The following is a 72,089-nucleotide window of genomic DNA, read 5'->3' on the forward strand; positions in this document are numbered from 1 at the left end:
CCTGATGATATCAAATAATTTTGATTTTTTGAAATTCGCAATGTAATACACATTTTATGGCAAATGATTAAAAATTGATATTTTTGATATTTAACAGTACTCGAAGCAAACTTTATAAATCTGATGATTTATACTTAAAGTGTATGTAGGTGGGATGAAAATCGACGATCAATTGAAAATTTTGACTTTCAGTATTGAAGATATGGATTTTTTCCCAATTCCCAAAACACCAACAAAAATTAGGTCTTTTTGGGAAAAAAAATCCATATCTTCAATATGAAAGGTCAAAATTTTCAATTGATCGTCGGCTTTTCCTCACTTTAAGAATATGTCATTAGATTTATCAAATTTACTTCGAGGACTGTTATATATCAAAAATGTGAAAAATATCAAATTTTAATAATTTGTCATAAAATTTGTATTATATCATGAATTTCAAAAATGATAATTATTTGATATCAGAAAGACATTCTTCGTATTCAGAATGCAATTCGATATGTCTGATGTGCTCTCATGTCCCACAAAAAATACTGTCGTAAACGCTCATTCCAGATCCCTTAAACAGAAAATTGACTGATACAATTAAAAACAGGGAAAATATGACACAACATCCAATGGGGGAGTAACACAAAACATATAAACAAAATTAAATACCCGACGTTTCGAAAAGACAAAACTTTTCTTTCTCAAGGGATAAAATAAGAGACCTGCTCTCAATATAGTGGAGACCAGCTCTCGAGTCTTTTCAAAACGTCAGGTTTTTAACTTTGTTTATATGTTTTGAATTACTCCCCCATTGGATGTTGTGTCATATTTTCCCTGTATTTAATTTTATTCATTACTAGTGTGACACTGTTGTATCCTTTTGGATCCATCCTTTGGTTCCCTGCTGGTCAGTTGGAACAGATTTTCCGTTTTTATATGTTATTTACAAATTTACAAGAGTTAAAATGTTTTTCTGTACATAAACATGTTGGTATTTATGTGGACATTTTTTTGGTTCAAATTCAGACACAAAACATTGATGGGAGTGCGAACATGATATTATAATATTTGTGTAGTTGATATCGCCTCCAGTTTGGAAGAGATGTCGGTACTTTTACAGGCAGGATTAGGATAAATGGATAATGCGCACCTATTATACCACTACCAAACACAAGGTAAAACTAAGGTATAGATGCTGCAATAATTTGCATAACAGCATGCTTCTTTCTACCATTAGACAATTCAACATTATACTATATATGCATGCAAGTACAAAACTACAAACTGCATGTATCAAAATGATTGTAACCGGAATATGTGACATTTTCAACAACAACAAAAGTATATAAAATTGCTAATTGTAATTTTTGTGCTACTAAAATAAGTAAAAAGGAACATATGTAAAGCCAATTCGCCAGCGAAGTGTTACGTGTAATCCAATTATCACCGTGTCAACTGGATCACGCTTTTCAGTTCTACACGATCGAAATGATCACAACACAAAGTCTATGGCATATACTATCAATTCCAAAAGGTGCGTGATCCAGTTACCAAGGAGTTATGTAGCCAACTGAAGCCAATAGGTTAGACTAGAGTCCGAAGTTTTACATTTTACGGAAAACAGAAGAAAATCACGAAATGCCCTTTTAATATGCAAAAAAAACTAAAAAAAGCCTAAACTGGTACACAACATTGCGAAAAAAATCTGCAAAAATGGTAAGTCTTGATCCTTTAGATACAGTTTGTATTTAATAAAGACATGAAACATATACCCCTACTATTTGGACAATTCATTATGCTATATGGAAGCATTTTTGTTTCTGTAATACTGATAAAATCTTTGGTAAAATCTATTTTCTTTCCATTCCATTTCACACAAAATTTACAAATGAAATATACTTTCCATATTCAGAACTTGGTTCTGAACTCAGCATTTTATAACTGTACAGCACAGCAATTATGAACTATATACAGACTAAAAAAACGCTGCTTCACATTTACAATTTACACTTAAAATGACTTTTGATTTTCTTATATATACTGTCGTGGTACACATATATTTGGTTTTAATATGAGCAGAAAACTAAACAGAAATATAAACATAACTGCACCATGCTCGTCAAAAGTTGTTGGGACATCTATAGAAAAGTTGCACTGTATTAGGGCTGTATTTCCTTTATTTAAATGTGCTGAAATGCTTCCTACTGTGGTGTCAATCCTAAACCTTTTCCCAACCTTCCCCCTTGGATACTACAATATGACAGTGGCGTAGCCAGGTTGTACCCACAGAAATATTTTTTGCCGACATAAGTTGTGATTTGTTGACCCCAATTTTTGTACCCAGTGTGCTTAAGAATTTAAAAAGTGGGGGTTGCAGATCAATATCCTTGAATGTAAAACATAACCAGGCAAAAAGGGAAGGATCGCATCCAAGATTTCAAGTATTTGATAAACATAATTATACTTTATTTCTTCACCCTCCACAAGCAGTGCACACGAAATTGTCTATTGTTGACCACAATTTTTTTTTCACCAAGGCCAGTCGTTCCGACGGCCATGATGAGTGCCCCGTCTCCCCACTGGCTACACCACTGCAACATTGCCGGATTTAACATTGATTTGGGGAATGGGTGGAGCTCATTTACTTTACCATATTGAAAGTGTCCAAACACTTTTGACAAGCATAATGTAGCATGAGATGGCTACAGGAAAGTATACCATCATATTATATTGCATCATCTCTATTTGGTATTTCTTGACAAAGCTCACACAAGTGATTATTACTTTTCTTTGGCATAGGATATGTAAACAGTTATATAATACTTATCTGTGACAGGAATATGTGATCCGATTGCACACAATGAGGGCAGAGTCATGAACAGGTAAATTAAGTCATTCTTGGCCAAGCTCAAACGTACCTGTTGCGTCCATGTAGCGTACGGCATGTGCACTTCTGGACCTTGTTATCCGTGCGTGTTTATTTCGGAGCTACATGCATCTCGAGTATTCCAACTTGACCAAGAATTACCCATATACTTATAATTGTGAAACAATGGCACAGTGCAGAAACATTTTACCAGCTGTAATTTGCTACAGCTCCCACCAAAATGTGACCTACTCTTCATAAATAGCAAAACCAATCAGCAACAAGGATTATGCTATTTACACGTAGCTGAAACATTGCAATAACATTAACAACAAGAAAATGTGACATTGCATTATCCTCAATTGATTGATTGATCAGATCACCTATATACATACACACTGATTTGACATTAAATTGCATAGTTCTTTATACTTTGGAAAATGCCACATGTATTGAATTATTTACAGCATATTAAGTAATACATATAGTTGTCGACTGTATCAAAATGATTGTTACTCATCAGTTTTCTGTGATTATGCGTGGACAAAATGGGCTATTCCAGTTGAAATCCATACACCTCCTATGGAAGACATGACTTAACCTCCCACACAGAGGGTATAAATTTCAAATGGAGTTGCCCATTTAGGTTGCCCATGTGAAATTCACACTCCCTGTGTGGAAGATTAAGGCCATGTATTCCATAGGGGTGTATGGATTTTAAATAGAATATAGTAATGCAACCATTATACACTTCATAATGTAGATTACTGATGTAAAAGGATATTGACCAATAAATTCTGGTCATTTGAAGATGATCCAATGTTGCCTTTGGAAGAAGCTGGCATTTCAATAAACATTAGAATTATTTTGATACAACCTTTAATATTGATTTTGATATTAACACAACATATTCTGTAATATTTGGTAAAGCTTTCTTGTTTTTGGTACTTACATAACAGCATATTAATCCATTTTACACTATGATAAATATATTAGTTGGTTAAATTACAAAGCTTATTTATTTCTGATACTGAAACTGCTAAAATAGCATAATACATCATTTTCTTGTTTGGACGCTGCAACAAATATAAAAATTTGCACTATAGAGTATAAAATATATACAAAATTTAGTAAAGCTTATAGTTATTTTTGATACTCAAAAAGAGTATAATGAATAAATAAAATATTCTGCATTTGCAGACATGTCAAACAGCATGTCAAAACAACACTAATATAGTGTATATCGAGGGGTCAGAGCCAAAAGGCCCCAAGTGCATTTTTGGCCAAAATGAAATTTTGGTACCAAAATCCTTACAACGCTGCACATCATACAATTATATGGCCATAATCAAGCTATAGCCACAGAAACTGTTATCAGCACAAATGTAAAGCCCTAAGTGCAACACCATGCATGAAATGTGTGAGAGCCAAGGCCGTAAGTACAAAAACGCCAGTATCATCACATGTCGTTTTTGTACTTAGGGCCTTTTGGCTCTGACCCCTCGATATAATATAAGTTTCTGATATTTTGATTGCTGTAAAATTCAATTTCTAAGTAACTTTTGTTTTCGCACAAAAGAATTACATTCCAATAATATTCAATACTTGACCATATGGAATTCATTGCCAATAAGAGGAAAAAGGACACCACAAGCCTTCACAAATATTGATGTTGCATCCAGGAAGGCCACTGGCTTTTTGATAAGAGGCTGTGATTTGAAGGCAGCATATATGGCATACATGGCAACAGCAAAGAAATGTCCAATCAATGTGAGGGGTTCAGGTGTTAAGCTGTGAACAGACAAAATGTAACACAAAGTGGTTTCAAATAAAATTGTGCTTACTGTAGAAACTAGAATAAGTCTGTTCTCTTATAATATACAATTTTGGTCAAATTTTATTTTTGTTATAAATTCTTTGCCCCAAATTATAAGATAATATTAGTAACAACTGTCATGAGACATCTTACTATCATGACCACTTAAAACTGTGGAGCTCTACAGTGGATTTTGTCTTAGTAAGAATGCCTGGCTGAAATTTGGCTGAAATTCATTTATTTCCTACATGTACCACGCCTGATTTTCCTGAAATTAGATAAAATAGCAAATGCCCATTGACCACTGTATAAAAATGCCACAGAAGGTTTATTAGTTATGAGAAAGGTTTTTCAGGTAAGTCTCCACATACATAAATGACAGCCAGTTTATTAGCTTTTATTTACACAGTAGTCAGTGGGCTTTTGCTATTTTATCAAATTTTAGGAAAACCACACATTATACATTATAGAAAACTACATATTTGGAATCCTTGTATCGAGAGGAAGAATTTGACATTATATTTTGACCAAATTGGTGGATGTTGACAAATTTGACAAAAGGTTGTTTGGTACAAATGGTTGTGGAATTGATTCTACATGCACACCCAGTGCCGCTGACAATAGGGGGGGTTAAGGGGCCACAAAAATAAAGAAAACATACAATGGGCCCATAAAAGCAAAGAAAAGACATTTTAGCCCCGGGCCCGTAATGGCTCTCGGTGGCACTGTGCACACCTGTCCCCTTTCCCATCTTAAAAAGTAGTCAAGAGTGCCCTCCAACATATACTTGCCCAGTCTATTGAATATATGCCATTAAACAAAACAAAACCCAATAACCAATGTATACTTACACAGAAAGAAGGCCCACAGGTCCTGTAACTGCTCTACCACCTAATTTGAAATACTGGAAGCATGCTCTTCTCAACTGCATTAAATGTTCTGGGGGAAAAATATAAAAACAATTCTTATGGATATTAATAATGTTGTTACAAGTTCTTAATTATTTCATAAAATATTGGCATTGCCAATAACATTTTTGTTTCTGAATTTGAATATTGATCCATTACAGAGGTCTGACATCAAGGGTCACCTTAAGTAAGTAAACAAGCAACGAGTTCTTGTCATATGCCGGGTGGGGACAGAATATGGAAGGAACAAACTAAGGGTGGGATTTTCCCCATGATATTTCAAACTCTACGACTTTTGACTTTTCTCTGGTATATATCATGACCAAAATCAAACTTCCATGAATTTTGCCAATTTCAGGGAATGTTTTGCTATTTTTACATTTGTCCTCATTTTATAAGTATAAAACTAAAATGTGTATTATTGCAAGACACATAATGTAACCCTACATATTCATTATCAGATCAATGATTTGGGTAGGAATATGCAGCTGGAGTCTAAAAACTGAGCTTGAAATTATGCCATTTTTTTGTTTAAAGACCTAAAAACATAATAATTGCCTAGGTTGTTTTTAGTCAAAATTAAGCTACTTTTGCTATGAATTAATGAATGAAAAAGCACCCCTTCTCTAAACCACTTTTCTGTTGTTTTAGTCAAACTTATGCCAGAGATCCTTAAAATGCAGCTCCCCATACCCATATTTCCACTGACCTCCATCCAGGCCATAGGCTTTTTAATATGGGCTTAAAGTAAGATACACTTGTTACGTTTCAGTTTTTGTGAGTCCAAATTATTTTCAGCATGTTTTGGTGCTTTCTAGGCCCAATTTACATGCCTTTTCAGGTTTTGTGAATGGGATTGCGTGGCAACTCTGTTTACACTGTATATTATACAGTCCTACTCACCATCTGTGGCAGCAAAGAGTTCATATAATGCTTGTGCCAAAACATTGACAACAAATGAATGAGACTGTTTCCTCTGCCAATGGAACATCTGCAGTGCTTCAGACATCTTGGTATAATCACCTGAAAAGAAGTTCAACATAAGCATGACAAATGATTATTGAAATTCCGTTTGCAAGATAACCAACCACACACACTATAAGGAACGTTGATGTCGCAATTTAAAAAAATTGACATATTGGCAACTCAATACCAATAAATCGATTTTCCACCCAATTTTACTCATATCTTCCACATGAATCCATACATGATAACCATCTGCTATTATTAGTTCATCGTTGCTGGCATGGAAAGCCTTTCTCCTTGGAACCCCAGTAGTATGATATCATCACATGATCTAGGTCAATTGCTCAATTTCACTCCTTGCCTGATTTTTTGATACTTTTCATTATTGGCAACTTAGATCTATAGATTTTCTTCAGAAAGTGATATTGGCTATATCGATATTATTGGATAATCAATTTATTGATTATTATCGATATAATAATGGTCCTTTTACACACTAAGTGAGATAACACATACGACATGATTGCCTTTTATTTGAGGGTGCTGTAACAATTACGCAGAAAACAGTTTGAAGTCAAATTCAGTAGCAACACCATCCGACATGTTGGTCCTACGTCTTGGGTATCAAATGCAACACATAATACATATAGTTGTTTCACCTGGAAAAACAAAATGATATTTTATATGATTGTGTAGAAATAAACAGTATTTCGATTTACCTAAATTGTCAATTTTCTTTAGTAGACCTCTCCAAATCTTCACATCATTCAGGGCTACACTCATACCCCCACCAGTCAATGGGTGCCTCATGTTCAATGCATCTCCTAGGAGTAGCACCCCTGGTTTCTCTATGGGGGCTGGTGGTAGATAGCTATTTGGCATGCTCTTGATGTCGCCATTTTGGATTGCATCGATGAATGGTTCTTTGATATGTTCTGAAATCAAATACATGACAGTTTGAGATTATAAGAATTCTGTAAGTAGCAGAATTTTGAGACAATGGGTTTAAAGGTAAATGTAGGTAGGTGGTCTGATTTTTCATAACATGTTTTCTACCGGTATAATTCTGGTATACCCTGTGTTTTAGGGTTAGGTTGGGTTATAATTAGGATTAGATTTAGGGTTATAATTAGGGTGGGTTAGGATTAGGGTTACGGTTATAATTAGGGTGGGTTAGGTTTAGGGTTATACTGTGCAGAGGGTATTCCAGAATTATTCCTGTCTACATTACATTGTGGTCTATCACCAAATTACTGTCAATATTTTAGCGAGAAGAAATTTCAGTGATTTTAGGGATTTTACACATTACGCGAGAATTTAATTTCACGGCATTAACACTAATTATAATGTAACTCTATTACAAAAGGTTATTTTCGTAAGTTTTCATTTTCGTGTTTTTGTCTTTACTCACGAAATTCGCGAAAAAAATATTCTTACGAAAATTTCTACTTTTACAGTAATCTGATTCCAAGTTTTGACTGAAATTGCTCCATCAGTTTGAAGCAAAAGCATATGATCAGGTTATATTTTTTGTTTATACCATCAAAACAAAACATATTTTAGGCTCAAAATCTCACCTGGTAGTTGAGGTAGAATGTTATCTATCATGTATTCTTTGGTATCTTTAGGCATTCCTCCGCGGACATCTACCAATACTCTTGTATCACCGGATGCTATCTTATAGATCAGTACAGGAGAGGGGTTAGCAAGTACCAACTCGGCATGATTCTCTCTGTACTGAGGGCAGTCTTTCATGATTGTACCGACAAAGTGTGACGATGTTTTGACCTGGTTGGAGATTAGATCTTTGCGGAATTTGGAGAAGCAGCCATCAGAGATGATTGTCAATGGAGCATGAAGTTCCTGAAAGAGAGTGAGAGAAAAGACTGGCACATGAAATTATACTTTCCCTACACTTGTTGACCTTTTTTTTGGTGGGGGCGGGAGCTATTATGGAGATTGCATGTATGGAGGGGGAAGAAAGAAGAGGGGCAGAGACAGATTCAACCAATATGTCTTTACATAACGCACCAAGTATATAATCATTCCAACCTCAATGCCTTAAATTTGAGGCGAAACCATAGATATTACAGAAAGGTAAAAAGAAGGGTAGCTTTAATATACATGTGTTACATCATTTTTTTTTCAGTCCAATTCAGTTAATGTTAAAGGGTATATTTCAAAGACAATCTTAAAGTTCTATGAATTTAAAGGCCCATTATAAAGTGGCAGTCACAATTCAAGCCACATGATCCCCATGTTACATGCAGTTGCATGTTGACAACTCGCTAACAAAGACCATACACTGTATTACACACAATCGCAATTTTAAATCAAAGCTATGTTGCTGCCGAGTCCATGGACACCATTGCATTGTAAAATGATATTGATTGATATAGGAGGCTACACTAGAATTTCCTCTGTACATACATACATTCACCTGCTATAGCTATACATACTGCAGCATTCATAACAGGTGTTTATATTGTTCTCCATGCACTCTCAGCAGATAATTAACCATAATGACCTCTTGGTCATTAACCTATCACCTCTAGTGAAAGCACCCTATAGATGTGTTGACTTCTGACATCAATGCCTGGCAGTATGCACATGCATCATCACAATTTCCATTGTATTTTGCCTGGCATTATGCGCACGTAATCATATTTTGTTCAGGGCTCGTGTTTTTAAAACTCCCGCCACATCACAAGAAGACTATTGAACAGTTTAGTAGTTGCAGGTAGTTCGCTCAAGCATATCAATATACCAGTCCCTTGCCTTTGTTGATAAACAAATACACACTTACCTTCACTTCTTGAGTCTCTCTATCTTTGTACATAACTCCGACTACACAACCATTTTCTTCTAACACCTTAGTAGCTGTTCCTTCTATGTATGTGACACTGCATGGGCAGAAATAAGCAAAGTAAAACTACCTTTAGTTATGACACACCTATTAACAACATACATACATGTACATATTGGGCTAGCACTATTTCAAGATCATGCTGATTTAAAGGGGCATTTTGTGATCCACAGCCTCACCCCCCCCCCCACTTTTCTCAAAAGAAATTGTGATTTTTATACCACTGGCTTCATAATGTACAAAAAAATTCTTGCAGATTGATTTGTTTAGTAAAAATATCATCAAAGTTGAATTCTGGAAATTACAACAAGTGGCCTATAGAGCAGTGTAATACAGGTAAGGCCAAATAAAAAATAAACATGTTTCACATCCCCTCCCGCTTCCTTTTTTGAGGTTTTTTCAATTTTATTTTTATTTTTTGAAATTCAGTTATAACTTTTCAAAAACTATGTCTAGGAAGAAGAGAATGCTTTCTATATCCTTGCTAATATACAAGAAACACTTTTGGATGGTTTTGTGATAATTAGAGGTGGCCTACCTCTCAGAACAACAAATAAAAAGAAGCCTCCTCCTTTTTTCAGGCATTATTTTGAATGCCAGAACAGCTCTAATTATGGGTATTTACACCGATTTTGCGATAAAAAATAAAAAGCCCCCTCCTCCTTTTTTCAAAAATCCGGATGTGAAACATGTTTTTTATTTTACTTGGCCTAATCATGCCTAACTCACAAACACAGAATCCAAATCAACTGAAATTTTCGGAATTGGCTTTTCGTGGATATCTACTGAAAAATGTCATAAAAAGAGGATGCTAGGATCATAAACTACTCCTTTAAATTGCACATATCATATCAGTACAGATTGTGAATATCCACACAGCACTAGGATGGATAGGCACAATCAGGATTAACCCTACACTTTTTGAAACTGACTGTGAGATGTACTGTAACAGGTATGGCACTCTGTTCACAGGACCAACGGCTTAAATGTCCTCTCAAGGACACAGGCCTCACATGGACTTACCTAACCCTTAATGTACCATTTTAGAGAGGGTGAAAGTCTGAATTTCATCACTGTAATATGTAAATTTTACAGAAGTTGCAGGAATATAATTTTTTTCACACTTTTATTTTTGCTGAACTAGAGTACCTTTGTACTGCATCAATCCCGATGCATCAACATGAAAGTGGGATCCTGATTGGCTAAATCGCCATCCTCATTAGATACTATTGTATCTCAAAAGGCTGCCTTGTGAGAATCATTTGATTCTCACTGAATCTTTGCTGTGTAAGTGACTCTCGCCAAAATTCTAGCCTTGTCGAATAGAAAAGGACTTAGCTGAGAATTATACTATGGGCTATTCCAATTGAAATCCATATACCCCCTATGGAAGACATGACCTTAATCTTCCACACAGGGAGTGTGAATTTCAAAATGAGTTACCTGAATGGGTAACTCTATTTGAAATTCACACTCCCTGGTTTTAGGATATGTCGTCCATAGGGGGCATATGGATTTCAACAGGAATAGCCCAATACATACCTTGGTTCTTTCATGGCTCCCCTCCGCAATCCCATAACAAATCTACCATGATGGAATGATCTGCCTTCCTGTATCAATTGATGGTCATCCACAGGGTAGCTTAATTCCACTGTACTCTCTGTATCATTGTCATGAATGATGTAGCCCTGCACATGGTGTGCATCTAATCCTTCAGCACAATCTGTAGAAACAAAATTCAACTTGAGCAAGTCTTAAACATGGTAAAAATGGATTTTTTTTTATCGAATTTAATTTTGCATGTCATTGACTTTAAAAGGTGACCTGATATATTTGGAAAATGAAATTCTTTACAAATTGATGTATAACATAGAATGACATCCTTTACTCCCTTTCTTGTAAATGGTACTAATTCCTAATGGAATTATATACTGACATTTATACAGTGTGATAATCATGATAATTATAGTCTACAGTGTTTTTATTAATGATTTTCATGTAATAAATTGATATCAAATGAGAGATCCTATTTATTCATTAACATATGTATATATGTACATCCATATCAAAAGGATGCACTTGTCGGCTGCTACATGTGTCTCATTTCACATAATAGCTAGGAATAAATACCAAGCTCATCTCAAGTAGTGGAGGTCACTTCAAAATAATCATCCCCTAGTCACATGGTTTAGGAATGTTCTCTGTATAGAGAGTTCCCGTGTTTTCAAGCGAAACGGACTACAATAGTGTTTATAACATGATTCGAACCGCCGTATTCCTCATTCCTTTGATTTGGTCAATGACCCTATTGGTGCTACATTCTACAAAATAACATTTGCTAATTATTGCGCGAGTGTTGGTATTCTGAAAATTGTAAACAGAGTTTAGGTTTCCCTCCAAGATGGCGGGTAACCCAAAACACGGGAACTCTCTATTCCATGTCCATGTGCCTTGGGAACGCTTTGAAGTGACCTCCACTTGAGATGAGCCGACAAGTGCATCGTTTTGATATGGATGTACACATATTGATATTAGGAGTCCAAATCAGTGTATTTCCGAAGATGTCATCAAAACACTATCAAATTAGTCTCAAATGCGGTATACCACAGCTAAGACTAATTCAACAGTTTTTTGATGATTTCTTCAGAAATATATTGATTTGGAACTCAAGTCATAATTTCAATATATGTTAATGAGAAAAAATATATAAGCATTCCCCTGATACCAAAATCTGCATTCTGATGGGGTAAAGTTAATTCCCATGCAGATAGGTCCAAAGATTTAGAATAGTGGATCTTGTGTTTCTTTAATGGAAGTCAATATGTACTGATACCTGCTATTTTGGTTATTATTTTAGTTAGATATTTCTACAATCTTCCCACAAAAAAAGGTGTCAATTGCACCTGTCCAGGCATCTGTGACTGAAAAGTTGGTTAATTGGTTTGATTTATTGATTGATTGATTGATTAATTGATGGATTGATAGATTTGTTAGTTGGTTGGTTGATAACAAACCCCGTAACAAACACATTTTTCATACCTTCCAGTCCTAGTGCTCTGAGTGCCTGATACCCTCCAGGTTGCAGTAGTTCTCCCACAATCCTCTTGGGTTCTTTCATATCTCTTTCGATGACGGTAACTCGGCGGCCATCTTTGCCAAGAGTAGCTGCCATGGCCGAGCCAAATATACCCGATCCAACAATGATAACCTCTGGGTTGCTGCTATTCTGAGGGAACACACTGCCATTTTGAATGACTTGATGCTTTGATTGAAATTTTGACTGTGAAAAGTATAAATAATGAAGACAGAAATGTGATTTACATATTATGCAATATAGTAAATAACTTGGGCAACTTACTCAAATTTGTAAAGACATTTACACTGGGAGAGTTCAGATTTCACCATGTTTACATGTTGCTCATGGCGAGCAAAATAAGGTACCCCATAGGAATGTGTGCCAAAATATCTTGCCCTTTTTGACTTGCCAAAATATCTTGCAACCCACTTTCGACCTGTCAAGAATTGTTTGCCCCCTTTCCCTGCAAAAAAGTGCTTTCTCTCCTTTTTTTTTTTGGGGGAGATAATTATTGTAACAATTTAATATGTCAATTTCCGTAAAACACCATATGCATGCACTATAATGAAGGTTCATGAAGTCAAAATTTTCAGGCTTATTTCTTTGACTTTTTTAAATTTTACAAATATCTTAACTACATTTTGTATCTTTTAAATATGTTCTCCACAATAATGCATACTGTTGCAAGCTAATTATAAATGTGAACTGAACCCAATCCTATGAAAAATCAATATAAAGACAAAGTGGATACAAGCAACATATGAGACAATGACCATTGAAATATTTTTGTCAACTTCTTTTTTGCCTTCAATGCCTTGCCTAATTGTGGGTTTACGTTTCATAATAAATCGTGTTGAAACAGCACACATACAAAACGTGATGTAAGATGTTTATTTCTGTCCTCTAAAGAAGCGCATAGTCAAGTCATGCAATCCACACATGTAATGCCTATATTTTTATCTTACTAGTGACACAGATCCAAAATACCTCTGCGCACACATCATTATCATAAATCCAATATTCTTATCATATTTTGAAGCACCAATTTTAGAATGTTATCTCTAACTAGCCTGTTGAATTTGGCGATTACTTTGTGGAAGTTGCTAATTTTGATCGCTACATAACAATACACTATATCATAAAGTAAATTCATCATTTGTTCAAGGTTGATAAGTTACATATAGTGAGTATTTGAATAAGGATAAATTATTATATTAGACAGTTTTATCATGAGTAAATATATGAAAAGTAAAATTAGATTGAAATTCAAATTTTAGAATATCATGCCACCTTGCTAAAAGGAGAATGAAGAACAAGATTTGGAACAGTTCTATTGATTCAAGCTGATGCTTTTATCCATAGATATTATACCAAAAGATTACAGAGTCAAAATGCAGCCATATACATAATGCTATAGTAAATCCATCATCTTGGTTTATTGCTTATGGAGGCATGCACTTAAGGTTGGTCTTTACCCTGGAATTATGGAAACATTTGGGCCTCATAACTGCTAAATTGTTGGTCTAAAGTATAATAAAAGTATACATATTTAGAATGGTCAAGACTTGAAATTCATCTGTGAGGTCAAATTATTGGCAGAGTTGGTACTCTTTCAATTTATCTCATTGATTAGATCAGATACTGACTTGATTGAGTCACTTTGATTTATGTTAAATCAGAAAAGTTTTGTAAGTCCGGCATAGTCCGCAAACATAAATGACAGCCAGTGAAAAAAAAAACAGACAACCAACCCAGATTTGAACCTGGGACCTTCAGATCACTGGACCAAAGATCTACCAACTGAGCGATTGAGTCAGATATCGATGGAGAAGAGCAGTGATGTTATGAATATCATGTTTAAAGGAGAAGGATATATATCAGAAATTTTGTGACAGAATTTTGACCAACAAGAACATGAAAATGACACACTTAAATATATTGAGTGTATTTCTGAGACTTTTGGGTGTATTTCTAATACAGCTGTGTGTATTTCTGAGACATTTGAGGCATTTGGATAATACATTTGGATACTACCAGTATTTGGGATGTTTCTTTGAATTGCAATGTACCCAGCAAACAAAAAATGTTTTTCAGAAAACGTTTAAATGTTTTGTTATATAAAGGGCATATTAAGGGAATAAAATGTTTTTAAAAAACATTTTAAAAACTTTGTAAAATATTCCAACATGATGTTATTTAATAGTTTGCAAAAATGTTTGTCACAAAATATTTGACATTAGCATTTTAAAGGGTCGATCACCCACCTTTGCACAGTAATGAGAGCAAATCAGACAAACCAAATTGCATTCTAAATATGAGGAATTTCCTTCTGATATCAAATAATTTAGATTTTTTGAAATTCATGTTATAATACAAATTTTATGGCAAATTATTAAAAATTGAAATTTTTGAAACTTTTGGCATTTAACAGTCCTCGAAGTAAACTTTTTATAAATCTAATGATATGTACTTTAAAAAAAGTGTATGTAGCTGGGAAGAAAAGCCGACCATCAATTGAAAATTTTCCCAAAAGTCCTAAAATTTTCATGTGTTTTGGGAAAGAAATGTCAACATTTTCACATAATGAACAGCTGTTCATCACAGCTACATACTCTTTTAAAAGTATATCTCATTGGATTTATACAATTTATTTCAAGGACTGTTTTAAGTTAAAACATTAATTTTTAATGACTTGCCATAAAATAGAGGTTATCCGTGTTCTATAAGCAGCATATCCTATCAGCGACTGCTATACCTTGTTTAGGACTTTCAAACAAAGTACCTGAATGCGCAACCATAACTGTTTCAAAATAGCCCGCCAAAGTCATGCAGGTAACTCCGAGGTCATGCATTAAATTGGTTTGAATGAAGATAACCTCTATTTGTATTATCATGAATTTAAAAAAAATCAGAATTATTTGATATCAGAAGTACATTCCCCGTATTCAAAATGCAATTTGGTATGATGTGCTCTCAGGGCCCAAGACAAACTTCAACACTACCCGGTACTTGTTTATTTTGCTTACTGTGAGGCCTTTTTCTCGTCGTCAGCCGATGTTGTTATTGTTAGTTCTGATGTTTTCTTGGAAACGACTAGAATCAGGTTTTTTGTTTATTGAGAGTAAGTTGCTATCAAATATATTTCTAAAAGCAATTTATATCTCACATATTCCAATACAATGATGTATATTTTTCCGGGGGGAGGGGGGCACTTCAATATGAAATGGATATTGGGGTAGGGCTGGCACTTCGGTGAGAGTAAAATGTAAAAAATATGGGGTCATTGGGCGAGAGCATGATTTTGGGCATTCGGTAAGAGTAAAATGTAAAAAATATGGGGTCAATGGGTGGGAACATGAGCATGACGGCCTTTAAAAATGAAACGTTTGGGTGAGAGCCGAAACAGCACCACTGAAACCTCGAACATTCAGATTTCTAGTTCTAAATGGATTCAAAATAAGTAAAAAAATCAGTGATAAATGAAAGTTGCTTTTCAAATTGAAAAAACAGGGTCTGTGGGTGACAGATCAAATGGAAAAATTGGGGGGTCTTCGAGTGACAGAGCATGTGTTCGTAAAAAAATATGGGGTCTTTTGGTGACAGGGACACTGAAAACGGGGATCTTAACAGCCCCAAATACGCGTCACCTCCAAAGTGGAAGTGTGCCCCCCCCCACCCCACCCCTGGATATTTTTACTCACAAGTTGAATAACTTCACTACATGTATAGCACTCAAAATATTATTGCACCTACAATGTAGGGGCCTTCAATCAGTATCTCACTTAATTTAAAAGCATGTGACTCCTCATACTGAATGTGATACCTTCATGACCTAAAATTCCTACAGAGGATTAAACTACTATCATTTCAAAAAATTATTGAGCTTAAACTATATCACATAGTGACAAAAATTCTGCTAAAATGTTAAGTGGTCAGTTCCAATCATTTTGATAGGGTTTGTATTTATACCAGTACATGGTCAATATGCCCTTACCTTGTAGATGTAAGACTTGACAACCATATAGAACAGTGTAGTACTAATCACAAAGCCTAGTGCCATCAAAAGGACACTGGGTGTCAAAACATGAAAAACACCTTCAATGATGGCAGACACCATGATGACAGCCTGGTTATGATGTCCACAAACTTGTTTCTCAGCAAAAGAGCAATTAGAGGGACAGAGAAGATTCTAAAGGACGGTGGGTTGGCAGCTATTACATGTAGCAAGTTTTGTAATCCATGTATCGTGTCTGAAAAAGAACAGCACAGTTGTCTATCAGAAGTTAAACAAAACAGAATTGACATAAATTGGCCGCTGAGTTATCGATCATTATCAGCCTTATCTATTGAAAATAGTTTTGTCAAACTTGGATCTTGGACTGGCTCACTTGCCAAGGTAAGACGGGGTCAGCGGCTGTATCCACTTGAGTGCAACTTCTCTTGAAGGAGTACTTGATCTTAGCATCCTCTTTATGCCATTTTTCATTAGATATCCACAAAAAAGCTTATTCCCAAAATTTCAGTTGATTCTGATTTTGCATTTGCGAATTATGTGTACATGTATTACACTGCGCCATTTTTTTTTAATTTCTACTTTTTGCCCCGGGCTTTTTGCACCATGGCCATGGTGTACATTAAATGCCTTGTGAAGTCTTTCACTTAAAAGTGCTTTTATTACGGCAAAATTTAACATTTATAATAAAACCGGAGATCTCCGGTTTAATTTTGAGCTCACTCATCAAGTGCTGGATGCGTTCAAGCAAAATGAGTCGGATGTCGGGAATATTGATTTTGAGATATAATCAATAATAGTGTTCAACTTCCTTTGTATTTTATTGTTCTGAGCCAAACTAAAATGGCCATATCTCTGGAACCATAAGTCTAATTATGATAGGGTTTTCAGCAAAATAAAGCTCTGAGAATGGCTCATATAATGAGATTGAAAACTGAATTTTGATTTATTTTGATCCACATCAGACTCATTTTGCTTGATCGCATCACACATCGCTATTCGTCCTACGTCTTGTTTGTACATCACATCAGCTACATGTAGCTCTGCCAATAATCATAATAATATTATGACGATTCGGGGAGATTATACACATTACATTTAAACGCTGTCCGTCTTGACGTATAATCTGTGTGCATATCGCTATTCATCTTACGTCTAGTTTGTTCGTCCTAACTGCGTAAAACTACGACAATATTCATGACAAGAATATGTTCAGCGAGCTGATACATGCATCATACATGTAGGCATTGGAATGAAATAGCAATTTTCTTTGTTTTACCCCGAAATTATTAGGGACAATGTGAATGTGATCAGCTATCAGTGAAAACTAACATCTATATAAATAATTTTTAAATAAAGTAGTTAATGGGGATACGCATCCTGCATAAGAACAAATAAACACAATGGGGAACGATCAAGTTGCTCGTTACAAGAGGAAACTGAATATAATTAATAAGAACGAATGAACAGTTTACCAACCCAAAGTGTTAGGGTCCTACAATTAAACACAACAACAAATAAACACAAATCCCGACCGGCACACAACCCAACTTGAAAAAAAGGGCAAGGGAATTTGCCGGCATGGGAATCGAACCCACGACCTTCCGATCTCTAGACGGACGCCTTATCCATTATATAGGCACCAACTCCCACTGATAAAGGGTGGTTAAAGCTGGGTATAATGTTAGCAGTCATGGTATACAATACACACTAACAAATATTATTGCGTAATAGCAGCCTGATACTGACGACATGATACGCATGCGTGATAGTGATCTTTGTGAACCTTTGCTGCCATTTTGGTAAACCCGTGCGTTCTACACACTAGACAGCGCTTTGAAAATTTCCTTTTGGTTGACATTTATGAACAAAATTTTCAATATTATTAAGGCCCTTCGCACCTGATTATTAGTTTCCTGTTTACCGCCCGAGTCCAAAATTGAAAATCTCAAAATAATTAATTATATTTCTAATTTTCTCTTTTAAAATAACTTTCAACTACTTCTATTTGCCATTTTCTGACTTTAATAATATCAACAATAATGATGAATGAACAAAGAGTAGGCCTACAACTCCACCTTCACTTATTTATAAAATCAAATATTGTTGTGAAATAATTAAGGATACGATACATGATTTACCGATAAGTGACTCATTTCGGAATGCGATCATGAATGAATTTTGAAGAAAAAAAAGTTTCCACAGGCTTCGTTGGGACTCGAACCAGCGATTCTAAACTTCCTTCGATTACGCGCCTAGCGCTTTACCGCTTGGCCACCATAGCAGTTGAGCAAATGAGTGTAATGATAAAAGATAATTCTCATAATACCATCTTTAGCCTTTTGTTTACTAAAAAAAGATGCGTTTTGTAAAGATAGATTAGCTGTTTTATGCATAAATAGCACGAACATTTGGGAAAGGTTTCAAACAAATAATAAAGATACTGATGTGATGATGAAATTGCGTAAGTCAGGAATTATCTGCGTCGCAATGTTTTGTTTTGGTTTTAGGAATTTGACCTTAAAATTTACGACTTCATGACATTATCATTCGAAATCAACAAAAGATCCTGGGCAAAAGATATTTCAACACTATATGTCCTCATTCTTTCTCTAGAATGTTTTGTACATGTATGTGAAATAGCTTCAACAATGGTTCGCTGCATAATGGTAAAAATAGCCTTGACCTGGAAAAGGGCGAGTGGTGCCATATTTACGGATTCAGGCTAAATTTAAAATTGATATAAAACGTTTGTTTTTGATCGATTACAAAAATTAATTTTTGTCGATAAAGAAATTGTATCTGGCGTGAATTACACTACAGTTTTTATTCCTAGGGCTCTTTGACTTCTTCAAATAATTTTGTTAATGATAGAGTGAATCCCCTGGCCTTCTATAATTACGCACAAAAGATCGAGTCCCCTTAAATGCCCGCTCTCGTCAAAACGAGTCAATACATGTAGTTGCTTGTAATAGTTCAAACTAAATAAAGAAAATAAAAGATAATTAATAATTAAAAGTCACCTCGTCCCTTTTTCAAAATCTTCAACAGGAAACTAATAATCAAGTGCGAAGGGCCTAACAGGTAATAGTAGGATTTCAATTTTTAATTTTAAGTTACATGTTGTTTTGAGGAATGACAAAGTTAAAATTGGAAACTTCGATGTTTATTTCACCTGGTGATGTAGGATCGCAAGGCAAGTGAATTTGTGAAGAGGTTTTCTTGTTTGAGCGATAGTAGGAAACGGGGACGTACATGTAGGCTAAAATAGTACTTTGACCTGCTCCGACCCGGGCTCCGACGTCTCAATTCACACGGCCTCGTTTCGTATCTGCTTACCTCATTTTGTATCTGCTGTGTGGAACCAGACATAACCAAAGCAAAGGGTTGGAGATCCATTTTTAACTAGATCACTAAATGTTTCGGAATTGAGGCCAACTAAAATGTCATGAATGTAGACCATTTCGGGGATTGTAATTGGGGAAATTGGTGTACAACTGTTAGTACATGTCACATTTTCATTTTGAATAGCGAGTGAGAAGTGACCAAATTGGTGTACAGCAATCGGTTCTTACTCCATGCACTCAGCTTAAGGTACAATTAGCCCTTAGAACTCTGGCCATAGTAGCGAATTTTTTTCTTTAAGTAAACTATATCGTGGGGGGGGGAAGGACTACTCCTGTGAGATATCATATACCATGAAAACAAACAAATATATTATTTTGTTCATGTGGAATATAATTTTCTAGCTTGGAAGTGATAAACTTATCAAGAATTAGTACATAAACAATTAATTAATGCATATTTAATTAGTCTAATCTCTGGCCCCGTCGCGGTCTGCTATGATGGTATTAACTGCCCAACTACAATGCATGATGAATTTTATAGTATACAAGATTTTCAACTTCCAATTTCTATAATATTGCAATTGTTAAAATGTTAAGACTTTAAAATACAATTAGATATTAATTTTATTAATTAATCAATTAATTAATTAATGTTTGGGTAAAGTCTACCATTCGCAATATGGGAAGAATGTCAAAAATATGGAACTTGGAAGATGAATTTGAAAGCATGAATTTTTTATTGATTGTTGTTACTTGAATTGAATGTGAAGAATAAAAAATAAATTTTATGATACTTTGCAATGTTTCTTTTTGTTTTCTTTATGTCTGTCCTTGTGTTAACACACAAACAAACAAACAAACAAATAAACGAACAAACAAATGAACAAAGAATAAAACAAATGAATGAGCGAACAAGTGAAAGACTACAATAAAAAAAAAAAAAAAACAACAGACATACAAATAAATAGACAATACAAATATACAAACAAACAAACAAACATCAAAACAAATAAACAAGCAATCAAATAAGTAAACAAGCAAACAAAATAGTCAATATACTCAAAATAATCAGGTGAACATCAATGATTCAAGCCTATTTACTATTTAGAATCAATAAATATACTGGAATATATAAACAATTTGAGTCAAACAAACAAACAAACAAACATACATCAGTCCATTCACTATTCCTAGGCATGCCTGGGTAACCCCTCTAAGCCTAAATATAATAATCCCCCTCATGAGAAATGGAATCGTCCACATTTTATTGACGTAATATAATAATTGGCACATACCATTTTGTGTCACAGGGGAAAATATTTAAATACCACGGGTGGATGAAACAGTAAACATCATAAAATCTTTCTATTTTTACAATTTCTTTAAATATTTAGGTCTAGAATTACTCTTTACATGCATAAAAATGCGTAAATATCCAAAGCTAACACCAAGTCAAAGGGTTGAGGTAATTCCACAATGGCTCTGAGATCGATCATATTTGAGAAAAATACGATCCAAAATGCCATTTTTAATTTGCCAATAACTAAAATGCGCTGCATTGCGCAGCTAAAGTGTTGATGTATTAGCTCAGAAAACATCCAAAATTACATATTTCCGGCCTTACTTTCCTCCCCAACCCTCCCCATTTGGAAAAAAAGAGGAAAATATTGGTGATTTTCAACCCAAAAAATGCGGATGTCGCTGATTTTGACTCGATTTTCACACGAAAAATTCATTCTATCGCTAGCAGAATACTAGACTAATTCCAATTAGCCGTCTACACTTCGCATGTACTGTGTATGCTTCGTAGTGACGACTGATTATCTTACAGCCAATATCATGACAGACTTCTGAAAACCATTCAATGTGACTTCAGTTGTGCGCCGTAGCGCGACTGACTAGCGGCGCCCGCGTACCGCGTCGCTGTACCGCGCCGCTGTAAAAAGATCGCGCTCTGAACTTCTAAAACAACAAACTCGGTCAAAAGGTCAATTTGGACACAACTGCGCATGCTCTATGCCACAGGAATCCTGTTGCAAAATCCGTCACTTTTTTTCCACGTAGTTTTCTCAGTCGTCAAGGCAGCAGTCTAGCAGAATGCAATGATACCATGCATACGGGTGTTTTAAAATGGTTTCCACTCGATATGTCCCACAATTCAATGCGATTAAACGAGAAAATCCGAATTTCCACGAGGTACCCAAGTCTGACTTCTGCTCCAAAATGGCCGATCGTAAGCAAAAATTTCTGATTTTCTTCTTGAAAATATGGCCACTAATTACACTTTACAGGGAAATATGGTAAAATAAAATGAAAGTTTGTACTTTTTTCTTATGTGTAAAGGAGAAATATTTATTTTTTTAATGACAATTGACAGTGATAAAATGGGATATAAAGTTGATGTAATGATGTTTTAATACATCGGCACGTCTACGGGCCCGATTTGATGACGTCATGTGACATCGATAGCCATAGTATCCGTTTTTACTTCCACTAGAGCCAGAGGCACTTACATGTACATTGAAAAATTTGTTGGACATACTTGAACGATCCAGTACAAAAAATGAAATCATTTCAATGCTTGATCGAACCAATACAAATGTATGTCAGGTCACTAATTAACATGATAAAACCCACTTGAGAACACACAATCACCGATCATTTCTAAAGATGCATTTATACTTTAATCGCTTTTGCAGAAACCTGAATCGCACGAATGATCAGTGTACTAAATCGCCGTCATATTTGCCTGCTGAGCATGCGCATGATTCGCTGTTTTTCAAAAGCGACACGTACAATGTAGGCTGTCATTGACACCCATGCACCCTCTGTCGGTAAACATTCTTTAGAAAGAATTGCACACATGTATAACTTGTGCAGTTAACGACAAGGATTCAGTCTGATGATGAGCAACCCATGGGTATAATATAAACACAGCTTTACACAATAGGCACAAAAGACAAACACGGCAGAGTAGGTCCCGGATGACGGTACATGTTCCTATCTCCTCAACATTATACCTTTCCAACAAGGAAAGAGATACGAAAAGCGAACATCTAGGTACAATGCACATAATGCTAGTCCTGCCAGCAAGACTTCAGTCTTTATCATGATAATGACATCTACGGACCTGAAGTCATGCAGCGGTATATAGGGATGCACTGTACGTTTAATTAAGAAATCCAAACTTCAAGCATCAAGAAATATACCTTGTATTTGTCAGTTTTACCTCAGAGATGCTGTAGACCCTCAAGTTGGCCTCAACACAGTGTAGAAACATCACAAGTAGAATGCTGCTCAATATGATAAATCCAAATCATGAAAATTAAGACAATTTGCAGAGCAATATTTTGACCACTTTTGCACTAAGTAAATTACTCCCATGCAGATTGCAGGTTTTGCCAACTCATGGAATTTTGAACCCACCCAAAAGATGAGATCAATGTAGATCAATATCTTAACTTTGTGAGTATAGACTAGTACAGTGGGATTAAAATCATCAGTGCACGCCCAAACTCTGGTACAATGGGATTAAAATCATCAGTGCATGCCAAACTGTGAGACTGTCCTTGAGTTGAGAGAGTCTCCCAGAGTTCCTCCTCAGCTACATCCTTAGAGCCCAAATATTGTAATGTTTCTTATTTGTGGAATAGATAGCAATAGAGTAGGTAACCTAGGCAAACCTTAGTTAACGCATTTACTAGTCAGCGAATTCGCCGAGACCGGGGCCCCAACACAATGCATATTTACATAGAAATTTGAATTTTTTTCGAGAATAGGTGGGTGAAGGAAACCTACATAAATATGTTTTCTATACTTCATTTGACCCAAATATATGATTTTTTATGGTGATAATCAAGTCGCACATGGAATTTTAGAGGATTTTGATAGCAGTTCCATTAAAAAAGCTGCTATCGCCATGAGACTAAGATCTAGAAACACCCCTGAAATGCCGTTTTGGGGAGTTTTGCTAGCTGAATCTTTTTGATGAAAGTCAATATTTGACAAGATTTAACTTTGCTACGGAAAAAAAAAAAAAAAAAAGGTTTTCAGTTTTGGCTTAGTTTACTCAAGGGCTTTAATTTGATTTATATCACTCATACATAAATTCTAGACAGTTCATTGGTTGATTACCATTTGCCATTTTTACTATCACCCTCTCCGTGTGATAGTCTTTACCATCATGTGCTCTGGCGTGAGTGCGCGCCTGCGTAAACCGTCGCTGACTCTTGGACTCGCCGATTTAGTTATTGGGTGGACCCCAAAATGTGAAATATATCACGGCAAAACATGGTGTTATGTTGATGAAAAAATGTATTTCCTACCTTAAATAGTATTTTAGTATAGAATTTATGCATGAGTGATATAAAACAAATATTAACTGTCTTAAATTCATGTAATGGTCGACATATAATCACTCGGTGAAAGATGTATTGTTCCATTCCACTCGCCGTTCCGGCTCGTGGAATGGAACAATCCATCTTTCACCTCGTGATTATATTTAAACCATCACACTCATAGACAGTTAATATTTGTATAATATAAAATGATGCAATTTGATGGCAAATTTGAATTCACCTAGTATACCTAAATAGAGTGATCTGTAACTCTAGTATGACGAGTTACAGTTACTGGAACTAACATAATGCAATAAATGCATGAACAATCATGACAATGACATCCATGTCATGGATGTGTATTTTTAAGCTTAACTAAAACTCAAAAATAGTAACTGAGGTTCAGTTTAACTCCCGGCTGGATGATGTAGTGCCAACTCAAACAAAACGTACATTTCTTCCTTACCATCGATCCAACGGCCCAGGAACTTCACCGTCGTATTTTATGGAACCGAATGAACGAATTTCATCCCTTTTGTCATGTTTGTGTGACCCGTTTCGATTGTTTTCATTCGTTACCAATTCGCTGGTTTCAAATCAATTATGTGAATTATGGGCGCACACCACCAATTAAGCGTCCCATTGAAACACACGTGAAAACACGGCTTTTCTATGCTAAATTTGACCTTTTTGGCAACAAATTGAATATAAAAATACTGCCAATCGATTCCAAATCGATGAAAAATTAATATATGTATCAACGTACGGGTAGTCTTGTGAATTAAAGTAGTATTTCGTGATTTTGCATTCGCGAGTTATGCATGATTATGTGTTGGCCTACGCAGGATTTATTCTTAGATTTTGAGACTTTTTGTATACTTTTGCAAATTTGGGGAGGTGCGGTCAAATATGAGTGAGGGCAAGGCATAGCTAGCCAACTCCCCGGGGCCAACTCCCCGTGTTAATTGAATGGAGATTTGACCGAAAATATTAGTATCGGACCGCTCACTTCTGAAGGGGATGCCACTAAAAAAGGGTATAAGCTACATTTTAACTATTCTAAATAGGTTCTAGAAAATATAGTTTTGTAACATGTCCCTAATTTTTAGCTAATTTAGATGTTTGGAGAGGGTCGCACTTTTGTGTTTTAGGAAGGATATGTAAACGACAGATAACACCAAAAATATGAAGAAATTATTTCCAAACCGTGTTAAGTCAACAATCATTATGTTGCTCATTTTGAAGAATGCTGGTTAACAAAAAGCAGGTCTTTGTCTCATTTCGTGAACAAAAGTACACATAGGCCTACCATTGTTTCCTTTCGTTTCTTTTATAATCGGTTACCCAACTGAAGCTATAATAGGGGGAAGTGGGGCAAATTGGTCCACCTAATGTCCCATTTTGGGGCGGACTGGTGGTTTTAGGCGGCCGTGGCAAATTTATTAAGACCGGCCCTATTACTCAAATAGAGCGCAGCGAGCGAAGTGAGCGTAGCGACTAGCGCATGGGGTCCAGGGGCCCGCGTAAGGGCCCCTGGTAGGGTCCAGGGCAAAGCCCTGGTGGGGTCAGGGGCCAAGCCCCGGACAACTAAGGGTTTTAGCTATTCTAGGGGTCAGGAAGCCCGGATTTGAGAACGATTTCTGAAGCCAAATTCCATTTGTACAGACTTGAAATATATTATCCATTGTCACTCACTTGCAATAATCAAGATCAAACCAACAGTTATTCAATTTATAAGTAGTGCATGTTTTATGTTTTGACTCATTTGCACACATATAGAATTACATCTTTGCAGAACTGTGTTATCATATCGTGAGTATATATTCAATCATTAAAAGGCAAATGCTAAAAATTGTTTATGCCTACTGGGTAAAGGTTAATAGTAACTTTTTAAAACTATTGCGATTTGGTAGTTCACAGCATCTAGCAAATGGTAGTGAGCTTTGGCAAAAATTGCGGATCATTTCATAGTGAGCGTGATAAAACTCCACAGTGGCGTAGATTTGTTTTTGACATTGGGGTTGGAAAAATATTCTTGAAATAGCACCTTTTGGCGACATAAGTTTATTGTACATATGCGCGCGAAGCGCACAGACATTTTTGGCATATTGAAGCTAAACTGGTGATGATGCAGTGGAATAAATTCGGCAAAAATGGGCAAATATGAGATTGATTTGGTCAGAAACTCACATAGGCATACAGGTGTCATCATGGGGGGCTTGTATGGACCATCCCTTTTAAAATATTGGGGGGGATTTATCCCCCATCCCCCGGGATCTACGCCTATGAGTTGAAACATCAAAAGGGAAAGAAATTGGTTTGAGTATTGAACTGAGTAATGTGGCTGTAAGTATTATGTAATGTAATCCCTGCATTACAAGGAGCACCCCAGCCCAGAGGTTTTCGAATGATGGTCTAGCCGTGCTAGTTTTGACAGCTGATGGTGGTCCAAAGGCCGGGAGGGGGGCACTCACTAAAAGTGAGTGAAGCGATGTGCGTGCAGTGCGGCCACAACCCACATTAACCCCCATTTTTCAACTCCCTCTCACTCAATCACTAGGGCCTACTTTTTTATTTTTTATTTTACTGAATTACTGAACTCCTCACTCAATGACCCCTATTTTTTCTTTTCTTGTCACAATACATTGCAATAAGACCTCCATTATTTCTGGTAGTCTTTCACCGTTGTTTCTCAAAAAAATCCCATTTTGATGACTTTTGAAAAACAATTATCAAAAATTTGTCAACTTTTATATTTTGACCCAAGTTTTGTCCCAGTCTCACTGAAAGAACCTCCTTTTGAGGCCTCCTTACTGAATGACCCCCTTGGTTATATGGCGTCGAAGCTCTCACCAAAAGACCCCTATAGCATGTATAGTTTCAAAGTGGTGTCCCATGTCCGCACATCCCCGTCACTTCGAAAGTCGAGTGCCTGAAGGCCTATCAGCCCCTATTTCTACAGGCCTTAGGCCCTATCACTATGCAGACAAACAGCGGGCACACAGGTCTTACTCATCCCCCTCAATGAACCCCCTCCTTTCTTCTCTTTTTCTTTCTTTCTCCTATATCTGCCTAATACCAAATGCCCATACCGGCCCTAGCCTCATTCCGCAGCCGCAATGAAATACCAATATTCCATTGACAGCCACTAGCCAGCCCAATATTTTGCTGTTGGCTTAAAATTTAAATTTTTTACTGTCTCGCGTCTAGAGTATTGGCCCTCTGCTGTGTTTACGGTCTAGAGAATTGATTCAAAAGGCCATTTGTAGGTGATGCCGCGACGCGGTGTACTAGTGGTTGGCCTATAATAGCTTAGTGTTAGGGCCTATACCTTAAGCCCTAGGGCCTATGTCTCGGGCCTTACGCCTTCGGCTCTCGGACCTATGCCTCAGGCCCTAGGGCCTATGTCTTAAGATACTCCTCCCCATTCTCTCCCCTTTTCTTCTATTTTCCCTTTCTTTCTCCTCTTTTCCTTTTCTCTCTTTCTCTTTTTCTCCCTTCTCCTTTCTTTTCTTTTTTTCTTTCTTTTTCTCTTCTTTTTGAGCAACCGGCCCTGAGCGGCCCAGAACCAAGCGGCCCATGTGGCGATCGCCACAACGCCACAGTGGCCAGTCCGCCCATTTTACTCGGCTATAATACTAATACCCGACAACTTGCGACAAGTAACCACTACAAAACAAAATGTACATCACCAAGAGTCTAGTAGACTTACGTTTCACACCAAAATGGTGCCCGTCAGCCCCCGGCTTCATTATTCTATTAAGGAGTCTTTAAGGCGTCCCATTTTACCCCACTGCGAAATTGTTGCTGTAAAGAGGCTGGGGTAAAATGGGACAGCTGGGGTAAAATGGGACGCCATTGATTTACTATGGCATTTTTTTGTTGGGGTAAAATGGGACAGTGCGAGTTAGCACACAGTAAATCAATAGCGTCCAATTTTACCCCAATTTGACACATTTCTAAAAGAAAACTTTTCTTATAATTTTCGAAGAAAAAAGTAAAAATTTTTACTTTAATTAATTGAAAAGGTGGCTTAGAAGTTATTTTTTAATTTGAGAAAAACTAATCCGGGCCATTGGTTTAGTTATTTAGCCTCAAGTCGTGACCTCTGCTTAGATATGAAAACAAAATGTAATATTGATTTTGATGTGTTAAGCTTTCGGCCCTCAGAAGTTCCTGTTTTAATGAAGAATGGTACTTTTAATTGGTTGGAAATATAAATAGACATTATATCAAAGTTATTTTGTTGCAAAAATGGGCAAAATGTGATTATTTTAAGGTATAAAAGTGTTTTCGAAATCACTGTCCCAAATTACCCCGTGTCCCAATTTACCCCAGTCTACCCTACCAGCTTTATTGTGATGTCGCACATTGAAAACAGACACTTGTGCACAACCAGAGAAGATCTGATTTAATCAGTTGAGTTGCTTCAATGAGTGTTATCTTGGTTTAATAGCTTTTAATGGGGTTTAAGTCCTGCAAAGGTCGAAATGAATTCTACTGTAGACATGACTGCATCATGATGCAACTTCACTGAACAATTCTGATTTTACAATCTGTCAGTTTATTAATCGCGAAATTCCAGGTTAACAAACAGAGCTATTAACAAACAGAGGGTGTAGGGTGACTGAAAAGATCAGATCTGAAAATCTATCAATTGTGCACACATTAATTAAATCATAGTTTTAAGCTTAAATACAATATCCAGAGTATATGCAGAATGAGCAAGTGGACTACGGGGTAGTCTAGGGGGTGCGACACCCCCCCTGGCGATCCCAAAAAAAGGAAAGAAAGAAAGAAAAGAAGAAAGAAAGGAGAAGAGAAGAGAAGGGGAAGAAGGGAGAGAGGGAGAAAGAGAGGGGAGGGGGAGGAGGGGATAAAAACTACATTCAGTTCGTATAATAGGCCTATAGGCCCTATTGGGCCGGTATATGAGGCCTACATTAATGATGTTGGCCTGGCGCGTTGAGGTGGTGTGGCCAATAAACGAATGATTTTGTATTAAAGATCGACAGAATATGCATGCGCATCCAATACCCCTCCGCACCTGGCCCCGGGCACCTGGCCCTTCATCAGCTGCGCTCGCAACATACATCTAGACCATTTTAAGGTTTGCAAATTGGGATCTCAAAAATTTGGCATGTTCAAAGGAGGGGGGCAAAGATTTTTTGGCGGGCCGAGAGGGGGGCAAGCGATTTTGGGCGATCCGTTTGATAATTTTACCCCCCAGGGAGGTAAAATTTGCCCCAAATTGCTTGCCCCCCCGCCCCCCCCCCCCCCCCCCCCCAACTCTCTCGGCCTCAGGGGCGTCGCTAGACCAATATGATTTGGGGGGGGGGGGGGTAAACGGCATGTTTGGCCTACGGGAAATATTTGAGAATGTAGACCCAATTTTAGCCAGCGCTCAAGAATCTAAAAAGTGGGGGTGGGGGATGGGTTGGGGGTAAGGGTCAAAAATATTTTTAATTAGTAACTACCGTACTATACCAAAACAATAGGTCTATTACGTAACAACAGCACCATTTTGTAACATTTTAATCTTATATGGGTCTACACTCTAAATTACAAGGATTAAAAAATAAATCCTTAAGACTGTAGTTAGGGACCAATCAATTTTAGATTTAAAATTAATCTTATAGATTTGAATTTTAAATCTTAAAGATTTAATTTTAAATCTTAAAGATTTAATTTTAAATCTTAAAGATTTAATTTTAAATCTAGCACTTGATTGGTCCCTAATCACAGTCCCTTGGGATTTATTTTAAATCCTTGAAATTTAGAGTGTATGCCTCTTTCAATTTGCCGACAATAAGGGGCATTGAGATCTCCAAAATTTCAGGCCCCCCTTTTTGACATGAAAATTATCGGTCAACCCCATAGAAAAGCATATAAACTCAATTTTCCCATGAAAATGTGAGGCCCCCGCCCTTTAGGAGGGTCAACAAGTTTCAGCTCCCCCCCCCCCTTTTTTTGCATCAGGCCCCCCTAACAAGTGTTTGTGAACGGTCCCTAACACACAGTGTCATCGCCCCGATATCTTCATGGTAGAAATCGCCATGGTAGGTTGAATCCACAGCCACGCATGGCCATTTTATTCCGACCTTATGAGACGCATAATTAGCCAAGTGACCTGACTAAGGCTACTGACAATAGCCAGGGTGATGGTCATACTGCTCCACTGGATTAGTGAGTGCAGCTATTGCCTGGTATTTGTAATTTCTTACAACTAGTCCAACGCTATTGCCTGCGCGCTGTAGTCCATACAGGACCAACGCAATATAAAATTAGATTTTTGGTCAGATTTTGAGTTCAAGACGCACGGTCTTTTCTCAAGACGCAAGCTAACGACTATCATATCTGTTCAACACGTATTTTCAAGTGTATGAGACCAGATCTGGTTTCTTGAGACGAAATCATTAACGGGAGATATTCATCATTTTTCGCCCCGGTATCCGAAGATTTTCGTCTGATATCAAAATCGTGCATAGCAATTCACGTGTAGGCCCTATCGATCCCGGGTATTTATTTTAGTATCTCTGCTGCACCAAATAATTATTAGCCAGGCGATAAACATAGCTTTGACTACATTTGCCGACAATCACATGGTTTTGCGACAACAGTCAATTTTTGCCGATAAAAATTGTGTATGGGGGTGTCACACCACCATACCCCCGCCCTTTAGTGGCGGCCATGCTCAACCTGCCAAAATTCTCCCTCCCCCCCTTCGGCATGCCAAATTTTGGGATCCCAATTTCAAACCTTAAAATGGTCTAGATATTATTTGTGAGCGCAGCAAGCAGGAAAATTTGCATATTTAAGCGTTTCCGCACTTTCCTATAAAGCCTTTTTAGAGCATTTTATTTAAAAGGCAACCCATGAATGTGTACCAAAAATCGCCCCCCCCCCCGGCTTGCCCAAATTTCAGAATAGAGGTTATACGCGTTACTCATGTGTGACTTTTAACAAAAGGCGCTGGTTCCGGTAGTATTCCTCATTCAACCCAATTCAATGCACGACCTCGGAGTTACCTGCATGACTTTGGCGGGCTATTGAAACAGTCATGGTTGCACATCTTAAAAATCTTAAACAAGGTATAACAGTCGCTGATAGGATATGCAGCTTATAGAACACGCGGATAACCTCTATACATGTGTTTTGCGGCGCCCGCAAAACTCCGATTTTGGAGTTTTTGCGTAGCATCCGCAAAAACCCTGTAGAAAACATTATTAACAATATTTAAACCGGGCGCAAATCCTCCCATGTTGGAGTTTTTTACGGCGTCCGCGGAAACTCTGATTTTGGACTTTCAAACCCTCCGAAATTGGAGTAGAAAACATTATTAACAACATTTAAAACGGCGCAAATCCTCCGAAATTGGGAAGTTTTGCGGCGGGCGCAGAGCCTCCAAAATCGGAGTAACTTCATACCTCGATTTAGGTGACTTTCGTTCAGCCCAGCTTGCATGTTTTTGTAACACCCCTGACACTTTCTTGAATATGAAGGTATTTACACCATAATTGCAGCAGTTTGGTTTCAGGAAAGTATTTTAGGGTTAAAAGAACACCAACAGACTGATAATTTCTTCAGAATTTTGAATTATCGTCACGGTGGCAGATATTTTACTTGTTTTTGAGTTCCTATGACAATGCACTAATAAAATAAAAAGTAGTGTATGAATATTGTCACCTTGGTGTATGAAAAAATCACATTTACTTCTGGTGTAACGCTCCTGACGAGACAGCTTTTTTTTTTTTTTCAACCCGCACTGAAAGAATTGTTAGGATATCGGACAAGTTTTATTTTTTCGTAGTTTATTTTACAATGCTACACAATCTGCTGGCGACTAGTGATTTTTGGTACACACAGTGTCATCGCCCCGATATCTTCATGGCAGAAATCGCCATGATGGTAGATCGAATCCACTTGTTCTTCAATAGCCACGCATTTTGTTTCGACCTGTTTAATAGTTTTGAGACGCATAATGGGCCGAGGGACATCCGACTAAGGCTATTGACAATAGCTCGTTGACTGACTTCTGTAATTCTCAGTGAGCCTAGTACGTCATCTACATTAGACTGCCTCCACCAGTGGTCCACATTGCGCTTGTAACGAGATGGCCCATTCCATGTCAACTCCAGGGATGTGCACCGCAGCACCTCTTCAATTTTTTTCTTTTTCTGTGAGGTGGTAGATATTGATGAGTAAAGTAAAATCCTGAAAATTTGAGCTTCATACTCCATTTCGTTTTCCCGTGGCATCAATTTGAAATTTAGGGGGTCAGCGTAAAAATGTGTCGCAACGCGAAGACGATGTTTGGAGGTCCATAAATGTATGAATTGGGAACCCTTTAAAACTTTAAAAAAAAAAGTATGTATCCTGGGGTAATTTTTGGTGTAGAATTCAAATCTGCTATCAGAAAACTTGTAACTCCTTTACTTTAAAAGATATAGGGCCCTCAAAATGCAACTTCGTCTAACCAGGACCAACTTTGAGGGGTCAGAACTCCAAAAGTAAAAAATAATTTTATTGTCCAGTTTTTTGACAGTCAGAGCCCTTTGGTAGGACATTACTCTTATCAATATGAGCATATTAGAATACATTTAGCTGAGATATTACCCCATGGAAAATACTTTTTTACAGTTTTGACCCCCTGAAAACCAATGTCAGACAATTTGACCCACCATCAACTTCAGATATGTTGAAGATATATTCTTGGACAACATTTCTGAGAGATATTGGCTTTGGGTCTCGATGGCTTCAACACATCAGTTAGGTTTGCCTTCTCCATAGAGTTGTACACATTTACCACCATTTTTTGAAAAAGAAAAAAATTGAATGAGGTGCTGTGTACATCTCTGGAGTTGACATGGAATGGGCCAGATATGTTTCGTTACCCCTATTGTTTACGAATGAGGGCAGCTGTCATTTGTTTTCTGTTCTGCACATATAAAATCTGAATTTTTTTTCAGGTTTTGATTTCAAAACGCACGGTTGTTTGTCAATACGCTCGCTAACGACTATCGTGTTCTTTCAACACATATATTCAAGTGCAAGCCTTAAAATTGGCTTCTTTAGAAAGCAAAAATTACGGGATATGAGATATTCATCATTTTCTAACCCGGTATCCAAAGATTTATCGTCTGAATATCAAATGGTGCATAGCACATACACGTGTATCGATCCCGGGTATTGAATTCCCTGCTGTACACTGTAATTATTTACCAGGCGATGTCGATGTGGTACATATTTTATTTTGCGCACCATAATTATAGTCTTCACTAATTTGAAAGAATGTGGTCACATTACACAAAATGCCATGAAAACCCATGAAAACCCATTCAAAACTTTTTAACTTGCATATTTTTTGCTGAACCATGAAATTATCTAATTTACCACCTGGGTGGTATCAAAGGAAAGAATCAAATATAAAGAATATAATAAAAAACATTTCCCAGCCGGGGGTGACACTCATTATTCATATGGGTCCTTTTCCTATCTCGAAATACCAAGAAGATATGGTGTCAAATGAAAGAGAATATTCATAATAAAAATGATTTCTCAACCGGAGGTGATATTCCTCAGACCCGGGTCAATATTCATAATTTCGGTCATCTCGAAATGTCCAGAAGGTATGACCTCCCGAGTGGTGTCAAATGAAAGAGAAAAAGGTAAAGAATATAATAAGAATACCCCCCGATGGTGAAGACCGGGTCAATGTTCATATTTTGGGTCCTTTTCATATCTCCAAATGGTAAGAAGGTATGACCTCGAGTGGTGTCAAATGAAAGAGAAAAAAGAAATAATGTAATAACAAATGAAAGAGAAAACGTAAGGAATATAATAAGAGTACTTTCCCCACCGGGGGATGACACTCTTCATAAGACCTGGGTCAATATTCCTTTAAAATACACGTCTCATATTCTGTGTCTTTTCTACATTAAATATCTCGAAAACAAACCAAACTCGGGTTGCGACTATCAAATCAATCAAATCACGATACAAAATCTTTCAAGAATTAAACGTAAATTAATTCAAATATCTACTATTTCTATGGTTGCTTATCTAAGCCTGATGATCTTGATTGGCTGAAGTTTTGATGAGATTCCTTTGACGGTCTCAGTTCTTGATCCAAAATCATGAAGATCCGGCAATGTCCAAGATCCTGTCTACCCAAGGGAAACCCCTGTCTACCACAGTCTCAGTCCAAGTCCTGAACTGAAAACTATGTTTTCACTATCCTAGCTGCTATGCTTGTGTTTTCCAAATGGTCTTCTATGTTGACCATAAGCTCGTCTCTCGGAGATATATCTTGAGCAAACTTTCTACTCCACTTGACAGACAGAAATCACACTATGCTAGTCCAGCAAAATACCACTGTTCGTTGATGGAGATATTTTAGTATGCTGCTTCTTTGAGTAGACAAAAATCAAGCACTAAACTAATTATAGTTCATTATCACTAAAATCCTCATTATCTGATAGGGACACATTTTCTGTATTCCCACATTTCACCTGACTCAATAGAACAGTCATAAAGTTCGGTACAATGCAGTCCATTCCTTCAGCAGTTGCAGCGATCGTTATCATAATGGCATGCATTGTGACTCGACACATCCACACTTCACCAAATAGATCGCTGTAGCTGGAGCGGGAGGCAAAGTTGTCGTCACTGGTTGGAACTTCCATCAAATATCCCAGCCATATTGCTATATAGTCATCGAATCTCTGGATTTGGAACAACAATTTATTGTTCCAAATCATCGTCTGGTAGTGTGATCTCATGACAGCTGGTACAAGTGAAACTTTAGCGTGAGCTTTAGTTGGCGACAGACCCTCTTGGGCCTTCCTCTTCTTCAAGAGCCACCACCTAACATCTTCGTCATTTGGCAAATACAACTTGCAACTAAATGGCATATCTGACTGCATCGGATGGTCTTTCTGCTACACTAAGCTGTGTATTGCATAAACTGTGTCATCCCGGGGTGTCATCATCTGAGTCAAGATCTTTCAGCGCCTGCCAAAACTTCAGCTTTGCCTTGCCAGCAAATTCAGTGACGTCTGCTCCTGGTGACAGTGAGTGATTGGAATCCAGAAAGAGACGCGGCTTTCCCAGCACCCAAGGCATTGTAATGGGCAGATTGCCCTACGTAATAGAAATGATAAACGTATGGCTAGGACGAGGATTCTATATCTGGCGAATAAATCTTCACAGACATGGCACCATTTGCTGTGACATATATATTAACACAACGAAGAATTAGCTTTGTGTCTGCTTCTTCTTGGGAATTTGAGCGACCTTTAACTTCTCTATGTTTGACCTTTGCTAGGTCTCGCCAAGAACAAGACACTTGCAATACAGCATAGCTATGACTACATGTATGTAGTTCATTCATCTTTGGTCTTCACATAGGCATACAGACACGGCATTCTTGTCTTGTCTTGGCGAATGATGCATGGGTAAACTTGGTATTGGTTAGTCGTCCTGTCACGTGTTGATTTTTCAGCCACTCACCGATGTCGTACCGATCGAACACCTAAACACCGATGCACTTCATCCATGGGGCTCAATAAAACATAGTAACCGTACTTTTGCCAGTTCCGTTCTTTCAACATCTGCCAAAACTTCAGCCATACCATCGCACCACATTTGGCAGCAAAGGTATCAGCTTTTGCAGCAGTTCCATCCATTAATCCAGGCACTGTATTGTCTCTAGTACTCTTTTAAGGATTGACATTAAGCTACTCTTGGATGTAGCATAAAGCAAGGAACCGACAGCTGCAAACTGAAAATTCATTGGTTTCAGCCAGCTTATATCTCGTGATTTCGAGACAATCAGCAAGCAACCAAAGAGTGCCCTATCCTCCTGTGTTCAACAATCTGAAGATTACCAATCTTAAATTTCACTTTCATCCCACGTCTTAAGCTATAGCTTAGAAGCCCACATATTCACCTTTCTTGCTGTAATTTGTCTTGAACAACTTGGGCAAATGTTTCTTTTCCGTCTAAGTGTGCTTCTTTTGTTGTCATGTTTGATTTCTTCTGGCATAATGCTTTTGTAAGTGGATCATTTTGTCACATTTATTTGCAAACGGATTTGTGAAATGGATGATGATGATGTGAGGTTAGCATGGTTAGCAACATTCTCCTCCTGAAGCTTGGCCTATGTCCTCATGGTGCTGTTTTGCATTATCTGTGATTATACCAACAGTTCTTTTGCCAAACGAGCATGTCCAAGTGCAACTAGGAAGAATGTGTGCAGTGCGGATAGCGTTGTACAAAAGCAAGAATGCCTGACAAGCTGATACCTCTGCTACAGAGAAACGTAGGGTAATACCGCTTGTGGCCATCTACAATGCTTTGGATGTTGTGAATGTAGCGTCTCTTTCAAGATTCCAATCACTATCGGGGGCAGACATCGCTAGGAGATTTGCTGGCACTGCAAAGCTGAAGTTTTAGCAGGTGCGGAAAGAACTTGACTCAGATGCTCAGATGATGGCATAATAGTGAATTCACTTTCACATATTGGTGTAGCAGAAGGACCATCTGATGCAGTCATGTCTGCCATTGAAGCATTTATTTGCAAGTTTTATTTGACTCACACATATTTCACTTAAGCAGATGTTAGGGGGTGGTTCTTGAAGAAGAGACAGGCTTAATCAGAGGGTCTGCCGCCAACTAAAGCTTCACTTGTACCAGCTATTATGAGAGCGCTCTGCCTGACGATGATTCCATAGTTACCACGACCCCAGCATGGCTGGGATACCGGATGTAGTTGATGGTGATCCATTTGTGAAGTGTGGATGTTTGGAGTCACCATGTGACAACAATCGCTGCAAGTGCTGAAGGAAAGCTATACCGAAGTTTGTGGCTGTTCTATTGATTCAGATGAAATCAATGTGAGTACGCAGAAAATGTGTCTCTGTCAGATATAATAAACGTATAGACCACTTGGCATGTGACGTCATTGCCCGGCAGTATGCGCGCGCATTATGGCAATTTCCATTGTTCTTTGCCCTGCAGTGTGCGTACGCATCGTAGTCTGCTAAGGGCACGTGCATTTTAAATCGCCCGCGACATTTCATATAGTACAGGAAATCCATTGAACAGTGTTGCGGTTCGTTCGAGCATATCGATAGACGAGTCCCTCGCCTTTGTTGATAAACAGTGATGTCAAGTGGTCTATAAAGTGTATGTTTGTGAATAATACTGTTTTAACAGACTTAATACACCTTAATGTTTTATAAAGCAAGTGCAGTATTAGAGGAGGAGTGTACAAGCGAAGTAACTCGTACACCCCGGTCGTACACATGACTGAAAGTTGCAAAGTGAAAGTAGAATGCCTTTTCAGTTCATTATTTACAAGCATGTGGGCATATCTTATGAAAGGTCATTCAAAGTCATTGTTAAAAATAGATCATATTATGTCTGTAATCCCATTGTACTTGTCATCATCATCAGCCATTGTCGGTCCACTCCTGGACGAAGGCTTCAGCATGTCTACGCCAGGTATATAGCTCTGTCTCTAGCCTTGCTGAACCACTTTATACTGTTCCCCAGCATTGGTCTATCTCATCTCTCCATTTCTTGCATTGTCTTCCCCGGTTCCTGTTGCCCACCATATGTCTCCATACTGTTACAGTAATTACTGTTGTCCATCTGTTGTATGTTCTTCTACTGATGTGCCTTGCCCAATTCCATTTCCCGTGTTTAGATGTTTCCAAGATGTCTTGAGTCTTTGTTCTCTAACTTATTTATTAGCCTTCCTGTCTTCGTAGATGATCCCTAACATGTTTCATTCCAAGTTGTGCTGTACCGCTTGTAGTTTCCTTTCCATTTTTGCAGTAAGCGTCCACGTCTCATCCCCATATGTAACAGTTGGGATTATACATTGGTGTAACACTTTCCTTTTCATGCAAATTGGTATCTCTCCTCTCATGATATTACTAACTTTGCCAGATTGCCCCCATTCATGCTTGATTCTTCTCTTTATCTCCTGCTCTTGACCTTTTTCCTTTGGGCTGAACTGATGTCCCAGGTATACATCTTAATACTAATTACGGCGTGTCCGTCCGTCCGTCCGTCCTCTGTCCGCGCGCTATCGCGTTCGCGTCCGCGCGTTTCGCCTTCACGCGGTGCACTATCGCGTGCTCGCGGTGCGCTATCGCGGAGTATCAACGGGAGTGTGCGCGGAGTACAGTGCGCGCATCGGAAAAACATTACAGTGTGACTAACAGGTGCATCTCATCGGACCATCAGTTATGGTATAACCCGTTTGCGTTGTATTTCGGGGTATTTTGGGGTCCTCCAATGTGGTAGCAGGACAGGGTTTGAAAGAGGCGAACTCGGAGGTGTCCTAGTACTACATCACTAGCAACAACAATCTTCAGAGCAATAACATCCGCTGAAGACGCCGGTTGACCCGGTGAAAGCGCTCCGGTGAGTGTACCAAATTTGAGTAGCGTAGAAGTATAAATTTGCTTTCTATTAGCATATTTTTAGTTTAGGTTCAGGGTTAGGGTTTAGTTAGTATAGGTTAGGGGTTTAGGAGGTGACGGTTAGAAATTCGTAGTTATGACTACGTATTCGTAAGGGTTAGTGTTCTGGCAAAATAAAAAGCCCCTAAAAACAGGATTGCACAAAAATCGCATAATCATAGCATGTTTCAAAAAGAAAAGTCATACATGGATACATCTCATGGCCTATTGTTTGCGACCCGAACTAAAGGAACAAAAAGTTGTTAGAAACATTTGAAAATGAAACAAACACATTTTAGACTCAAAAAACACAGACGATTTAAAAATTACCTTTCATTGAAGGATGCATTCAACATTTAAAATTTTTTTATATTTTCTTGTTAAAATATATCCACCTATGTTCATATTTTTAAATACAGCAAAATTGATGGTGCGGTGTCCCCAAAACGGTTTTAACGGACTAACAACACAACCACTCATAGGCCTACAGGGCTTTGGTTAGCAACTATTTTCACTGTTGCGATTTGGTAGTTCACAGCATCTTGTAAATGGTAGTGAGCTTTGGCAAAATTGCATTGATCATTTCATAGCGAGTGTGTAGAAGACTTCAAATATCACAAATATACTTTTGTAGGTCCTGTGGTTCTTGAGTTATGTTGTAAAGAGGGCTGAAACAACAACACTTTTGTAAAATGTACATACAATAAAACAAGCAAGTTTTCAAAGTATATGATCTGTAGAATAAACTTTTGCAAAGCATCAAAGAATTATTTTTCAATAATATATTGATATATAATAAAAATCGATTTTTATTTTTTGGGCTGCTTCAACCAACAATACCTCGTATACCCTTAAACAAACTGAAAGTTACACTATTTTACGTTACCATGTATAGATTTTGTACACCATTTGTTCAGCGGTTTTTGGAACCTTGTATAATATACAAAAAAGTTATTAAAGTTCCTCCCACCCAAAATATAATAATTCATTAAAATATTGCGTTAGTTTATGATATAGCCTACCAATTCATAAATTTGAGTCCCCATAGTTCTAATAGAGTTTGACCAAACCCTTAAGGCAAAGACAACAACTTGAACATTTTACTCCAAATTGCTACAAGCAACGATACCGAGTTCTGATGTAAGCTATACTACCTAGTTTTCCTTTATCCTTAATTTTTATGTATATTTAAGTATGATTGGCACAAAATACATAATTCTATCAAAATAGCCTCAATCTGTGGTGTAAAACCATGGACGATATACGAAACGTAAGGGAAGGACCGATGCGGCGCTAGTTTTCATCACAATCAGGCTGGTTTGGTTTTTGATGCATATTTTCGAGTCATTTAATGTAAACTCTTTATAGATCAACCAGTGTATAAAGTTAAAATTCTATTGACACGTGTCAAAGCATATTGAAAATTTATTTTTTCAATGTAATTTTTTAGATTTAAAATTCACACCCAGTAAATCAATGTACACAAGCCTTGAGGGGGTCATCTTTACGTGCTCGGACTGTCGCCATGTTATTGTTGGTTGCTATATGATGCGAGTTGGTCATCTTTATAAAAGAAGAAAAAAGACGCCCAGTGGCGTCCACTCGCCAATGGCATAAGGTGGTAAAAAGAAAAGGCTTGAATAAAGAAAACATTAGGAGGGCCGCTTCCGTAGTTGCACGCTTCATGCTAAATAATGTCTTTTTGTATCAAAATTGTGAAGAATTTTGAGGAAGAAATCTATTTTTAACGCCTTGGATAAAAACAATATAGGGGAAGTAGATACGCACGCCCGCGCACGCGACGCTACGTGCTGCATACTTTACCATTACCAATAGCACATTGCCTGTGTTGACCTATTTCATAAAACATTGTTACTGTATTTAGTTAGTTGGTATTTCCCATATTGTTATGACTAAATTTGAATAATTGTTTAATCATACATGTATTTGATTAATTAAAGTGCGCTTTTACCAATTGTTTGAATAAGTTGCAATATTGCATGCATGTAACATGTATTGTATTGTTACATGGAATTTGGCATGTAATCTCGGTGTTTCAAGCTTTTTCTTTAATCTACATACATGTATTAATATTGACAGTAAATTGTATCCTCTTTCAACAATCATTATTTGTTATCGCCATTTTCATACATCTAGCCCTAGAATTAGGCTATAAACATGATTGTTTTATATATACCGCGCACATTAAGTTTTTAGAGCAATTTTACCGCTTGTTTTTTTTTAATATCCAGATAAAAAAGAAATTTTCAAGCAAAAAAAGTAGTACAAATTTCTTTTTTAAGCTTTTTGTGCATACATTTTTAATATCCAGATCAAAAATACTTTCACGCAAAAAAGTATCACAAATTTCTTTTTATAAAGCTTTTTTCGCATATATTTTCTTTACCAGCAATATTAAATCACTAAATATCCTATGAAAATCAATTTATTATTTCGACAACATAACCTTATGTTCACATGATTTAAACTCGTGTGAAACATCATAGTCATAACTTTGTTTTCACAACAAATTGGTACACATGACTTAAGAATCCCAACTAACTTACACAAAGCGTATCATCATATCAAGTATATGAGATCAATATAGACTATTCCATAAGTAAACTTTCACTTTACCTACAAAAACTGTTGCAAATTACTAAAATAAACGTCTTCAAGTTAAGTGTCTTTGTTTTAAGACACCCTTTTACCCCATCTATGCTGGTGCGAAGTTTAAGAAATAACATCTACAACTATAAAATCCAAAATGCCTGAAAATACATCCAAATGACCACAAACAATTTCAGAAATTTATATTGAAATTACATTTGAAAAAATGCATTCCAATGAGTACAAATAAGCCTAGTATTGGTTCAGAGGTTCGTAGGTTACACTTTCTCATTTGCAAATACTTAATAAACCATTAACTCTTCTTATAGTGTGAAAAGAGAGTGTGGGAGGTGGTATAAAAAGCTCGTAACTGTCACCCAAAATTGGGTGCTCAGTGGGTGCTGTCGTTTAGCATTAAGGTCCGTAACAATGACATTGGATGAATTTCACCTGAACATTTTTGTCTTTACCTGAACTGGGACCTGAACTAAAATAACTCAACTTTATTTCGGGAATATAATATGGAAACAGAAAATAAAAGGTCGTTATCCAATAAAGAAAATATAGGTCAAAGTATTTTGATGATTTTATTTAATTTGCTTTTGAAACCCATGACTTTGTTCATTATTAATACCGTATTACTTTGGTAAAAAAATGAACCACCGCAAGAAGATTTGTTAAGACAATGCACGCTTCTTTTACAATGTTTGAATTTGAATGTATCATTTCGTCTTCTTTTGATTTGGTAATCGTGGAAAATAAACTAAAACAAACTGCATAAGCTATTTTAATTTTTTTGTCCAACTTGCCTAAAAAGAAAAAAAGGGATGCTAAGAAATCAAAAGCTAAAAAGCTAAAACAAACTAGAATATATAGTTGTGCGATTTTACTTAATGAATTCGAGCTCATAATTCATTGATACTTGTCTGATTTAAATCCTATAAAAGGCCTGTATCACATTTTCAATAGGTTAACCTTTAGTTATTAAAAAAATTGAACCATATCCGATTCTGATATCATATTCAATTTTATTTTAAACAAGTTACCAAATAAGTTTCCTTTCGATATATTTCCATCAGCCCGTTCAGTCATTCACCCCTGAATCGTCTGCTTCATAATTTAATAATCGAGTTTTGGCGGGACTCGCATTGAGAAGAACCAACTACGTGTACATGGTATTTATACATGTACAACTCACTTTTTTATATTTTGCTTATTTCAGTGAATATTGCTTTGCATACAACATAAGTAGTATAACATTTCAGGAAGAACGTATTTCCATCTTTTTGTGTGTCATTATTTCATAAATAATTAAGACATTTTGTGCAAATCGTGAACAAACAATGATGATGTAAATCCCGTTTACCATATTTGAAGCAATATTTTCTTGTAATAAAAGTATGGCGCATCAGGCATTTAAAAAATATTGGATTGGCGTAATCTGATTGGCCATCAATTTTTGGGAAAATAAAAAATATATGGTAAAAAAAAACCCCACATTTCCTGAAATGGATGCTTAAAAGTGACGTGAAAACACAAACACTGTACTAATTAAACCAATTGGGTGTTTTCTGCACGACTACATGTATACATGATGTAAGTCGACTTTTATTTTTTTAAAGCCATAGTAGTGATTATTAGTTACCGATAATCACTAGTTTGGAAGGTTTTCTTTGTTTTACTTACATGAAAGAAACATTGTCTAACTTCACGTTGGCAAAAACAAATGACTAATTACATCTTAACAATATTTGTCTTATACAAATTAACCTACAAACATCTGACAAAGGTCTCCCGATGCTAAACAACATTAATTGTCCTTCGTTTGTGTCTTTTAAAAGAACCAGAATATCAATTTTGAGAATGATTGCACGATATGGAGCGTACAATGCTTCTGCGAGGATTCTCACCCCTTTTAACCCTAGTTCTACGAAGGGGGCTGGTAACCCATAAGGTTTTTCATTCGATAAAAAAAAAAAAAAATACGCGGGTATATACGCCCAAACGACTTAAACTAATCGTAGATCCATCCTTTGCGCTCATTTGAGTGATAAAATTTTTACCCCGGGCACCTTATCCCGGGGGTAGGGTCGACCATCAAAATTGACTATAGATGGAGTTGCCGAGGCCCACCATATAGGTTTATACAGTAAAATCCATGATTTCGCTGTTGCAAAATTGTGGTATGTTGAATGGTCATTCCGTTTCATATTTGTATACATATAGCCAGAATGTCCCAATTTTGCAAGGGTATGCTCACATTATGACGTTATAGCATTAATATTATGTGGGAGATATTAGTACTTATTTTGGTATCACTGGATAGAGAAGAGCCAAAGCTATACATAATATAATGGTATTTGACGTTTAATATCAAAAATTATGGGGTACAACAGCAACCTTTCGTAGTTCGTGTTACAAAAAGTGAAAAAAAAGTATCTTTACATTGTTTGTAACAACGTTTTATGACATCATTTTAATTTACTTCCACATTTACAAGTTCATACCGGAGTATATCATATATAGGCCTATACAGCCATATTATCATCAATGAACTTGACAGAGAACGTACTGAGGGCATTGAACACGGGGGCACACACCTTAGGCAAGGTCACGGGATACTAACTGACACACATTTTATTTATGTAACCACTAATTTAAGTTATTGTACTAGACTACCTGTAAGATATACCGCTTTGAGATCCATGCCAATATTGCTATAGTAGCGGTAGGTATCTACCTGATACGCATCTTCTGCCCCGAGCGATTGTTTTTCAATTTTAGTGACGTGGTGGTGGGGGTCGATTTTTTTACTTAGGTAGGTCGTAGGTCCCTGGGATATCTGCTACTGTGCTATCTACTAAAATGTAGACATGAAACACTCATTGCAACAAATTACTTACAACACTTAAAGGATGACAGCGAGAATTACTTAAATTGTCAAGTTTTGAAATGAACATTAAGGGCTTGGATAGCGGCCCCAGGCTGGATAGCGACTTTGCACAGTATTTTTGTGGGATCATAACAAAACACATCAGACACACTAAATTATATTCTGAATACGAGGAATAACCTTCTGATACCCAATATTTTGGATTTTTTTATTTCGCGATATAATACAAATTTTAAAATTTTTTAAATTAATATTTTTGACATTTTTAAGTCTTCGAAGTAAAGTGTATGTAGCTGATGGGATGAATAGCCGTCCATCATATGAAACCTTTCGTATTGAAGATATACATTTTCCCCCAAAAGACGTGAAATTTTTAGGTGTTGGATCGCTCATCCATAAGTACCAATAGCTACCAATCTTGAGACCTGTTTATTAGGACAGGCTGTGTAACAATTGGTAAGTTTTCAGCGGGTTCGCCGTCGGACAAGTTAAGAACTGTCAAGTGTTCGTCAGGACAAAGTATATAAGAATGAGACATATAGGCCGCACCTTGCCTACTGGTGGCTCTGAAAAGAGCCGTTCACTGAAGACTGTCTCTTGTCAACAGAGAACAAGCAGATCTCGCCTATCTGCTGATGTAAAAGATTTGTTGGCTCTGAAAAGAGCCGTTTAATGAAGACCTGCCTTGTCAATAGAGAACAAGCAGACCTCGCGTATCTGCTAAATTTAAAGGTTTAGTGGCTCTCAAAAGAGCTGTTCACTGAAGACTGCCCCAACAGAAAACTAGCAGACCTCGCCTATCTGCGGATGCAACTGATAGAAAGTGTGCAACAAAGTAGGCTGCCCCATACCTCTTCGTGTGATTATTAAGTATACTGACGCGTTTAGTTTAGAACATGAGTTCTACCCGAATTTACTAGCTAACGCACATTTGGATGGGCAACGTGTATGAAGTGTATAAGAAAATATTAAAATCCACGCTGAGCAACATGCATCACATTTATTATAGATCGGAAAAATATAAATATTGGCTTTATCTTTCTATGCATGTGTGATGATTCTGAATGTCCCCTGAATATCCAATAACAACTTTCTTTATTTACAAACCATCACCTTGTCATTCAAGTTGTCATAGTCTCATCTTATAACTAAATCAATCAGTCTTCATCTTCTAAATTCACCATGGATGCAGCATGACGATTTGTCGTTAAAGGGGCACCCTTAAGCTCAGCATTCCGCAGCCCGAAAATAACTACCTTAAAACAATAACCAGAATATTGCACTGCTCCTCCGGATCTAGTAACAACTGGAACATATTAACACAGTGTTATAAATTCATTTCTAGAGGGGATGATATAAGACAAGATTGGTGTATAAGTGGAATTCAATAGGTTCTGTACCTGACGGGATTGGGGTGAAGGAAGGGATGGATAAATGCCTTCCCGACATGCATACATAAATAATGTGCGCACGGATTAAAGGGCGAATTTGCCATGCCTCAGCATCCGGGGGTATAGTGGTGTAGAAGGAACTCAAAAAAGGGAAAGGGAAAGTATGATATATAATGGTTAGAGTACTCGTCTTTGGAGCCTGAGGTCCGGGTTCAATTCCTGGGGTTTGCAACTTGCTGGGATGTTAACACCGGTATCCCAATCCGCCCCGCCCGGTGTTGTTTGTCATGGACCCCAATGGAAATAAGCCACCGCCTTTTGAAAGCTTTCTTGGGCGATACAGGGTATAGTTGTCAAGCAATGCAATTTATCAAGCAAAGGAACAAACAAACAAACAAAGGGTTTTATACTTTGATCAGCTCGTAATCGGCGGGCCTTATAACATCGCGGATTAATATCAAAATATTTAATTTTGAGAATTGTCTTGGGATATCTCGCCAGAAGCATCACAAGTTATTAATCCAAGTCTTTATACTTTGTCTACTTTCTTTAACACACAAAATAAAGACCAGACAGGTCAACTAATAGCACTTCAAACGTGGGTCTACTTTTCGGCGTAGTTGTAAAAGCCTAACATTTCCCGCCTATTACCAGCTGATCAAACTATAGTTACAATCCTTTGACAAGTGACCGAGTGAATTGTAGAATGTAATTGTTTTATAGCATCAAAGAATAATTACCAGTTTAAACAACAATAGGAAAATTTAACAAAAGAAAAAACAGCATAACATCTTGAAATGTGACATGAATGATCAACTCAGGCTTAAATAATCGGATAGCAACGTTTGCACAGTATTTTTTGTAGGATTGTAGGACCTGAGAGCACATCAGACATATCGAATTGCATTCTGAAAATGAGTAATGTCCTTCTGATATCAATTTTTTTTTTAATTCGCGATTTTTTTTAAAATTCGCTCGTATTGTCTGCCTGGACATTATAGCAAAGCATTCGACCGAGTTTGGCACCCTGGACTCCTGGAGAAACTATCTGCTCTTGGCTTTTCTGGAAAGCTGTTAGCATGGTTAGCTGACGACCTCTCGAACCGCTCCATGAAGGTCATAATAAGTGGCAAATCGTCCAGTCTGAAGTGAATCAATACTGGTGTCCCACAAGGATCCATTCTTGGTCCCTCCTGTTTATGATATCATTGGTGGCATCTCTCAGAGGCTGACAAATACTTCCATCTTGTATGCTGACGATGTTACCATGGTGTCCTTTATTGAGTCTAGAGAGGACAGACAAGTTGCTGCTGCATGTCTCAACAAAGACCTACTAGAGATCGAAACATGGGCCTCTACATGGAACGTACTTTTCGGAGCAGCTAAATACCAATCCATCATAGTTTCCTACAGAGATTCTTAAGGCAGTCATCCTAGCCTCCAATTCTTTGGTACAAAGTTGTCACAGGCCCGAAAGTATGGAACTTCTTGGTCTCATCATCGGCAGCGATTTATCTTGGAACCCTGTTATAACCAATTAAGATGGCAAAGACAGCAGCACAGCGCACTGGACTCCTCCGCTGTGCTGCACCCTACCTGGTGCCTGCTCAGAGAGCCATTATTTATTAGAGTACATGATTAGATCTAAGATTGAGTATGTTAGCACGGCATTTCATGGGGCAACTCCGACATCACTGTCAAAGCTAGATGCAGTTCAGAGGCGTGCGTGCCATCCGCATCATAGATCTCCCTGAGAAGAACCTTCCTCTTTTCAAATAATTCAGCCTTTGGCCCACCGTAGAGCAGACTAACCTCTAGGTTGAAATCAGGTAGAAAGCAGGTTAGGTTGAAACTTCGACGTTGTATCAACGTTGATTCAACGTCGAAATCCTAACCTGTGCATGCCCACTGGGATAATATACAAACGCTTACAAACTCAACCAAATGGCATTATCTATAAAGATATATACTTTTTCGTTTATCAAAGACAAACTTTCACTGAAAGGAAAAATATAATAATTATAATCTTCAAGAATTCCCTACATTTGCGCACCCGCACATAAATTTGAGCTTCCTGTCGGATGTCGTAGTGGTTTATGGGATTGCATCAACCCTTCCTCTGGGTGACGTATGGAACGGAAGGTTTCATGTGGTGTGCTTACGGGAACAACGCCATGTTGTTAACACGTGCATAAAATAGAGAAGTAAAGAAAACGTTACATAGAATTGATAACAAAATGATGCCAAAACATATCTTTGAGCAAAGCATTTTGAGATGTCACATCTTTATAAAAACACAGTAATTGAGACCTTTCAAAACATGAGATTTACTATTAATAGGTATTGGGCTTACAGGTAATGATAGATTTTCACCAGTATAGTGTTTGGCTCAACTGGTTGTAAACATGGTATAAATATAATAATAAAGGATGGGGAATCCACAAACATTGTATCATTTATACATGGCTTCTATGGAATTTCCCGGGGGAATTTCCCCTGACAGTAGAAACGAAGAAGATATAGTTAAAAGAAAACAAAAGAACCGACGAGATGAGAGGCCTGGATGAGAGGAAGGAGGAAAAGACTGAGTATCAAGGTATTACAAGTAGGGCAAAAAATGACAGAAATAACGTTACGGTCAAGGAGTCAAAGAAGAAAGAGTTGGAGGGAAAAAGGAGGATTGTGTTGTACGAAGACGAAGGAGCAACACCAACAGCAACAACAATACAAACACAACCACCAAAACAACAAATGAACTTAAGAAAACCCCTGAAATACAAATTATTAAAGTTATGAAGCAGTAATGATAATCAAGGTCATCAGCAGCAGTAACAGCTATATAGGTTTATCATCTGGAGCTATATGATGATGATCAAACACAATGTATTAAATCATGTTCTCTCTTACATTTTTATAATATATCAGAGAGAATAAATCTTAAGTTTCCAACAATTGTGATTTGTGAGTAGAAAGTTCCAAATCTTAAATAACAACAAAAATATCAAAGCATGGAAGAAAGAGATAATTTCTTTTATGATTAAAGTGATCCTACCAACCAAACACAAAAGAAAAATTAAAATTCCAATTAATTGCAGGTAAAAATAATTATACTCTAAAACATTGTGTGGGTTTTGCGTTTTTAAAATTTACGAGCTATCGAAGCGATCTTACGCATACGGTAGTTGCGCAATATAATAATGTCGTTTTACCAGGTTACGGGTATTCAATATCCGCATATCAATTTCTTAAATGCCACTGTCAATTGCTTCATTCAGAGCGAGAGCATAGACTGCATAAGACGACGAGAAAGAAGAAAGAGAAGAAGAAAAAGAACATGATGATGATTAAGAAGAAGAAAAAGGAGGAGGAGGAGACGGAGCAGAAGAACAAGAATGAGAGCATAAAGTAGAAAAAGGAGGAGGATTGAACAAAACAACTAAACAAAAACAATTTTGAGTGTTTTACATAATCTTAAATATAGAGATATTTTGCTCCACAACGCCGTTTTCCCCAATGAGATCGGACATTCCTAAGCAAAGATATCGAGTTCGTAAGTTATGGTATTATAAAATTGGAAATTAAGATATCTGCCTTTAAAAAATATTATTGAATATGTTGAGGGTAGGAATTACCTTGAAAATGTCTCAAAAATACAAGATGCCAGTTATATTTTCATTTGAAACTATCAGACAATATTTTAAACATTAATAACATCACCAAATTTGCAACAAACCCAAATTGTGAAAATTTCTACATTTACGATCCTGCCCAAAGGTGTCTCCTTTTGACATGGGACGTCACATGATAATCAAGGCGACAGCAACAATAGTTTCACTAATTTATGTGATTGATTAGAAAATGAGGAGGAAATTATTTGAAAATTCAATGCGAATCTAAGTTTGAGCTATGACCAATGTGCAATTCGATGGGCCCAACACTTACATTGGTATACTCATTTTCAAAGACTTTTTAGCATATATCATGTTATCAGGTTCTGATAATATTGGCGGTATCAAAACTTTCTTCCAGTGCAACATAGGATGCTCTTGGAATGGTTAGAATTTACTTTACAAAATTAACCTTTTAATCACATTAATCTAACAAAAATTGATGGATCTTATGTTGTATTTTGATGAGGCAGTCTTGTCCATAATAACTGTAAACTGATGGGTACCAATCATTTTGATACGGCCTGTCATGCCTGTATGCTGGTGAATGATGAAGTTGAAAGATTAAGGAAAGTCTTATGCAATGGTATTGCTGGAGTGGTAAAACTACATGATATGTTGTGTATGTTCTCGAAATATACGTGGGGTGCTTCTTTTTGCCATTACAATTAGACTTTGGGCCCACATTTTATGAGCTTTTTATTTTAATTAAAACATTCTACAGACTAGAAGCGTGGACGTCCTCGGTTACAAGACCTATTCTATAGGTGATACTCACCTTTTAATTAGTATATAATCATGGAAGTATAAGAGGTTCCCAAGTATGGGTCTAATAAAAGGTGAAATATCACAATATTTTTTATTTCGGTTGCCTTTGTAAAATCCTTAAGTCCACGGTTGCGAGTGAATACGATTAAAGGCGTGTGGGCAGTTTTCGTATGTGGGTAGGGGTGTGGGTGTTGTGGGTGTTGTGGGCAGTGTTGTGGGGTGTCTTCTTGTGTGTGGGGTGGATGCGAGCCGGGTGGATTGGAGCCGGGTGGATGGGAGGTGTTTGCTTGAGTGGGGTGTACACATCTCTGATAAGCTATATATGAGTTTGGTATTATGAGTGTAAAAAAATGTGTGTTTGGAGTGGATGGATAAAAGGGTACGATATTAACCAGGGTGACCTGTCATCTGTGGATACAAATTAATTGATCATCGAATTTTGCAGTGTAGTGTCCATTTTCCAAAAATGTGAGCCAGAATTTTGATCATTACCAATCTCTCAGTTACAGCAGAGAGTAATTCGTCTCGGCAATAGAGCAATTCGTGTTCCATGACCACTACCTCTGAATGTCGAGTGAAATCTATCATCATTTAAGCATGAGACAAGAAAAGTTAAGTAATTTATGACAATTACATAAAGCATTAATTGTTCTAAATATGTTGTATGTGGGCAGGTGTGTAGCGGGGTTTGGGATGTGGGTGGGGGTGGGGTGGGTCGTTGGTGGGGGTCAGGGCGGGTGTGCCCGAACGTATGTTGGCTACTTGAAATTCTTGGGCTATATGATGGTGGTAATTATGTGAACAGCTGTAAGGGCCGATTCATATATTATTCAATGTCGAATATTCGTACAACATCAAGTATTTGTTATTCAATTTATTTCAATTCATTTTTTTTTATCATGTAACGAATGTTTGTTGACGAAAAATATCTGGCGGAAATTCATTCATAATTTTACGTCACGTCAATAAACATTCGTTAGAACTCAGTAAACACAAAACGGTATACATCAAAACGTTTTATTGTCGGGTTATATAAAGATATGAAAATAACGTTCCAAAACATTTTTGAAAACTTTTTGCGAAACATACTAACATATTGTTATTTAAGAGTTGACAAAATATTTTGAAAAAACGTTTACCAAAAAACTTTGAAATAGCAGTTTGACAACACTTTAAAAATGTTTTTGTTTAAAATGTTGGTTTTTTTTTCATAAAAAGCATTTTAAAAACATTTTCATGACCATCATAACAAGACGTTTAAATTTTATCAAAACGTTTTGAATGAAACCAAGGCGTGTTTATAACACGTTTAATGAACATTTTTATGTTTGCTGGGAAGATGGAAAAAAATGGGCTATTGCAGTTAAAATCCACACTACATCTGTGGAAGATTTTAGAAATAGTTTCCAGAGGGGGAGGATGAGTTTTAAATGGAATTAACACATTATGCATCTCCATTTGAAATTCACCCTCCCTCTGTGGAAGATTTAGACTGAATCTTTCTCAGAGGGTGTATGAAATTCAAATTGAGCTGCCGAATGTGTTAATTCCATTTGAAGTGCATATTCCCACTGTGGAAGATAGTTCCAAAATCGTCCACAGGGGTAGTGTGGATTTTAAATCGAATAGCCCATACTTGTTGCATCGAATGTTCGACGTCGAAAAAAAAGTATGAACCGAATCTATTAGTTCATCACAACATAATAATCACAAATACTACAGAATCGTATGTTTTATTGTTTCATTTATTTGAACGTTTCAAGACGACATGTAAGAAATATTGCACACATTCATTTTGATCAAAGAGTTTTTCTGCCTTAATTTCAGAATACATTGTACTTCGACCTTACAGAAATTCAATTTAAGAGGTCCTTTATAATTATTAATTTGAACGTTATTGTTTCCTTCAATTCAATAAGGTTTTTTTTTATTTGACAATAAATATAAATGATACGCAACTTTCAATAGCCATAAAGTTATAGTTATAGTTATAGTTTTTTTCTTTGAGTATTCCATCGGTTATCGCAGTACCGGTGCAGCCTGTCTCTGTGTGAGTGGTTGAGCTTTCGTCAGATATGTCTTGGACTTCATAGCTCTTCATCAGGTCGTCAGACTAACTGACGAAAGCTCGACTACTCGCACAGGAATCGGCTGCACCGATACTGTTTTCCTGGGGTTTTTTTTGCCCAAATATTCGTCACAACAGAAATATGATAACCGATGGTGTGCTTGTAAAAATACTATAACTTATTATGAATTCTCGTCGGAAATTCTTATCCACTTTTTAAGATGTCAGAGAAAACAGGAACAAACGCCAACGAATTGTTTAACTGAATATCGGTATTGTGTTTTGCAATAAGATGGAATGATGGGAATAAACACACAGTAAACGATACAGAACATTCAAGTGATAACGGGCTTTGAGGTAAGGCTTGGTTTTATATAATTTAAACATCTCATAATTAATGCTTTAAGTTAAAAAGGCTCTTGCAACCTCTGTACAACATATCAAAGAATACTTTTTAGTGATAAATCAATTTATCAATAAATCAAATTAAAAAAAAAGGGTATAAATTGATATTCTTTTCAATATTACAAAACCGACAGGACTGATACATGAGTAACATCAGAGGCGCCGACCGGGGGAAGGGGGGAGGACGTTGTATTCTCTGGCTCGAAATACCGGGACAAAAATGATCAAAAGATGTAACGTGAATCTTACTTTGGCTCGGTTTTAGGCCACAATTGTCCTAAGTTTGTCCCATTTTAGAGATAAATTTTCGCCCGCTTCGCGCGCATTTTTCACGATAAAGTCATTTTAGTAGCCGGTCATCGGGACGAATTGGAATCACCCCCCCCTTGGCTCGGCGGCACCGGTACGCTCTTGAGTTCAGCACTTGATTAATAAATATATTCTTGTGAAATTACGTAATTCCGGCACATTCGCGTCGGTTCCAAAACATAATTATAGCACCAAAAATAGTTGAAATAAAGTGGTAAAATAAGCTGCTTAAAAGATTTTCAAATATTCACAGTATACCAATGGCAAAAATCACAAAAGATGTAAAAATGGCACATCTAGTATATTCATAGCATTTTCAAATATTTTACTGTACATGTGCCCAGTTTGACGATTATCTTTTATTCATGAATCAAAACTAGCGTTTTCATTATCAATCATTTTATGCTTAATTTGCCAGATTTATTTAACTGTAAAAGATGTAGTTTTTGTTTAATCAATTGGGGTGTCCTTATAATAATGCCTATCATTGCTTATATAGCCTATGTTACGAGTCAGGGCGTGGCATATCTTTTCAGTTATGTTTAAATGTGCTAAGTGTTTCAATTGGTTAACATTTTGACTAGAATCAATAAAAGGAAACTGTGTTTTTATCATGACAATATGAGATGTCGTAAGAAAGTGAAACTCACATTAAACATTATTTTCAACAGCGTGACAACATGGACGTTTATGAACAATACTCTATACTGTCACTAGCACAATATTGTGTGAAAGTAACTATATACAGTGATATCAATAATAATAATAACTTTCTCTTAATACAATAAAATATATTATACAAATATATATATGAGATAATGACTATAATAACAGGAACAAATTGTCTCTTATTTTTCTCCCGTTTCCTGGAATGCACCATGACCGGCGTCTAGTTCATCACAGTTTTCTTTATGTTCATCTGCGTGTGTGTGCAATACCTCTTGCAAGTCTTTAATGTATTTAATCGCATGTCGTAATGTTTCGACCTTACTAAGCCGTTTTTCTGGATTATCCATCGGCAAATGTTCCCGTAGTCTTGTATACCCGTCGTTCACATTCCTTACTCTTTCGCGTTCTCGCTCATTCCGTCGACGAATAAACGACGGCTCCAAATCATAGAAGCCAAATGGATTTGGCAAGGGAACGTAGCTGCCGTAGTGGCCCATGAATGTATTATGATAGCGTGGGTCTAGGTAACTAGGGAGTGCAAGTGGTAGGTCGGTGTTGTTGCCGTGCTCCCGAAGCGGGTACACGTTAGACGTTGGGCAGTCGGAGATGGGAATACCGAGTTGTACACATGTTGGTGTGGAATAAATAGCTGATTCCGAATGATGCGATTCTTCCATAGCAATCGACATTTTGATGATGATAACAAATCAAGTGTCTTAATCGATGTAAATAACAACAGTAGTTTTAAAGTGGATGTGCTATCTTCAGTAGACAGCAACTAAGTTCGCAGAACGCAAAACCTCAATTCTAGCACACGTAATCCTCGGTAGAGAAACTTGCTCCAAACCTGCATAAAAATTAAATAAAACAGAAAATACATATCGTAAATAAAAGGTTATACACATTCATAATTCTCATTTTACAACACCATAACATAACAAAGGAGCAACTTTGATTTCGAGCTTAATACAATTTTAATCCCCATAAGTCCAAAAAGATGTGAAATTCTGCACCCGGTCGGGAGGGTCCAGTGCACTTTGGTCATTCGAGTTGACCTCAACTTTGTTCTTCAAATTGTAACCGGCAGGCAAGCTTTTCTGACACAAACTATGATATATTTTTGGTATAAAGTTTTGAGACACTGGGGTCATAAAATATTTCTCGTGATTATAAACTTAACCGGATTCCACGTACTTTCTGAAACGGATCAGATATAAAAACAGACACCATTCACGCTGCTGGTCGCAGATTTTATCTTACATAATGAACATTTTTTACAACGAATTACAAGCAAGTTTTTGTACCTTGAAAGTATCAGAGTATTTTTAAAGTGTGCAGTGTACATTGTTTGGAAAGAAAATTTTCCTTACAGCGAGAAATTTTACCACCCATGTTACGCGTGTCATAGCTATGGGCTGCAGGCGGGAGATGTAACGATAGGTATGCTATATAATAATTGCAATTCGCTACAGCACAGGTATAGCGGACCGGTATGCAGACAGACAGCCCAGGGTTGACAAGTCGACCATCAGAAAGAGATGAAGAAGTTAAGAGAATAATTATGACACCTGAGATGTTCTTCTTTAACTTAGAGTTTATTGGGTTAGACTAATTTTGGTTAAAGAATTGGTCTGGGTTTGTGTGTGGTTTTGTAACTGTATGTAACATTTCAAATAACGCTTAAAGTAGTTTGCTGTATGTCCGGGCCTTACTACAATGCAAAACTTATCAGTCGCTGTGACTTGTGTAAATCGGCCAAAACACTTAAACAGTTGTTTAGATTAGTTAACTGTTTATATAGATACGTGAAATCTTATCTTAATACAATTACATCTGCTCATTTGAATCAATGATATTAAAAATGATTTTCAACATCACATAAAAACACGAAAGGAACATTTGTATCCTTTAAGCTCTTGTAGGAAGATCTGATTCAGAAAATGTTATGCAATTAACTCGGCATTGAAAGCAATTCTTACCTTTTATTTTCAAAATAATGATGATGATGACTGTGACCTGATATACTCAATCCTTGTTAGTAATTTCCTCAGATTTCTTCACAATTGATCTTCAGATTTAGAAATGTCTCATATATAATATCTTTCTGATGACGGAGAGAATATACCGATAATGCCTGTGACAAATCAATCTTAAAGCATCAATAGCTGTTTGAAGTAGTTGTCGAATTCTAGTAGATGTTTATCAAAAAAACTTTCGAGTTGTGATGACCACCATCAAAAAATAACACCAACAGTAGCACGTGAGAGAGATTCCCTTGGTAGTGCTCGGCCGAGAGGCCCAAAAGGTTTATGTTGGTCCCCGAGTCTGCATCGGTCTTTTTATTCTTGGCAGGGTATTGAATACCACCCTTAGGTTACAACGCCAGCAAATCTTCCTCAACTATAAAGTGGGTAAAATCTTCACTAACTCAGCTACGCACGCGCGCACTCTGAACCTAGCACGCCCCATTTGATTATGATTGGCAGATGAAAACCACCACGATGGTGGAAACAAAATATTATATAGCGCTAAAGGCAAATTTTATAAGAGTGAAAGAAAAAAATCTCAGTTTTAGGACCCCGTGGTTAGATTTCATACTTGGTTGCGTCCAAATCTTGCTCGTGTCAAGTTAGCTCATTGGGTTTAGAATATTAGTTTGGGACTAATGAGGCGACTTGTTTAGTTTGCGTTAATGAGACATTAGTTCTGACATGTAAAAAGAAAGAGACACTTTGTGTACATATAACGCAGTGTATAATAAGGTTCTTGGATACAAAAGTTGTTTGAGATGTTTACAGGCGAAAAATTATACCAGCACCACCCATTGAGTTTGAATTTAAAAGAAAACTATAGCATAAAATGACCAGTTAAGGGCCGATAGCAAATTGGAACAAACTAGGGTATAGTTAGGGAAAAAACAACAAAATGTACCCTGAACGGATATAAAGCATGCATAAAAAAAGATGCGGGTGTAAACCTCTTTTAGGTCTATTCCCCTAAATTCTTGTTATTATACTTTCGTAGCCTATACTGGTATTGCATATGATACTATATAGAATTCAATTAGGACGTTAATTTAAAGCCCGCAGTATTATCGTTAAAGCGGGTTTTGGAAATACCAACAAAGTCAACAAGTTCTTGGAGTGTGGACTAAAACTTTATAAACTCACTCCTCAAGTCTTGAAAATTTATAAAGTATGTGCTTTGGTGCTTTGGAGTGTGCAACCAGTTAAAATATTAAGATTAAGCATGGCATAAGAGAACGGTAAACACTTTGGCCCTTTAAGAAACCACGGTGGCGGCATGACATTTTATAATGTCGAATGTTAAATTTCAAACTTTGTCAGGGACTCCATAAATGGGGTAGGCCTATATGTGCTAAGATCACTGTCATTCAAAAAGTCCATTTTCCATTTTGTCACCGAACGACTGATATTTTGCATGTGAGCGTTACTGAAGACTACTAACTCAGCAAACACAAAAATGTTTTAAAAGTTAAAAACGTGTTATAAATGCGGGTTTTTTGTTCAAAACGTTTAAAAACATTAAATGTCGGGTTATATAAAGGCCATGGAAACATTTTTGAAACGTTTAATATGAAAAACGTAACAACAAAATGTTACTGCAGAATATTTTTGGCATACATTTGGGCAAAATGTTTAGTCAACACTTAAAAACGTTATGTTGTAGCAGTTTGCATTAACTTCTACAATGTTTTCTGAATGTTATTAAAACGTTTTATGTATCCTTATATAACTCGACATTTATATTTAAACGTTGTTTGTAAAACGTTTTGCGTTTGCTGGGATGCACTTACATATCACTTTCGCATATTGGAAACCCAAAGACAGGAAAGACTGCACTGTGCGCTATCTCGAGTCGTCCAAGCTATTAATTTTAATAAGTTTATCTGTACGTTTGATCCTTTATCTTTTTGAGTAGTGCATGTTCCTCCTTTTATTCTTGCTTTTGTATTTTAAATTTGCTGAGTAAATGTCGATATAATTTATGTAATATATTAAAATTCTACCATTTTTCCTGTTGCTGTTGTTGATCAATACCCGTTGTTTCCACAGATATGAACAACTCTAAGGGACGGGCACGTGTAAACCATTTATACCATCCTTCGCAAAGTTTCACGAAACATAACATAAACTTTTCAGCAAAGTTTATGCTATATTTATAAACTTAGCACGATGTGAGTTTATATAAACACTCCTTTGTGGTGTCAGTCAAGGTTGGCGGAGACAAGAGCACTTGAGCAGTATGGGTAAACTACTTGAACGCACAGCTCGCATAACAAGCTCACTTAACCATTTACTACTCTTATTAGAGTTAATCTATATACAAACTGCCCCCGTGATAACACAATGCTTGTGATGGTACTTCATAAGGTGAAGTAAAACAACTCAGAATTTAGGATTTGTGTTTTTAGATTTTAGAGCAGATTTTTGAAAATATAAAAAAGAGTGTGAGGGGACAGAAAGAGAGAGAGAGAATGAGCGAGCAAGAGGGAAGGAGTGAAAGAGTGAAAGAGGTGGGAGAAAGATGGTTGAGTACGGAACAAGAGTGGAGGAAGGGTAATGAGGAGCAACTCGTTAAGCAAATCAAATTATGACAAATTTTATCATAATAAAGGTTTAGAATAAATTTGCAATCTATTGAAACTAAAGAGATTTTTCATATTGCATGAAAAACAATAGATAAACTATAGATAAACTACGATGGTAATTGACAATAGATAAACTACGAAGGTAATTGACATAAATTGATTGAAATGTAGCATCTGCAATGATATGAAAGACAGTAAAATATTTTTAAATAATTTGAATAACATCTATACATTGTAAATGGAACTATCGTATACTGTCGAAAAATACAGGATTAGCTTAGAAAAAAATGCAAGCTAGTACTAGTATATTTTCTAGGTCTTTGACCGAATGAAATAACCTCAAAGCTACATGGAATAATATAATGGGTTATAATCAATGTAATCATAGAAAATTAGAATAAATAAAAGTTAAACATTATTATTCTTTCTTTTTTTCGTCTTCTTTCTTTCTTTTTTTCCGCTTCAACAAATCGTCACACCATTTGCAAGTGTTATTAACTTTTAAAGTTAATAACACTTGCCATTTACTTTAGCCTCACAACAATTCGTAAACGGAGTCGGTCTGTATAGGTGAAATGTTATCTACTGTAGATATCAGTGTTTCACATGTATATTCATTTGCAGTAATACATTCCAAGTTACATTAGTTACCTTTGTGAGAATTAAAAAAATATATAAAGAGGTTCAACCCATATTTGATCAGATATGCATGATTACCTGTATGCTATCTTGAGTAGACAGCAGCATTTTGTAAATGATAATGCATATTTTCAGAGCTAAAGCATTCACGTAGGGAATACATCGTTAAATCATCTCACCTCTTTTATCAAACTTTGTTACAGAGTTCAAAGAAAAGAATGCATTATATATGCTATCTTCAGTAGATATCACCATTAAGAAATATATATTAATTTTTAGACCTACAAAACATTTTATCTGAAGAATACGTCATCGTACATTTTTTTAATCAACTTATCCTTTCATTTATTAACTTTCTTTTAGAATAGAATACAAAAAAAAAAAAATGGCCAAGCCATACCTCATCACATTATATACGTTTACATGATACGGTTATGCTATCTTCAGTAGATAGCAGCATTTCATAATATATATTTTCAGAATTAAAACATTTCACACAGACAATTTAAACCGATTTTTAATCAGAGTGCAAACATGGTTCCCGGTATGCTATCTTCAGTAGAACATTTCACATGAATTATTTTCCGAACTAAAATATTCCATTGTAGAGAATACGTTGTAAATCAACTCACCCCTTTAATTACTACTACTGTTCATGTAGTAGCTAATTTTATTGCATCAGCATTTAATAAGCGTAAAGCACCGGTAACTAATTGCATTGTTTAGTCAATCTAGTAATCAAGTTATTATATTTGTAGCTTATAGATTAATAGTTAAAACTATTATTTTGTATTATTTCCCGGGAATATTTTATGTATGCTCACTTTTTTTTTTTATGTACTTTCACTCTTTAAGGAGTTTCTTGTTTGTATTTATGTATATAGTGTTTCTAATTTATTTTTGATTATAAATCTTTTGTGAGGTGAATATCAATAAAGAATCTGAATCTGAATCTGTATTAGGAACAAGAGTATATGCACAAAACCCGCCATGCTATCTTCATTAGACAGCAGCATTGAGTATTATATATATTTTTTCAAACGTATTAAATATGTTACGTGAAGAATACGGTCACCAAATACATTGTCAAATCATCTCACTTTATTCAATAGTTGAATTTATTAGAATTACGTAGAAGGAAAGAGGTTCAACCCATATTTGATCAGGGTGTATACACGGTAACCGGTATATGCTATCTTCAGTAGATAGCACACAGTAAGTGCTTAGCATACATAAATATACGCAACAAGTTAATTAACCTCGCTTAAGCGTTTTAAGCTCCATTTATCAAAACATTATCACTCTAAAATATGTCTCATGCATTAGTTCAAGAGAAGTTACCCTGATGCTTTTAATCAATCTGCAGTAATTGATTTACACATTTGAATGTAAACAACGGCTTCAATAAATGCGATCGTGAATTCGCACCTAATTTTGCTACTCTCCCGAAACACTCAACAAAGAGCGTGCACATCAAAATGTCACTTGTTAAGTGAATGTTTTTTTGTCTTACATACTCGAGCGTATATTTGTCCTCTTTTAAGTCATAGTTAAACAGTCGTGCTTCTTTATTTGGATAGCTTCTTTCAAAATCATCTTAATTTCGCGAAATTCAAACCCTGCCTCACGTGTCCTCTTTTGGCAGTAGCGGCTTGCCTACATATTGCGCGAATCAGCGTGCTTTTTGTTACCCTCTAACTCGGCAAATAAAACTACTCGTAGAGTATTATACGTATGATTGTGTGTGTGTACATAAATCCTTGGTGAATATTGGCACTAGTTATAAGCTGACAAAATCGCCCCTGTTCTTCAGATACATTAGCCACACAATACGGTTTTGCCCTTTTTTTGCGCAATTTCAATCACGGTGCTACTTTGTCAAGACGGGTAGTTTGCATTTTTATTCTAATTTCTGAATCAACCGGCCGCGATTTGGTTACTCTACGAAGATTGAATATCGACAACGTAAGCAAATATTGCAGTGGTACTGCACGTGCTGATACGCATAGAACTAGCCACTGAGTAAACCCAAGTGCATTGTTGGCCAGGAAGTGCTACTGTTGAGCTTGCCAATTGAAGGGTGAAAAAATGAATCAAAATTAACAGAAATTATATCTGGTCTCAGGATAGTGTCATTTTATGCCAATTGGTCATTATTAACAGAATCGTTTGAAATTACAATCAAAATTGAATACACCAGCTTTCAGATTTTCAAATATCTGTTTCTTAATTTCAAAAGACTGGTTTCCGGTCATGCGCAACTGAGCGTAATTGAATCCAAGATGGCCGATATATTGGATACAAGCAATTAAGTATAGGCTATTTGATTGTTCAATTGTTAAGGTTGGAAAGTTAGTATGGATAGTATGACTTAATTTGGTCAAGAAGTCGTTTTTGATGAAGTAGTGTCATAATACATATTCTTGGCAGCTGTAATAAAAATGTAGGATTATTGTATTAAAATGACCGTATACTGGCTAATAATGATACGTGTAATAACATAATAATGTGCCCATTAACAATTCAAAAGTTGTTATTGTCATTTAAGCGTATACAAATGTATATCCATTCATGTGGTGTGTTATACACTATGAAAACGTTGTCGAAATGTTTAAACACCCCTGTTAAATGGGTGAATTGAACAGCAGTCATGGCAGTTATTTAAAAAATAACTTGTTTAAATATTTTAAGCAACTGGTTTCTCAGTTCATCCGTTAAATAAGGTTGTTTAAACGTTTGTTAAAGTTTTTAAACGGTTCTAAAAGTTTTTCTCTAGTACAAGAAATTTCTCTATTTAAAAGTAATTTCTCTATACGTAAAAGTAGAGAAATTACAGATTCACGTGAAATGTCTTATGTTTTATATTATTATACACATTTCTGGTGAAAACTTTTAAGTTCTTCACCAGAAATTTAAAAATATTATCACGTAATAGAGAGTCAAGATAATGCCCATCATGCAGAGAATGAGATGTGCACGTGTGAATGTACCGAGTACTAGTGCGTGGTAGTGCGGGTACCGGAAAACGCACACTGACTTGGTACTTGCTCACGGCATATCACTATTCGGGTTTTGAGTTGCACATATAAAACTACTGAAGATAATGGTTGGGCTTTGTCTTGAATATATTGTTATATGCAATTACAAGATAGATCTAAATCATGTTAATGTTGCACAACAGTTATGCAGAACAATGTTGAACAATTTTGACCTATTTTTTATAATATACACGGCAAAAACTCTGTTTAGCCAATTTAATTTTCTAAACACATTCTTACTTTCACTTGGTAAAAATAAAGAGCAGTGATTGATAATTTTAACAATTCAACATTAATGTTATGAATATTGCACACATTAGTGTTTAGCTTCTATATCCTTATTTATATACAATGTGATGGTACAGCAAATTACATGTATTTTGTTGGTATAATAACAGAATTTTTGTTTACTCGCATGATCGTTTTTGGATAAAAGTTAGCACAGTCATAAAAACAACCACGGCAACAAATGTGGTTTACAAAATATGGTGAATATAACGTATTTGTCTTCAACAAAATCTACAATAACACAAACAAACTTTGTTGTTGTCTTCTAAAATGTCAATGATCTGAACTTTAAGAGAAGCAAGTTCCATCTTATTTTTTCTAATGTCCTATTTTCTGAAAAAAAAGGTTAACAAAGCTTGACATGCAAAATATGACTAACAAGCTTGGTATTTTTTGCTTTGTTTTGTTTGTTTTTTTGCTTTTTGTGTTGTTTGTTAAATTTGTTTTTGTTTTTTTATTTATATTTTTTTTTTGTTTGTGGTGGTACTTTTTAAACACCACATATCCACAAACACAATTACATATTTAGTAACACTTTTTCCATTTTATATAGGCAATGTACGATGACGTGACAAAATCCTATCCGATGGCTGATACTCTATATTAGAAACATTTCTTGAATTGAGATCTATTTCATTGTTTGTTTTTTTAAAATAACATGAAAAAGAAGCTTATGTTCCCATTAAACAATCGCAAAAATCTCTTGATTTGCCATTGTTTTGCTTTATAAAATAATACGATACATGATAAAGAAGCTTAAATGTTCCTTTTCAACAATCGTAGAAATCTCTTGATTTACCATTGTTTTGCTTTATAAAATAACATGATACATGATAAAGAAGCTTATGTTCCTATTCAACAATCACATAATTTCAATATTGACCATTTGAGCTTATACTTTTATACAAACATAGAAATGTCTCAATTTCAAATCTTTAACATACAACCAAAATTACCACGATTGTCACCTATCTATTGCGTTAATTTGATTGATAAGATAGCTTAGATAAATCTTGTACTTCATATTAGTTCTCTCAAATTATAAATGATAATGGTATTAATTTACATCTTGCTTACGGGTGCCTGACATGATTTGAATGATTGCAATTCAAATACAGACTCGTGTGTGTCATGTACCTATCTTTACTCACAGTCACCTTGGTACAAAAGAAGCGCCCAATAATCCACCAATATCTAACTCATCAAACAATTGCACAAGCTTTCCGCCAAAGCGGAAGATACCACTTTATGTAATTTTCCGCTTCCGAAATATTATCAAAAAATATGCCCTTAGCCACCTTTTTTATATATTGCATATTTGTATAGCATGACTAAATGTGACATGCAAGACTAAGCTTTCATGAATCCACGTGTACGTATTCAGGCTATAGTGTTTTGCGGCTTCTTCGCGCTGCACTATTATATAGCTCGTTTTTTTCTTCATACGCCGAGGGGAGCTTTCCATCGTAAGCGAGGAACTGAAAACTCGAGTGACGCTACCGATCGAATGTCAACGTTTTTCTGGTTGAGATAGAGACAAATGAGCGTTGAAGCACGCGAGCGAATCGATAAAAACCACGCAAATCCCTATTAGTTACACATAGGAGATGATTGAATAGACATGCAGATTATACGGAGGAGGGAGAACCGGGGAAGATGATGATGGGCAAGCAATCGATAGATTTCATTTACTTCCACCTAGGCACAGGTCCCTGTGTGGATTCACCTGCTGCACCTGGCGACGAGGAGCACTTTAGGGCAAGGGATGTATGCGACGCTGCAACAAACATTATAGCATGAAGTAACTTACGAATCAATTATAGATTCATAATAAGGAAGAGAGGATAAGAGAGATAAGGCAATATGTGTCTTTAAATAAATGGAACGCGAAGTGAGGGAGAAAGAGAGCGAATTGAATTTATAATAGGGAAAAGAGGGAAGGAGTGAGTGAGAGAGAGCAAGAAGAGAGAAGATAATGTATTACAATATATGCGTGACACAAATAAAAATCGACCAGAATTACTCTGTGATTCGCTTAGATTCGCCCGGTAAACGCTTAAAATGTGTAAAATTGCGAATTAGTGTCCTTGTAAAACCGGACCAAAATCATGTTTACAGGGAAGTTTGTTAAGATCTGTACCCCCTTCCCCTTAACAATGGCCCCTGATATGCCTGCCGATATATAATAGTGTCTTCTATATTTTAGTTGCATTGTTATTATATTTGTTTAAGAGGCGGTGTGAGGTTTAAAAAGACGATTTGTGTCTTATTTCGGTATTATATAGCATTTTGACCTGAGCAGTTTCGGGTTTCTGCGTCTTTTTTCGGCATCGTCCGTGTTTATATCATGGTTATATGTTATTAAACTCACATAACACAAAATACGCTCGCACTCGCTTTGCACATTTTTCTATGGTAAACAATTAACTAATCATTTTGTGTCGAATTGCTCGAGCTTGTTTTAAACTCACAACCAAATAATAAAAAAGTAAACTCGAGTGTTTCAATAACAGCTCATCCCGCACTGATTTCGTTTTTCTTAACGCATTTTGAGCACATAACAAGCCGTGTTAATTCGGCACGCGAGTGAGGTTTTTTCTCCGCTATATTTATTGGTTTACCTGTCAAGTTACGGTTGCGGCATGTAACCAGGCGGAAAAATGCTGGGCCAATTTTCTTCCAATTTTGCGCACTCTGCAAAGGCTAAACCGCTTAAGGGATTCAAGGGAAGGAAGAAAATTGCAAATTAGCTTGTCACTACTAGGACAGTTACAGCGCGTCTTTGAGCTCAGTAATTATTGTTGCATCGAACCCCTTGAGGTAAAAGGGAGTCGTTTCAAACCTCTTCAATTTGAAGAGCCTGTACTTCATATACTTTTGAGCCGTAATTGTTTAAATTGAGTGCAATTTTGTCAGCAAAAAGACAACAGTTATAATAATAATGATGTTTTCTTGATTAATTGTATAGTACATCTTTAACGACTTTTGGTTTGATTTAGCTTAGTGTCTGTTAGTAGCATAATTATTTGATTACGTTGTCGATATACATTGTATCCAAATAAAATAATAAACCGTTTACAATTATACCATATGCTCGACTTCACGTAGGCGAAAGCATCACGATCTACTAACGTTTATCAGTATTTTAGCATTAAGGTGAGGATTTAAGTTAGCGGGATTAGGATATGGGTAAAGGTTTAGATTAAGGTGTTAAGCTCGGTGTTGAGATGCAGCACTTGTGGTTACAGTAAACGGTATACACTGGAAAAACTTCAAAATCGTTTGCACACTCTTACGCCGATAATGCTTGAAGGCATTTATATGCATATTCAATACAGAGATTCAATATAATCCAAGATGGAACCCTCATTCTAATTCGTATCTCCTATATCATTTTAGTGGGTCTCCAATATGATTTTAATAAGTAAATAGGACCTACACGTCAATATAGTCCCCAACTAACTATATACGGGAAACTCCCAGAGAAAAAAACTCATCATTGATCTTCATTGTATTATAATGAGCACATGACGACGAAATACGCCTTAGATCACAACCACTGCAGAAAACAGTTATAAAAGAATCCTCCTCATTCTTATAAAGAGAGTCAATTCCTCGAAGAAATGATGAGGAAATAATAATCAAAGGTCCCGTGTATCTTCCCTGGCGTACTTTCACTTATAAGGAAAGCGTCGATTTGATTGTGCGGGGAATAGCTGAGCCATTTGAAACACCTGTGTCCCGAGGCAAAAGTGTGCTGCAATTATTACCGTATACAAAAGTGAACTTTATGAAGAGCATTATACAATAACATGAACGGGTTTTTCATCAGGATTAAGAAGGGTTGTTAAGAATTAATAATTCTACTCGAATATGTAAGAGCTTTTTTAGGTTAGATCAAATGCATGATGATGTACTTTTATGTGTATGTTAATTTGTTGGAAAGAAATGCATGCTGCAAATACATCCTTTTAAAATGATATTTAACGTTTTAACGATAACAAATATAGAAAAAACTTTGTTCCTGAGGAAGAAATCGCTTTCTATACATTCCTGATTTCATTATAACTTCTCAAGTTCTTCTTTATTCTGAAAATAATAGCAACAACAACATATTTTATGTAAACCAACGTTTCATGTTGTGTTATATAAGAGCAACATTATTTGCCTCACAGATCACTGCTGTAATTTAAATAAAATTGTTTGTAAAACGAATAATTTTGGGGTGTATGTCATTTACATGTTTTAAAATATGTAAACTTTGCACAAACATATTCTGCTATATGCATGATATCTTGAGTAGGTCACCCGCATCATGCCCGCATGTTTGAAGAAAAAAGTATACACATGCAAACCTTGAAAACTAAAAATATTATTTGTCTAACTATAAAGGTCTTCGTGTTCTTTTTTCAGTACTGTGCGAATGTGCGAACAGTATAAGTACATAATTTGAAGAAAATACCATGCTTGTGGAAAACCGGAATAATTTGTCAAAGAACGATTAACTCTTCGAATCGAAATTGAACATGGTGGTTGCAACAGAATTATTTGTCCATCTAAAGGTCTCCGTGTTGTAAGTATCTTTTTTTTCAGTAATGCACGAATGTGCGCAAAGTAAGTACATAATTTGGAAAAATACCATGCTTGTTGAAAACCGGAATAATTTGTACAAGGACGATTAACTCTTCGAATCGAAATTGAACATGGTGGTTGCAACAGAAACCTCTATGTCAACATGGTAAATATTCCATGCCATAACAAATTATTCCACACATTTTTTTCTTGACATAACTTTGACAAACCAACAGGAAATTATACACTAATTGGACATGACCAATCGAGACTAATTAACTTAATAATAGAATCATTAGAATCGTATTGTCTTTAGATAAGACAGCGGGACTCCATGGGAATTTGCAATAGTTACAATCTCAGTAAGATGAGATGAGTTTCATTGCTAGAGTTTTGTATCATGTAGTCAGCATCATGGCGTCAACTTGGATGACAGAAATAGCATAGAGTTTGACATGTAACATCATCACTTACTCGGGCACTTACTATCCTCACAATTGTAGCCCAAAAGTGGTCTATGTATTTAGCTCCTAGCGCACTTCCATTATCAACAAATGGCTGTGCATTAAGGAGTTTTTTATGAAATTTTCTATTAAAGTGTAGTACGTATTTCTCAATTCCCTAATAATTCATGCTTTTTTCTTAATAAGCTTCGTTTTCTTTTTCTTCTTCTCCTTCTTATTCTTCTTTCACATCTTCTTCTTCAACTTCTTCTTCCTTCTTCTCCTGTTATTATTCTTCTGTTTGCAGTCTGTGCTCTGTTGAGAGTGCAGTGGGAACCCTTAATCTGGTAAAACGACACTAACATATTTGCGCAACTATAATATTGCTTAAGGTTATCAACTGTTTTAAAATGATGCAATTTGGTAGTTCACAGCATCTTGCGAATGGTAGTGATCTTTGGCAAAATTTGCATTGATCATTTCATAGCAAGTGTGTAGAAGAATTCAAATATCACAGATACTTTTGTAGGTACTGTGGTTCTTGAGTTATGTTGTAAAGTAAAGAGTGCTGAAACAACAACACTTTTGTACGTACATAACTCATTAACAACAATTATAAATTAAGCACGTTTTTAAAGTATATGATTTGTAGAATGAACTTTTGCAAAACATCAAAGTGTTATTTTTCAATAATATATTGATTTAATGAAAATCGGGGTTTTTTTTTTGGGGGGGGGGGCTGCTTCGACCAACAATACCTTGTCAACCCTTAAATGGGCTAAGATTCAGATTCAGATTCATATTAATTTCTTAATTTCATCTAAACTTTCAACAAACAGAAATTGTGATCGAACATTGAACATGTTTTACCTTGAAATTAACATAGAACAAATTAAATACTGTTATCACAGCAAATGATTACTTATACTATCAGAAACATAAGAATAATACAAATAATTATTGTCAGTACAAAACAATTTCAATATATTTGGCGTTGAAATGGTATATTGACAGGCTGGTTCTGATTGCGTTGTAGTATTCCAGCCTTTTAGTTAGGGTACCAGCACACAGCCTGGTATACCCTGAATTCAGGAATTACATAATTGCAAGTACACTTGCAGCTCAACTTTTACTCCCTTTTTGAAGCGAGAGTATGTTGATTTTGTACAAATCGAGTGTTGACAAATTAGGCGCCACATTGTAATTCATATTCAATCAGAGATTATTATTATTTTTAAACATTGTAACAACAGTTTATCATAATGATATTGCCTTTTGACCGTTGTTAGATAATAATATTTACATGTATTCGTATAGCTTATACACACGCGACGAGTCTTGAAACTCAAGTATTAAACATATTTGCTCCCATTATTATTTACTTTCTTGAATAATTGTAAAGATGTGTTTCTCATATCATTGTGTCGCGCAGGATTCAAGAAAAACATTACATAAATATTGAAATAAAAATTTGCGCTTAATAGAAAACACTATACTTGAGTCCCAAGTTTTCAATAAGAATGCAAAAATATACAAGATCAAAATGCGGACATATCCTACTTTCGTTCTTTCTTTCTTTCTTTCTTTCTTAAATTTCTTGCTTGCTTGCTTGCTTTCTTTAATTCTTTAATTCTCTTCTTTCTTTCTTTATCCTTTTGTCTCTTTCTTTTCTTTTCTTATGCGTTGTTTATTTCTTTCGCTCTTTTGTTCTTTTCTTCGTTCGCTTTCTTTCGCTCTCTTTTGTTCTTTTCTTCGTTCGCTTTCTTTCGCTCTCTTTTGTTCTTTTCTTCGTTCGCTTTCTTTCACTCTCTTTTGTTCTTTTCTTCGTTCGATTTCTTTCGCTCTCTTTTGTTCTTTTCTTCGTTCGCTTTCTATCGCTCTCTTTTGTTCTTTTCTTCGTTCGCTTTCTTTCGCTCTCTTTTGTTCTTTTCTTCGTTCGCTTTCTTTCGCTCTCTTTTGTTCTTTTCTTCGTTCGCTTTCTTTCGCTCTCTTTTGTTTCTTCGTTCGCTTTCTTTCGCTCTCTTTTGTTTCTTCGTTCGCTTTCTTTCGCTCTCTTTTGTTTCTTCGTTCGCTTTCTTTCGCTCTCTTTTGTTTCTTCGTTCGCTTTCTTTCGCTCTCTTTTGTTTCTTCGTTCGCTTTCTTTCGCTCTCTTTTGTTTCTTCGTTCGCTTTCTTTCGCTCTCTTTTGTTTCTTCGTTCGCTTTCTTTCGCTCTCTTTTGTTTCTTCGTTCGCTTTCTTTCGCTCTCTTTTCTTTCTTCGTTCTCTTTCTTTCGCTCTCTTTTCTTTCTTTCTTTCTTTCTTTCTTTCTTTCTTTCTTTCTTTCTTTCTTTCTGTCTTTCTTTCCTACCTTCCTTCTTTCTCTTTCTTTCTTTCTTTCTTTTTTCTTTCTTTCTCTCTCACTCTTTCACCCTATCTTAGGCGTTCTAATGCGTTTTCCTTTGTTCGCTTTATTTTGCTCTTTTTTTTCGCTCTTTGCTCTCCTTCATTCTAGCTCCGATCTCACTCTCAGTCCCTCGCTCTCTATTTATTTCACCCTTTTATCATTTCGCTTTTTCGCACTTTCGCTGCTTCATGCACTCTTTCGAGCACTCACTCTTTTGCTCTTTCGTTCGCTTTCTTTCATTTGCACTTTCGTTTTTCTCCATACATTACTCATCCCTTCATTATTCCCCATTTGCTAAACATCTCGCTTCCTTTTTTATTTGTTGATTCAGCCTTAGCTGTATAAATTCTTCAATACGCTATCTTTCAAAATGGCGACGTCTTACATTTCTGGTGTTGAATACGTTACACTCTGTGCTAAACAGATAATGTCATGGCACACTGTAGGCCCTACGTTTAGTTTCAAACAATTTGTTTAAAGATAAAAAGTACAAAACAATTGTTAAGTAATGTCGCGAATATTAATGACATTAAAAAATATTATGATTCCTATAACAAAAAAAATTATACCGTTGGCGATGTAAAATTATCGATTTTAACAAAGGAAAGGAAGAATGTCTTATTTGGTCTTAAGAGTTTATTTATATATATACTGGGCATATTTTGTAATCATTTTTTTATTGTGTAAATCGGTATAGTCTTGAATTAAGAAAAACATCAAAACGCAAATTTATATTCGAACATCGACTCGGCACCGAAGAGTTAAGTGCACAGACGAAGCGAAAGTAATCAAGGACCCTTCAAATTTTACGCAGTAAGATTATTAATCTGTTGATATTTACATATACATTGTTACGATCATGTACATGTATATTGTTATAAAACATAAACATTATCCTTCATATAATATTGCGGTTAAGTTTGGTTGTCATTCCTTGTAAGTGTTTAAGAAAATGATTATTTTTAAATCACATTCAGCAGACCAGTCCATTGAACCTAAGTTTCAACTTAAGTGTGCTTGATACTATTACGGTACATGTATATCAAAATTTGTTTGCTGATATAAGTTGTTTAAAGGGAACAAGCTAACATTATTTTTAAGTTGTTGTAAGTGTTTAAGTATATGATTATGTTTAAATCACAGTCAGCATGACCAGTCCAGTGTACTTAAGTTTCAACTTAAGTGTGCTTGATACTATTATGGTACATGTATATCAAAAGTTGTTTTGTTGATTTAACTTGCTTAAGGTGGTACTACATCCCTTGATAAATTTGTGACTATTTTTGCATTCTTCTCAAAAAAAAATAATAACACACAAAAGTTATGTATATTATAGGGCAAGGAATCCAGTTACTACACTGGAATTTCAGTGACTCAAGACAAGCGGTACGTTATTTATGATAAGAAAAGAGGTACCGCTAGAATGTACCTCATTTCTTCACATAATATGAACCACTTGTCTTGAATCACTGATATTTCAGTGAAGTAATTGGATTCCTTGCCCCTATATATAATATACATAACTTTTGTTACCAGTGTGTTATTATTTTTTTGAGAAAAATGCAAGATTAGTCACAAATTTATCAGGGGGGTAGTACCACCTTAAAGCGAGCAGAGAACAACCATGCTGGCTTATTTACTAGTGATTCAAGGTAGCTTTATAATAATTATGATAATATCACCGAATGCAGGAAAATCTGAGATTAAACTAAGCAAACACAAGTTGTCAATCAAAAGCTATAATCGAGGTTAATTGATTTCTAATCATTTCTGAGACAAAAGAGTGCAGCCGAGTAGTTTTCTTGCGGATTGAGACATTTTGCGGTTTTCATCATTTTCTTCTAACAGTGCTAACGGTAAAATACTGAGTTGAAGATGCTAGAAATAAATTTAAGGGTAACATTATTTTCATAATGATTGACGTAATTAATGTTAGGCCTATACATATTAATGTTATATACGTTAATCAAATTAACGATTTACAAGATTTATAAAGCCAAAGAAATAGACATAGCTATTGCAGATGGAAAATCCATACGGATGTTTTTGAAATAAAAATTATATTTGGTGTAGTTTTGGTGCTAAATTTTAAAGAGTCGGGGGCATCAAAATTGATAAAAGAGTTTAAATTTAAATGTTTTTGATCATAATATATAGATTCCTCGACTTAAAGGCCCTTTCAGTGATTTGCTCATTTGGATGGTCGTAAAAATCATCAAAATTCAGGTTTTTTGTACCTTTCTCATTGTCATAGATGTGCTAACATAGCCTGCTATTCAGCCGAAAGCTGTGTATTTAAGACAAAATAGGACATTTTACACGAATCTGTACTAATTATATAAATTAATATACTGACAGTCTAATGTATTTGTACTTCATCAATACTTCTGTTTTCTTCGTTTTTTGCCAAATTTTTCGTTTCAAATTTACCAAATGACATGTACAATTTGAATGACTTATCCTTCACTTTTAAACAATTTATGAATAATTTTATTTTTTATTTTACACTTGCGCTGGGATCATTGAATGTGTCTTTAAGGTGATAGAATTTCGGTAAAACATTAATACCATAAAAACGACTACCAGTGTTAGTTTAAAAGCTTGATAAACACTGAGATATAATTAATTAATTAATTAATTTATTTATTTATTTATTTATTTATTTATTTATTTATTTATT

At 36.1% G+C, this 72,089-nt stretch overlaps 2 protein-coding genes across 3 annotated transcripts; both read right to left on the reverse strand.

Annotated features, from left to right (window-relative positions):
- Nucleotides 1–504: 504 nt before the first annotated feature.
- LOC140166281 (squalene monooxygenase-like) lies at nt 505–24,866 on the reverse strand. 2 transcript variants are annotated; one of them, XM_072189691.1, is made up of 10 exons: nt 24,646–24,866; nt 16,478–16,733; nt 12,447–12,687; nt 10,950–11,130; nt 9,348–9,444; nt 8,119–8,404; nt 7,261–7,476; nt 6,479–6,598; nt 5,519–5,606; nt 505–4,642 (listed from the first exon to the last, which is right to left on the reverse strand). In XM_072189691.1, exons 2-10 carry the CDS (start codon nt 16,598–16,600, stop codon nt 4,450–4,452), a joined length of 1,545 nt encoding a protein of 514 aa, XP_072045792.1. In that variant the 5' UTR covers nt 16,601–16,733; nt 24,646–24,866; the 3' UTR covers nt 505–4,449. The 2 variants fall into 2 exon arrangements, with proteins under 2 accessions (XP_072045792.1, XP_072045793.1); XM_072189692.1 differs by lacking the exon at nt 24,646–24,866 and adding an exon at nt 23,072–23,095.
- A 28,747-nt stretch (nt 24,867–53,613) lies between these two features.
- Nucleotides 53,614–54,111, reverse strand: LOC140166843 (achaete-scute homolog 5-like). Its single transcript, XM_072190331.1, has one exon. It carries the CDS (start codon nt 54,109–54,111, stop codon nt 53,614–53,616), a length of 498 nt encoding a protein of 165 aa, XP_072046432.1.
- Between the last annotated feature and the right edge of the window lie 17,978 nt (nt 54,112–72,089).

The sequence above is a fragment of the Amphiura filiformis genome, chromosome 12, assembly GCF_039555335.1.
Source record: "Amphiura filiformis chromosome 12, Afil_fr2py, whole genome shotgun sequence".
Taxonomy (NCBI): Eukaryota; Metazoa; Echinodermata; class Ophiuroidea; order Amphilepidida; family Amphiuridae; genus Amphiura; species Amphiura filiformis.

What these genes read in the sequence shown, in the direction of transcription:
- LOC140166281 (XM_072189691.1), bottom strand. Translation starts at nt 16,600, where the DNA reads ATGGTGTCTGCCATCATTGAAGGTGTTTTTCATGTTTTGACACCCAGT. An exon ending in CATTCTACCTCAACTACCAG is followed by an intron (nt 7,477 to 8,118) that starts GTGAGATTTTGA and finishes ATTTGATTTCAG; the next exon opens with AACATATCAAAGAACCATTC. An exon ending in CCTGTGGGCCTTCTTTCTGT is followed by an intron (nt 4,643 to 5,518) that starts GTAAGTATACAT and finishes GTCTGTTCACAG; the next exon opens with CTTAACACCTGAACCCCTCA.
- LOC140166843 (XM_072190331.1), bottom strand. Translation starts at nt 54,111, where the DNA reads ATGGAAGAATCGCATCATTCGGAATCAGCTATTTATTCCACACCAACA.